Raw genomic sequence first — 72,089 nt, forward strand, 5'->3', positions numbered from 1 at the left:
CTTTTTGATGATGACAAATGAGAAGTAAAGATAAGGATAAAAAAAAACTCCCCCTTTTACTATATGCATTCTTTAACATGTGCTCAAAATAATCAATATCAATATTACAAATTCATATTCCATATTTGTATCAAAGTACATATATGCATCACATACATAAGCATCAAAGTCATAATAGGAATACTTATACTTCCATCTTTGCTTGTCACAAAACTCTCCCCTTTTGGACATCAATCAAAAAGCAGGGGAAAATGATTAAGTCCAAGTAAAATCGCATGTTGAGCATATCATGTGTAGTGTGTTTTAACAATCATATCTTTACTAACAACTTTTTCCTTCTTTACTCAAGATATCAATAGTTGATTTTATAATACCAATTTATGATTTCATTCATGATACCAATTTGAAAAATTTATTAATTTATGATACTAATTGATTAAAAGGGAAACAATGATAATATGAGCAGTACATCATAACACTCTCCCTAAATTCAATATATTCAGTTTTGTTACTAATTTTTCTTTTATCATCCCTGCTTCAAAACATTGCTTCATGTCATGTATCAAATATCACTGTCATGCTAAAAACATCAAAGTCATACTATGCTCATAGATATAATCATACTTGTCACACTTAAAAGACAATTTTAATTTTTAGATTGTGAGAAGTGAGCTTCGTAAAATTGTGATACCAAAAAAAATTTTTAAATGTGATACCAAAAATATTCATGGATATCAAGTAAAGAGTGGTATGTTTATCCATGTGATTCATTAATAGTATGCATGATCAAGAATTAATCTCATATCAAAATTCATGCTTTTGCTCAATAATCTCATGCTCAAATTTTCAACATAGTGAGCCATAAATTATCAATATAAGTCAAGTCATATCAGCACATAAGTAGGCATGTAGCATGTAGCATATCGGCACATCACATGTAAGCATGTGGCATCAAGGCGCTTATATAATAAGCTCAGTTCTTCTTTATATTTTCTTAAGTTAAGCCTAAAAAAAAATCATCTTATAGTTTTTGGCCAATTAAAGCCATTTTCTATTTTATATATGTGTAGGGGTGAGCAAACGGTCGGTTCGGCCAAATTCAGGTAATTAACCGAATTAACCAAAAAATTTGGTTAAATAAAAGCATTAACTGAACCGACCGAATTGGTCACGGAAACCGAACCGGACCCGACCAAATTACCCGAACGGGTAATTCGGTTAACCATTTTAACCAATTTTAACTGATTTTATTTAAAATTGATTATTATACAAAAGTGGAAGAAGAAGAAGAAGAAGAAGAAGAAGAAGAAGAAGAAGAGAGGAGGAGGAGGAGGAGGAGGAGGAGGAACCAAGGACTCGAGGAGGAGGACAAGAGGAAGACTTACTAAGTTACTGGGGTCCGGCCATCCAGGTTTGCACGGCAAGCTGGTGGCTGAGAGTCTGAGACGCTAAGGACCGAGACGAGAGGCTGGACTCTAGAGAGCCGAGCTGCCAAAGACTCGAAGATGACGAAGAGGCCAGAGGGGATTTGCTGACTCCGACTCTTCAAGAGGTGGTCCGATGAGTCGATGACTCTGATGGAGAGGCAGGAGAGCTGCGGCCTGTGGGCGTGCGCCATGCGGGGCAGATCGGCACTCGGCAGAGCGCAAAGAAACTGAGAAACCGAGTCGCCCAAGCCCAACGACCCCGATTGCCCTATTATAAATTATATTAAAAATATAAAGTATTAGTAATTCGGTTAATCGGTTAACTGATATTTTTTTAACCGTTAACCCAACCGAAATCGATTAACCAAAAATTTGTAGATTTTTAACCGAACCGGATTTTTTACCCGAACCAAACCAGCCAATTTCGGCCGGTTAATCCGATTAATTCAATTTTCACCGAATTATGCTCACCCCTATATATGTGTGAAGTCATTATTTCATTTTTGGTACCCAAATTTTCTTGGGTCCGAATGGTTTCACAATGGATGTTTCTTTTATGTTCCATACTTGTTTTATTTTGACATCTTTCTTCTCAAATGGACATTCAAACTTTATATGTCCCTTTTTCTTACATTGATAACATATGGTGTTAGTGTAATCATTAGAAGATGTGCTTGCATAATCTTTGGATCCTTTTGAAAAATATCTCATTGACTCACTCGAAAAATAAGCAGCTCGAAGCTATCCCAAATATAAGAGTTACGTCGTGTAATATTCAACCCAAGGGTCAGATCGTCTCCTTGGGAAATGCGTTTTAATCTCTAATTTTTATGTTCAACCAATCAAAAATAAAAATGTACTAAACTCGATTCAGATTCAGGATTTTCAAGATTGTTCAATTTCACTTTTGATAAATTAAATGACACGCAATTTAAACCCTAAAACTAACATTCACTAAATTAAAAAGCAAGAATGGAAACCCTAGTCTACTCAAGGAAACACCGAAACACGCGTTAATTAAAAATGGTAACTTTGAGCATGGAATTAAAACACGCAATAAAAATCGAACTTTTAACGAAATTAAGAACTCGAAACAAAATCCAAACACATAAAAAAATAAAAAAAATAAAAAACTAAGCTTGAACGATAATGGGAAATAAAAATACGAACTTTGATAAAACTGGTCCTAACTAAACCGAACATAAAAAAAAATTAAATCTTGGAAAAAAAACAACTAGTTTAAATTCATTAAACAAAAACAACTTTTTTTCTTTTTTTCTTTTTTTTTTATTATTTCAGAACTAACCCAAACTTAATCTGATTAAGCAAATAACTAAAAAAAGAAACTAAAAAAATTAAATACTAAAGGGAAACAACTAAAATCATATTAATATTCAACTACACAATGAACCTTAATAATAAAATTATTCAATCTGTAGTTTAAAAGGAAAAGAAAAGAACAGAATAGAAAAGAAGAAAGAAGATAGAGAGAGAGAGAGAGAGAGAGAGAGAGAGAGAGAGAGAGAGAGAGAGAGAACAGAGGGTGGCTGGCTGATTGTCGCAGAGGAGGACTCCTAGCCATCTGCTGGTGTGATTTGCAGTAGGGTTGTGGCTTGGTGTCGCGGATGGAAAACTGGCCGAGGGGAAGAGGTTGGGGCTGTGGCTTGGAGTGGTTAGAGCTGTGGTGCTCGATGGAGATTGCTAAGGTGGCTGTTGTGGGCGGTTATAGTGGAAAGGCATTGGAGAATTTTAGGGAGAGAACTAAGAGGGGAGTAAGGAAGAAAGAGTGAGAGATAAAGAGGAAGAGCTAAGGAAGAAGGAGGAGCAAGGGAAGAGAGGTTAAGAGAAGAGAAGAGGAGACAAGAAGAAAAAAAACAGAGCAAGATGTTCGGCTGGGGGCAGCGCCTGACAGGGAAAAGAACGGGGAAAAAAACAAATAAATAGGAGGGTGGTGGTATGAAGCCCTATGACCCGGGAGACCCAATTGGAGGATCTGACCCAGCTATGCATGGCCGGGTCACATCAAAGCTAAACATATATATATATATATATATTTTGTTTTTCTTCTTCTTTTTTTCTTCTTTTTTGCTCTCTATGATCACTGCCATGTTTGACCTTCTTGGAGCCCATTTCGCTTAAAACTCAAAACAAGAACATTGTAGATAATCCATTTCTATTTCTCCAAAAATTTGAATCATCTTGATTGGAGCCTCGATGGAAATGTTATGCACAAAATACGAACAGGTGTCGGTTTTGATTCCCGAGAATTTTCCTGCGATAAAAAAATTATCAAAAATTCATAAATTGTGCAATAAAGTTCAAGAATGATAAGTATGGCACTTTATTAAAATATTAGATAAATTTGGACATTTAATTAAAAATATAAGCCGTAAAGACCAGATTAAAGTGTCTAATTACGCAGTTTCAGTGCGTAATCACACCCCCTAACTAACGTTTTACTAGTCTCTAGAAAATGACGTGAATGAATTTTAGGGTAGTGCCTACAACTACAAACACCAGTGATCATGAAATTAATGCACATGCGACACAAGCATTCCGTTTCACGTACAAGAACATAACTAAATTTCACACATGCTCGTTCATCATCAATTCACGTTTTCCAAAGCACATCACTCATTCAAATTTTAATTGTTTATATGTCATTTAAAAACAGTATACTCACATGAAGCGGCACAATTCAGAGTATAAACAAGTAAACTCTCAAGGTGTGTGTGATGTGTGTGACTCAGTACACCTAGGATACTAGTGGACACCTACAGAACAGTTGCTTAGACTTGGACTAACTGATATACCCTCAAAAACACTCAAAGAAGATAGGTTCACTCATCATATGCGAGGAGGAGTGATGCGATCAAACATCCCACATATTAAAAGGAACAAACACTAAGTATATGGAGTGGACTAGTTTGTAAAGGATCTAGACTATCTGTGAGGTGTCGGATCCTTCACCCTAACATCTTCTCACCTACTCGCCACATCCAACTGAGACCACCCTAGATCAACTTATTCACAAACTTGTCGTGAATACATCTGAGGCATTAACCAGTTGAAGAATTTTCATACGTGGAAAATATGTGTCGTGTCCTTAACTTTTTCTGATATGTGTTTGGGCTGGCATTGACATTTCATTTCATGCACATACTTATTTATTGTTCTTTTTTTTCTACTCATTCTTCATTTTTTGTCTTTTCTTGATCAATTAAGACAATCATAACACTTCTTTTGTAATCTTCATACCATCAATGGGAATTGAGCTCGAATAGTGGTCCATGAACTAAGTTTATCTCTAGGGGTGGCTCAGCCATCACATTTTGAGTAGGCTACAAGACCTAGGTTTCTATCTCCCCAATAGGTGTCACCTCTAGGCTAGAAAATCAAAATATAGACTAGCGAACAAAGGATATTCGAAAAAAAAAAAATGGAAAGTTGAGTTTCATGAACTCTGAGCTGACGTCAAAAACTCAAAAGAACGATAATTGGCTCAACAATACCTCACAAGGTGTCATAGTCGTCACAGGTGTTCTTTCAGTGCTCACAGGAAACCCTAAGTACAATTAATCACGTGTATGTGTGTATTTAGCCTCGTGAGATACTGTGTAGATACAATAAATTATATAGCCAAATTAACATGAGTGTACTACCAATCAATTCTTCATGGAGTTACAAAATCATATAAAGAGAACTACGCATGATTGACTCAAGTGTGTCATTCTTAAGTTATATGCAAATATGTGAAGGGTATGAGTCAGTGTTAAGCATGGCATAATGCAGTGTAATTCTTCGGTGCTCTTCTTTCTTTCTCTCTTTCTTTTTGATTTGATTCTTTTTTTATTTTTGGCTTTTTTCTTTTTTTTAATAAATAAAACCTAGTACGTGTACGTGCACAGTGTCACATGCAAATGCTCACCCCCAACTAAAGTAGAACATTGTCCTCAATGTGAAAGCATAGGGGAAATAGAAAAGACTGGGCATGGGAAAATTAGAGCGTACCTGAGTGGTGAAGTAATGGAAAAGAAAGACTGAACTACGGGAAAATAGACCTGAAAACTAACTACAAATAAAATAAGATAAAATGAAAGGAAACGAAGGAAAATAAAAACATCATAATTGTCTGGCGGAGGCTTAGGAGGAATTTCGTCTAGTGGCCGCAGGTCTATAAATTACATCAGCTGTTCTCCAAATTTGAGCTGCCACAATCGATTATTCTTCATAGCTACATGAAAATCAGCCTCAAATGAATTAATACGCATCAATATACAAAACAATATATGTGCAGGTCGACCCTCGTGTGTCGACAAGAAAAGGTCTTTATTCAACATCGTGTCCAGGAAATTTGCTTCTTTACGAACTAATATGTGAGAGAAAGTTATTGGAACAAGTACCTGTAGTTCTTTAGAAGCATTAACATTAAAGGTTTTACCTAGTTCCTTGTAAAATTATATTCTCACCAGACTGGTCACCCTCTAGATCGGGTGTACAAATCATCGTACCACTGCAAAGATCCACTTCCACATTAGGCTCCTTAACATCTAATTCAGGCAAGAGTGACGGTTCCATGGTTTCTAGGCTCTGAGAGGGAGGTACATAGGTTGGTACTTTGTATTGGTATCAGTCTCCTTATTAACTAACTGCTTCACTTCTGGGCTCGTTTCATTTGATTTTTCTTTGACCTCTATTTCAGCCGTAACTTCCAGTGCTGGGGCAACTGAATGTCCGATGATGAGCATCTCGGGTTGGGGAAATTCTTTCTCGCTTCTCGAAGTAGTGGCGGTCTCTACTATCTCAAAGAGAACATTGTTCGTTTGTTGTTGTTACTGGTACTCTTGAGAACTAGGCTGAGATTCCGCAAGTGATTCCTCTTGTTCTAAAATGTCCAACTACGTGCTCATCGCATTAATGGTGTATCGTAATTTATTGAAGTCCTGGGTATGCTGAATATACTGATTGATCTAACTTTGCATGAACTGCTGGAGCAAGGTCACCATCTGTGTCATGCTCTCTTCAAAAAGGTCTAACGGCGTACAGCTCTGAGGGATCTATTGTGGCTGATATTGAGGGGGAGGGTTGTTTGGGTAATACGGTGGTTCGTATGCATCTTTACCACTAATTGTGCTGATAGGGTGTGCAGTCATGGGTGCTTGAGTGTATCGTGTGTTCCACTATGGGACATTTTTAGTTAGGTAATCGAAGAACGATAATACCTGATCTAGATCCTTGCTGAAGAGTTCTCCATTGCACATGGTCTGGACAAAATACTTGCAATCAGGGGTAAGAACAGTATAAAAATAATCAGCTAACCTCTATGAGTCAAACCTGTGTTGTGGGCAAGTACTTAGCAGATCCTTAAATTGCTCCCAGCAAGCTTGAAATGTCTCGTCATCCTGTTACACAAAATTAAGAATCTGTTCCTACAAAAATTGAGTTTCTGTGAGGGACAAAATACATGCAGAAATTCATGCTCCATATTAGACCAATTAGTGATAGAGTGAGGTCTCAAAGTCTGAAACCACATCTATGCTCTATCCTTCAAAAATCCAAGAAATAAATGCAGTTTAGTAGATTCATTAGTTCTAGCATAAGAGAAAAAAATATTGCAAGTCAACTCGAACTCTGACAGGTTTTGATAAGGGCACTCAGATTCCGTCCCATAGAACTGAGGTAGCAACGAGTTCCTCCCGCGCTGCCTCATGAAATCAAGTTCTTCATTAGGCAAAGTGAAAGAGGATGCAGTAGCGTATTCAAGCAGCAAAAAGTACATTATCGTGCGTGGTGCAGGTGCATCCATGTTTTCAAAACTCAATTTTATTTTATTTTATTTTTTTTGTTTTCTGCATTTTTTTTTTTAAACTAATTAAAATGACGGGAAAAACGCTAATTTGAGACTAAGACTGACATTCCCTAGCAACAGCGCCAAAAACTTGACTCACTCGAAAATTGAGCAGCTCGAAAGCTATCCCAAGTATAAGAGTTACGTCGTGTAATATTCAGCCAAAGGGCTAGATCGTCTCCTCAGGAATGCATTTTAATCTCTAATTTTTATGTTCGTCCAATTGAAAATAAAAATGTACTGAACTCGGTTCAAATTCAGGATTTTCAAGATTGTTCAATTTCACTTTTTGAAAAATTAAATGACACGCAATTTAAACCCTAAAACTAACATTCACTAAATTAAAAAACAAGAATGGAAACCTTAGTCTACTCAAGGAAACACCGAAACATGCGTTAATTAAAAATGATAACTTTGAGCATGGAATTAAAATGCACAATAAAACCAAACTGTTAACAAAATTAAGAACTCGAAACAAAATGCAAACACATAAAAAAAAACTAAACTTGAACAATAATGGGAAATAAAAATACGAACTTTGATAAAATTGGTCCTAACCAAACCAAACATAAAATAAATAAATAAATAAATCTTGGAAAAAAAAAACAAATAGTTTAAATTCATTAAACAAAAACAACTTTTTTTTTTTTTCAGAACTAACCCGAACTTAATCTGATTAAGCAAATAACTAAAAAACACTAAAAAAGTTAAATACTAAAGGGAAAGAACTAAAATCGTATTAATATTCAACTTACACAATGAACCTTAATAATAAAATTATTCAATCTGTAGTTTAAAAGGAAAAGAAAAGAACAGAACAGAAAAGAAGAAAGAAGAGAGAGAGAGAGAGAGAGAGTGAGAGAGAGAGAGAGAAAAAAAAAACAGAGGGTGGCTGGCTAATTGTCGCAGAGGAGGACTCTCGGCCATCTGCTGGTGTGATTTGCAGCAGGGTTGTGGCTTGGTGTCACGGATGGAAAACTGCCCGAGGGGAAGAGGCTGAGGCTGTGGCTTGGAGTGGTTAAAGCTGTGGTGCTCAATGGAGATGGCTAAGGTGGCTGTTGTGGATGGTTAAGGTGGAAAGGCATTGGAGGATTTTAGGGAGAGAACTAAGAGGGGAGTAAGGAAGAAAGAGATTAAGAGAGGAAGGGGATCTGAGTGAGAGATAAAGAGGAAGAGCTAGGGAAGAAGGAGGAGCAAGGGAAGAGAGGTTAAGAGAAGAGAAGAGGAGACAAGAAGAAAAAAAACAGAGCAAGAGATTCAACTGGGGGCAGCGCCTGACAAGGAAGAGAAAGGGGAAAAAAACAAATAAATAGGAGGGTGGTGGTATGAAGCCCTATGACCTGCGAGACCCAATTGGAGGATCTGACCCAGCTATGCATGGCTGGGTCACATCAAAGCTAAACATATATATATATATATATATATATATATATATATTCTTCTTCTTTTTTTCTTCTTTTTTGCTCTCTACGATCACTGCCATGTTTGGCTTTCCTGGAGCCCATTTCACTCAAAACTCAAAACATGAACATTGTAGATAATCCTTTTTTCTTTCTCTAAAAATTTGAATCGTCTCTATTGAAGCTTGGATGGAAAAGTTATGTACAAAATACAAACAGGTGTCGGTTTTGGTTCCCGAGAATTTTCATGCGATAAAAAATTATCAAAAAGAACTATTTTTCTTAGTGAGCCGGGGGGTGAGAGGAGCATGCACTGGAGCTGAAGGGAGGCCGCACCACAGGAGAGGAGAAAAAAAACTATTTTTCTTGGTGAGACACACAAGGGAGGCAAGACCACACAGTTTTTTTGGAAAAATAATTTTTTTGGAGCTTTCTTGTGGTTTTCTTTTGGGGGTGCTGCGAAGATACACACACAGCCAGCAAAGAAGAGTTGGAGGCATGCAAAAATAATCTCTTTTCAAAATCGAAAGGCGGTGAACAATGGCGGTGTTCAGGGTATTCGTGACGCGCGACGGCGGTGTTGTGAGTGTTGATCTTTCTCGTACTCTCCAAATAGAAGAAAATATGGTGAAATCTATTATGTTGGATTTAATTTTCAAAATGAACTAAATGTTTATATTCTAGGAAAACGATATAGCCAGTTTCGAATTATGCTTGCTTTTTTATGCTAATCTAAAGTAGTTTTCATTAATGTTTGTTTGAGTTATTTTGTGCCTAATGCTTTTAATTAACTGGCCATAAATTAAATGATTTTAGTCTTATGATTTTCTACCGAAAGGGGGGATTATAGGATAGAACTTGGATAATTTAGCGTAGGTAAATATAGAGATTGAAAGACTTGTATGAACCTACGAGGGTCTTATTGCATTTTTGCGTTATTAATTTGCATACTTTTATGTTGAATAATAAACAAGAATAGGTTTTGATTGACTATCGAAAGAGGCTTTTGGAAAAATCGGCGATTTGCTAACATACAAAGAAAACGAAATCGAATTAGCTAAATGAGTAAAACATAGTGAGAAACTAGGTGAAATCGGTTTCCTAGAAGTTTTCACCATCATTAATTTGATAAGCGGCATCTAGTTTTAAATTCTTTTGAATAGTTTATTTAAAGTAGTTTTGTTTAAATTTTGCAGTCTAAAATTATTAATTTTTCTAAATAAAATCAAGGTTATTATAAATTTGGTACTTGGTAAAAATTAAGACATCAATCCCTGAGGACAATACTCTACACATCATTATACTATAAAACTACGATACTATGCACTTGCAGTTTGCACCGGTCAAGTTTTTAGACTGTGCACATACACGTACTAGGTTTTATATTATCAAAAAAAAAAATCAAAGAGAAAGAGAGAGAAAGAAAGGAGGAGCACTAATGAATTACACTGCATTATGTCATACTTAACACTGCGTATACCCTTCACATACTTGCGTATAACTTAAAAATGACACACTCAAGTCAATCATGTGTCGTTTCTCTTTATACAATTTTGTGACTCCATGAAGAAGTGATTGGTAGTACACTCGTGTTAATTTGTCTATATAACTTCTTGTATTTACACGACATCTCACAAGGCTAAATAAACACATTCACGTGATTCATTGCACTTAGGGTTCCCTGTGAGTACTGAGAGAACACCCGTGGTGACTATGACACCTTGTGAGATATTCTTGAGCTATGTATCGTCCTTTTGAGCGTTAACATCAAATCAGAGTTCATAGAACTCAATTCTCATTTTTCTGGATAATTCCTTGTACACCAGTCTTTGTTTTTGATTTGCTAGCCTAGAGGTGACACCTAGTGGGAAGATAGAAACTTAGGTCTTCTAGCCTACTCAAGATGTGAAGGCTGAGCCACCCATAGACATAGACTTAGTTCATGGACCACTATTCGAGCTCAATTCCCATTGATGGTATGAAGATTACAAAAAAAAGTGTAAAGATTGTCCTAATTAATTAAGAAAAGACAGAAAATGAAGAATGAGCAGAAGAAAGAATAAGCAATAAACATGCGCATGAAATGAAACGCTAATGCCGGATCCACCTAAATATCACAAAAAGTGAAGGACACGACACATATTTTCCACGTATGAAGATTCTTCAACCCGTTAATGCCTCAAATTTATTCACGACAAGTTTGTGAATAAGTCGATCTAGGGTGGTCTCGATTGGATATGGCGATTAGGTGAGAAGATGTTAGGATGCAGGACCCAACACCTCATAGATAGGCTAGATCCTTTCCAAACTAGTCCACTCTATATACTTAGCGCTTGTTTCTTTTAATATATGGGATGTTTGATCGCGACACTCCTCCTCGCATATGATGAGTGAACCCATTCCTTTTGAGTATTTTTTAGGGTATACCAGTTAGGCCGAGACAAAACAACGACCGTTCTGTAGGTGTCCACTGGTATCCTAGGTGCACTGAATCACACACATCACACACACCTCGAGAGTTCACCGTTTATACTTGGACTTATATGACCGCATTAACCCTGAATTGTGCCGCTGGTTAACTTCATGTGAGTATACTATTCTTAAATGACACATAAATAATGAAACTTGCATAAGTGACATGCTTCGGAGTTGTGTGTACTGAATATGAACAAGCCTGTGTGAAATTCAGTTATATTCTTGTATGTGAAACGATATGGTTGTGCCGCATGTACATTAATTTCATGTTCACTAGAGTTTGTAGTTGTGAGCATTACTCTGAAATTCATTCACGTCATTTGCTAGAGATTAGCAAAACGTTAGTTGGGGGTGTGATTACGCGCTAAAACTACATAATTAAGCATCTTAATCCGAGCATTATGGCTTTTATTTTTAATTAAAAGTCTAATCACGTCCAATATTTTAAAAAATGCCCTATTTATCATTTTTGAGTTTTATTGGACAATTTATGAATTCTTGGTAATTTTTTATTGCAAAAAATTCCTGGGAGCCAAAATCAGCACCAGTTCGTAATTCACACATAACATTTTTCTCCAAGCTCCGATCGAGATTATTCAAATTTTTGAGAAAGAGGAAAGGATTATCTACAACTTCCATGTTTTGAGTTTTGAGCGAAACAGGCTACAGGAGGGTCAAAACACGTCATGTTCGTAGAGAATTAAAATTAGAAAAAAGAAAAGAAAAAAAATAAACAAATGAGTTTGATGTGACCCGGCGATGCATGGTCGGGTTGGGTCCTCTAGATGGGTCAAGGATTCAGGCCACTAGAGCATCCCCTCTCCCCTTTAAATCCTTTTTTTTTCCCCCAATGCAGGATACTCACTTTTCCCATTCTCTTCTTTTCTTTTTTTTTCTTTCTTCCCACTTTTCTCTTACCCGCACCCTTTTTCTTTTTTTTCTTTCTTTCCCTTGCTCTTTCCTTCCCTCTTTCTCTTTCTCCTTCTGGTTATCTGTTCTTCACTCTTTTCTTTCTCTTCCTCCTTCCTTGTCTCTCTCCCAAAACCTCCCCTTCTCCTCCTCTTACTCTCCCTCTGCTACAACCCCAACTCCAATCATTCCCCCCTGCTCCTTCTCTTCCCTCGGTCTCTCACACCATTCAGTTTTAGTAGCCCCTCAGCCTCCTTGTTCCAGCTGCAACACTAGCAAACACAGCAGACAGCAAAGAAGCCCAACCACCTGAGCTGCCCTCCTCTACAGAAGCTTCCACTGCTGCTGCAAGACGAAGCCCAACCACCCCAGAGCAGCCACCACTCGACCCTCCTCTACAAAGGCCTCCACTGCTGCTGCAAGAAGAAGCTCCCACCACAGTATTTCCTTCAACCTCTCCAGCAGCCGAAGCACCAAGATGTCCCTCTGTGCAGGAGCCTCCACACAGCAAGCAACCACAGCTACCCCCTTCACTAGAATAGTAGCCGAGGCCTTATAGCCACAGCCCCATGGCGCTCTCTCTCTCTCTCTCTCTCTCTCTCTCTCTCTCTCTCTCTCTCTCTCTCTCTCTCTCTCTCTCTCTCTCTCTCTCTCTCTCTCTTTATTTTCTCTCTTCTTACTTTTTTCCCTTTCTTTCATGTAGTTAATATTTTTTTTTTTTAGTTTATGAAGTTATTCAATTTTTTTGTCTTTCTCTCTTGTCTTTTTATTTAACTGTTATTTGGTTGCATAATTAGTCTAATTGTATTTTATTTTCTTTAGTGTTTACCTTTCTTTATTTAAGTTATTAGTTTAATTGAATTAAGTTCGGGTTCGTTCTGAAATTAAAAAAAAAGTGTTTTTGTTTTAAAGAATTTAACTAGTTGTTTTCCCAAAAATTAATCCTTTTATTGAACTCAATTTAGTTAGGATTGGTTCGATTAAAGCTCGTGTTTTTTATGTTTTTTTTTTCATTATCGTTTATGTGTTAAAATTTTGTTCATTCTGTGTTTAAATTGTGATTGTGGGTCGAGTTCTTGATTTGTGTTAAAGTTCCGATTTTTAGTGTGTGCATTTGAATTTGATTGGATCTCCAATGTTACATGTCTTCATTCCGTATTCAAAGTTACCGTCTTTACTTAATGCGTGTTCCGATGTTTCCTTAAGTAGATTAGGGTTTCCATTAGTGTTCTTCAATTCACTGCATGCTAGTTTTAGGATTTTAATTTGCATGTTTATTTAATTGGTCAAAATAAGTCTCAAACAATCGTGAAAATCCCGAATCTGAACTGAGTTTAGTACCTTTTTATCTTTCGATTGGGAGAACGTGAAATTTGAGATTAAAACGCATTCTTTGAGGAGACAATCTAGCCCTTGAGCTAAGTATTACATGACACAACTCCTATACTTGGGATAACTATTCGACCTACTCATTTTTTGAATGAGTCAACTGGGATGAGACAACGCTCAGTAAGTGGAAATATGCTATTACTAGTTTGTGGCGGCTGAGTTAATCATTTAAGATACTGAAATAATACTGATATGGTAATCTGAGAAAACTGATAAACTGTACAGAACATATATCATATAATCTTTAAAATACAACTGTATATCTGAGATTGCTATCTAAACATACTGCTAATGTAATAATATAAACTGTTGTTGTGTGATATATCTGTACATAGAAACTTTTTTTATACCCTAAGATCTCTATATCATGATATATCCCCTCATGATAGGGTTGTGCGGCCCATAGGCTGGACTTACTCTGGTTGGCCTACCAGGCAAGTCAATCTATATTTGTACATCCGCCAATCTGTATCAATCTAGCCCACTGCAATCACTCCTGGCCATCTCAAACATCATTTATCTTCTAACAGGCTACCTCAACCCAGCACACTGGGGAGACTACAATCTCTCCTCGCACGGTTAGACAGAATCCACATACTATCTAAGTTATGTGGTTGCATATGTCTAAAAATAGCAACGATACCGTGTTCTGCTGTATATCTCTGTCTGTAATATCCACAGGGGTCTGATATCATGTAATACTATATAAATATATAAATATAATCATCTTACTGCTTTTAACATGATTTCAAAAACAACCATAACACTATAATTCTGAGCTCTATTATCTAAGATATCTGACTAAAATTTTTATATATAATATTTTTCTGTATCATTTGTGATTTTTGTCAGTACTATTTGTAATATCTATATAAAATATATGTATGTAATATTTGTATATTCTGTATATATACTATTTGTAATCTCTGAATAATCTCATTGCAGCATCTTTATGCTATAATTGAATAATCTGTCTATATAATCTGCCTGAGTGTTATGGTATAGAAATCATGTTTTTCTGAGAAACACTGTAAGTCTCATTCATTGTTAATAATCTGAAATATCTAAATATATGTAATACTGTAAAATCTACATATTATACTGTAATAAACTCATGCCACACATTTGAGTAAACACAATCTCATGCTAAATTTCTGTAATTCTGCTATAAAGATAATATTCATAATTCTCTGGAAAAAGTAATCTGATCTGCATGCTTGTAAATACACATTCATAATATTCTGTATATATATATATATTAAAAATCGCTAGCATAGCATATTTCTCTTACCTTAAATCTAAAAAAACCCCTACTAAATTTTGGCTCTATACCCGCAAGGTTCCTTGCTCATTGTCCTCAAAACAGTATCCCCCAGATGAAAATATCATTATTTCTTTGCATACAACATGTCTTATAACTATAGGAAAAGCAAATACTAAATAAAATGCCTTAGCCTGAAATTGGGATGAATTCTAAACCAACTTTCCCCACGATCAGCTTCAACAAACTTGCAGAGAACTTCGCCAAGAGCATCATGATGACCTCAAATCTTCAATTCGACGAGAAATAGAGTCAAGATCGAAGAGAGAAGGGGAGCAGTGCATTTTAGAGAGATAGATAGATAGAGAGAGAGAGAGAGAGAGAGAGAGAGAGAGAGAGAGAGGGGTTTCTTACGCTGAATTTTCATCAAAAATCTGGACCAACTTTCCCCACGATCAGCTTCAACAAACTTGCAGAGAACTTCGCCAGGAGCGTCATGATGACCTCAGATCTTCAATTCGACGAGAAATAAAGTCGAGATCGAAGAGAGAAGGGGAGCAGTGCATTTTAGAGAGATAAAGAGAGAGAGAGAGAGAGAGAGAAGAAAGAGAGGGGGGGTTTCTTACGCTGAATTTTCTTCAAAAATCTGGGTTTCAGCTATTTATAGGGCCGAATTCGTCGATGAGACACGTCACCTCGTCGATGAGTCCTGTAGAAAGTTCGTCGACGAACCTGCACCCTCGTTGACAAATTTCAGTCTGCATAAATTTTCTCTCTATATCTTCTCGTCGAAGAGATGAGTCTTCATCAACGAGATCCTGAAGAACCCTCGTCGATGAAACCCCTGTGTTCATCGACAATGCCTGAAAGAATTTTCTTGGGTTATTACATTCTCTTCTTGTGGGGCAAGGAAAACCCCAAATCAATTTTCAAGCTGAACCGAATCGATCTCACTTACGGGGCTAAGACTCCCTAGTCCAATTTCGGATTGAACCGAACCAATCTCATTTATGGGGCTAAGACTTCCCAGTCTAATTGACGGGATGAACCCAACCATATAATAAAACATGTTTGTACAAGCAGGAAATGTACAAGTAGGAAATGTACACAATAAATATCTAAAATGTATGCACTCTCTTATGATATGATTTGAGCTTAGTAGAGTAAAGGGTGCTTTTCTAAATAATCAATGCACAAATATATATATATATATATATATATATATATGAGTATTATGTTCTCCTATAAATATTTTTGTAAATAAAGAACACTCGAAGAATCTAGGAATTTAAACTCAATAAAGTATTTGTGTTGTAAATAATTTCTCCCAAAATATTTATCAAATAAATAACCTGGAGAAATGCAAGCAATACTCTCAAAAATTGATTTTTAAAAGACAAATAACAAGTGAGAGTATATGCATATAAAAACAAATAAAATGCCCAAAATAAAATACTCTCTTAACAAGTGAGAGTATATGCATATAAAAACAAATAAAATGCCCAAAATAAAATACTCTCTTTTTATATGATTTTGAGATAAAACAAGTGAAAGAGAGTTTAAGAGATTTGTTTAAAATATTTTTTCCCAAAAGAATGATTTAAATAAATAAAAAAAAATTTTGGGTGAACTTTGATTAACAATGGATTAAAGAGAAGATATGGGTTAATCAAAGTTACTAATCTAGAATTATGAGAGGGTATTTATAGATTTTTTGAAAATTTTGACCTTTGGGACACGCTTGGTATTTTGGAAAAGATTAATTAAGTTTTAATGATGTTTTAATGCTTTTAAAAAAATTCGAACCCGAGAGCTTCAGTTGACCACTTTTATGGTTCGGTCGACCATGGAGCCAAGTTCTATCGAATAGGGAATTTTTGAACTATAGGTTCAGTCGACGAGACTTGAGGCGATTTCCAAATCCATGTGGTTCGGTCGACTAGTCTATTTGAACTACGAAGTTCGGTCAACTGGGAAGTTGGCATTTCCCATGTGGGGGTTCGGCTGACGAGGGTGTTGCCCATATATTTCTGGTCGGTTGATTGAGCAGTCATCTTGTTGACCCACGGAGGTTCGGTCGACCAGGGCTTGAATATATACTTCTTATTGGTCGACTGAGCGGTCAACTTGTTGACCCATGGGGGTTCGGTCGATCGAAGATCTCAGTGTAACCGAGTTCATCGACTGAATATGCCATCCTTGGGCATTTCAGTCCTATTCCACTTATAATGTTGTCTCTATACATATGATGATTAATTTTAAGTCAATAGGGAATATTTTCATGCATAATAGTGTCTTATGGCCAATCTAAGGTCTTTGAGAGCCGACCGAAAAAATTCGGCCTCAGTCGACCTTTTGTAAACTTTGTTTAGCCTCGATTTTGACCCTAAAGTTATTCCAAAAATTTTGTATGATTTTAGTTTTCTTAGAAAAAAGTTTTTGGTGAAATGTGTTGGTCCCTAGAGTCTATCTACAGTTGTTCTAAGCATTCAAACACATCATGCAGATACATACATTATTATATATTAGAGATATAAAAATTAAATGCAATTACTTAAAATAAATGTCTTCTTCATCTTTTTGCTCTTCTAACTTCATGGAATGTGCTTGATCATATAGTATTTAAGTCTTGCAAGCTTCCATCACCATTTCCATATGTGTGTGTTAAATTAATGGACTTGTTCACATGCTAAATACACACATAAGAAACATGTACTTTGTCAGTATCAAAATAGGGATCGGACTTAAAAAGTCAACAATCTCCCCCTTTTTTATGATGACAAACGCACCAGAGCAAAATGGGTATAGCCTGAAAAGGCTCCCCCTGAGAGTATGCATAATATAAAATACAAACAATAAAACTAGAGCATATTCACAAAAAAATACATTACAAATGAGCATACATTTAAATTTTTGCATTAAAGCACAAGCTCAGAACTTTTACCCCTATATTTCAGTCATTATCCTTTTGCTTAAAAACATTCTCCCCCTTTTGGCATCAACAAAAAGAGTTAAAATAAGTAGAAAAGTTTGATCATTTAAAGCAAACATAGCAAAGAGAACTCCCCCCCCCCTCCCCCCCTTTTTAAAATACTTTTTATTTTTCTTATAAAAACTCTCCTTCTTTTTGGCATAAGATACGGGCATAGAAAATTATTCTTATACTTTTTTTAAAAAAAATATGATAATAAAGCACACAACAGTATAATTGGTCAATGAGAGATTTAAAACGCACATGACAAACAAGATCATACCAAGATTATCCATAAACCATGGCAATTTAAACATATCATAAGACTCGTGAAAATTTGAGTTCAACGCACACGACATATGATAGCAAATGTAGGTTTGAGCATAAAAGTTGTCGAACTAGTTCATATGCATTTCATATATGATCCATGAACCAGTTATACAACACCTTTAAAAAAAATTATAAGCAATACAATTTCATGATATAAAATTTCAACACATAATAACACAAGTCATGAAGCATTTAAGTACACAAGAAAGACCTAAAATATATTCTATATAAGTTCAACTCTTGCTTTCATAAATGTATATACCCTTAAAATTTTCAATAAATATTGGGGGCTATGTTTGCTGAAAAAGAAACTTTAATTGAAAAACCAAGCATGCAAGTGTTAATCTGGTTTGGAATTTAAGTACATACTAAAATATAACCAGAAAAGAACAACCACATAGATCCCAAAGATACACAAGAATCATATGGAAAAACCTAAAATATTGTGGCAAACAAAATATTTTCATTTATTATATTCAATGAAGACATTACAATTAAGCACAAGCCACAATGAATTCAAAAACCAAATCTAAGCTAGAAATGTTGTGAGAAAAACAAGATAGAAAATAATTTCTAGGTGCCCCCCTATCAATTTGAATATGCGCTTAGATTTTTTTAACTACTTATACTAATATAATTTTTGAAAATTCATTAAAAGTCCAAACAGTAAGTATTAATTTCAGATTCTACTGGATATGTGTTAAAAGAATAAATTTCACCAATAAAATGTCCCTAAACACACATGCGCTAAATATCAAGTACTAAGTCATGCATGGTGTTCATGTGTACCCGGAACAATCCATATCAAAGATATTCAGTAGAGCCAGGATATGATGTTCAAGGTATTTAGAAAGGCTTCGGACTCAAAAAGTGGAAACAATGAAAAATATGAGTCCATGGGTCAAGTGATTCAAATCCTTTCTCAAGGATGAGGCTTAAACTCCCCGGTATAGTCTCGCCCACGCATAAGTGCATTTACACTCAAGGATGCATTTCATTCAAGCACATTCATCACATGTTCATCCTTCTTAATTATTACTTAGCATGCAAGAGAATATACACATTAAGTTCACTTTTCTTAAAAGTGGGGCTTAAACTCCCCCTATATATTTGCATGCACACATACTTGCATTAAGTTCAAGGATGATAGACATTTAAAGGCATTCATAAAAAATTCATTCTTTCAAAAGAATTTTCAGGTATGCAGAAAATAATAAGCATTTAGCATACAACATGACATATTGCATTTTAATTTAAAACGTGATAGATAGTCAAGGCTATACATAAAAGTAATGCAATAGGGGTTCAATATAAGAATAACACGACTCAAAGTACACAATGAGTGTGTGTGATGAACACTCCCCATAAGTCATGCAATTGCTCATAGTTACATGGACTTAAATATTATAACATGATGATTGACCATTTACGTCCGTCATGAAGTTCACATCCCAAGGTTAGGACCGAATAGTGTCCATGAACTAAGTTTCTCCTAGGTTCATAAAATGTGTACATGTTTTTAGTTCAGCACAAACCAATAGGATTCTACATGTACAAATCTATTTAATTATCTAGCAACCTAGGAAATGACATGAAGATTGTGCATGTTTTTCTATTAAGCATATACCAATTAAAATTTAACATGCACAAGTGGACGGTTCAGCATGCACCTATAACTAAGGATGAAAATTGATATTCATTTATGATTCACTCATCCTTTCAAAAATATTTAAGCATGCATTAACTTATTATCCAAATACATGCTTTTATTTTTGGGAAAAGTTCTACTAAAATTTCGGTAACATTCCATCTATAAATAGGACATTTTCCAAAAATTTTTTGCACAAAACCTAATAGATTCGCGCATACAATTCATAATAATCTAGTTTAAGCATGCAATAACCTATTTCCACTACGAACATGTAATTCCAATCACTACATCAGTCATGCAGGAGCCATTCAAACCAAGCATGCAATCCAATAATATAATCAGTATAGACTATCCATTAAATAATAAATTTATCTTACATGCAATGGATAGTGGCATTCGGCTCAAACATTTCATTTTAAGAATATAATCCATCCATTTAGTATAATCAACCATTTAAGCGAAGAATGGATTATAAGCATTTAGTTCAGATAAGAATATAGTAGTAGCTCAAATAGTAATATATGACATAAATTATCCATCCACAACATAGTCATTCAGCAGAGATGTATATTAGCATTTAGCTCATTCAGATCATCCAAAAAGTATAACCACATTTTAAAAATGCTCATTGGATGAATTTTAAAGAACTCCCACTCAATTAAATAGCCTAAGCATTGTCTTATGCTCTCAATTTTCATCATTTTATGCTTAGCTCTAATCTATAAAATCTAACAGAGGATGAGCTACAAATGCATTTTGTTGGAATTAGTGTGATCCCAAGAGGTGGGGTGAATTGGGTTTTAAAAAAATTTTGGCTAATTTAAATGTTTCAGTGACTCACTACGTATCATATTCCATTGAATATATACACGTGTATGTAAAATGATTTTAACACTAAAAGCAAGCATACACGCGCACAGTATATCTTATTTAAATTAAGTGCGTGTACGCAAATAATTAAGACATTAAATAACCATTCATACACATGATGAAATTTAAGTACAAGAATTTAAATAAGATAGAGAGAGACACAAGATTTGTTATTGAGGTTCGGCTAAACCGGCCTACGTCCCCACCTTGGCCATACCCCTCCCCCCCAAGGATTCAATTAAACCTACTCACTTAACTGGGCAAAGCAAAAGTCTTTTACATCCTCTCCTTACAGGGCGAGGCAAAACCCCAGATCAATTACGAGGCTAAGCCGAACTAGTCTTACTTACAGGGCTAAAACTCCCCAGTTCAATTTCGGGTTGAACCAAACCCGTATTATTTACGGGAATGATACTCCCCAGTTCAATTAATGGGTTAAACCCAACCAGTACATTAAAACCATTTTTGTACATGAAAATGCTTCTGAAAAATACAAGTAGAAATGTACACAATAAGCTCAATAAAAATACGCACTCCAATGATATAAAATAATGTTAAGGGGAGTAAGGGTGCTTAACAATTTTTAAACCCTAATAAAAAGTTTTCTTCAAAAAGATATTTCAAAAATAATATAGGAGAACCTAGGGTTTTGCTCTTTCAGTGGTTTTTGCACAAATAGAATGTGTATGAAAAATGAGTATTATGTTATCCAACAAAGATTTGTGCGAATTAGAAATACTTGGAGAATCTAGGAGTTAAGCTCAATAAAATATTTGTGCAATAAATAAATTCTCCCAAAAATATTTATCATGAAAATAATGAGGAGAAACCAAAGCTATACTCTCAAAAAGATTTTCAAGAATAAAGAATAAGTGTGAGCAAGCATGTAAAAACAAATGCCCAAAAATAAATATACTCTCTTCAAGAGTAATTTTAAAATGAAAGAGTGGAAGAGAGTTGGAGAGTTTTGTATAAAAATTTGGCCCCAAAAGAATGATTTAAACAATAAAAAACATTTTGGGAGAACTTTTATTAACAATGGATTAGAGAGAAAATTTGGGTTAATTAAAGTTGCTAATCTGAGTTATGGATGGGGTATTTATAGATTTTCAACAAATCTGACCGTTGAGGGACACACTCGGTATTTTGAAAAAGTTTAATTAAATTTTAATGACATTTTAACACTTAAAAAATATTCCAACCCGAGAGCACCAGTCGACCGAAGGAAGTTCGGTTGACCAAGTGTTTTCAAGTTCGGTCGACTGGGCAAGATATGAACTATCAATTCAGCCAATCGGACATAGTGTCCTAAGAGCGATTTTCCTTTTCTGCACAATTCGATCGACCGGGAGCTTTTGAACTAAGAGTTCGGTCAACCGGAACATTGAGTTCTCACACATGGGAACTCGGTCGACTAGGGCATTGGCATGCAATCTGGGCACGGTCAACCGTAAGGTCAAATAGTTGACTCCAAGGGAGTTCGGTTGACCCGGCTTTGATCAAACTATTGACTCGGTCTTGGTTCAGTCGACCGGGAGGATTTTTTACTATCAAGTACGGTCGACTAAATGTGCCTATTTAGTGATTTCGGTTCTTTTTAAATATGTGATCACCATTTCCTCGAAATCATATATATATATATATATATATATATATATGCATGTGTGAGTATCCTAGGGTTATTCTATGTCATTTGAGGACAACGAAAAAATCTGGCGTCGGTCGATCGAAGGGAGCCCTATGGTCATTCAGTTCCCTATGGTCAAACTACGGTCATCTGAGCATATAATCCATATCATGCAGATTCATGCATTATTACAAACTAGAGATATAAAAAGTTAAATGTAATTATAATAAATAAACTTCTTCTTCATCTTTTTGCTCTTCTGACTTCATGAAATGCACTTGATCGTATAGTCTTTAAGTCCTGCAAGCTTCCATCGTCGTTTCCTTATGTGTGTGTTAAAATAAATGGACTTGTTGACATGCTAAATACACACATAAAAAACATGTACTTTGTCAGTATCAAAATAGGAATCAGATTCAAAAAGTCAACACATTTGAAGATGTTTAAACATTTAAGTTTCATTATGAGTTTAGGGTTATATGATATATATATATATATATATATATATAATATTAATTCCCTAAACTTAACATCTGTGTGATGGACAAGTCATACTATATTCAAGAGTTTTAAACTTTAAGCATATATAGCGTCATGAATCTTATAGCAACTAAAAATATTTTGTTCATTTAAAGGAGATTCACTCAAGCATACATTTTCAAAAATTGACCAATCATGATGATATATATTAAGCATAGATTGGACATATCACTTTAGTTTTCATATTGGCATGCTATTCAACAAATCTTAATAAAGCAATAGTGTGTTCTAAAATTTGAAATTTTAAGCACAAAATACTGTTTAGACATTTAAAGCATTATATTCCCTTTATATACTATATTCTAATAAAGATCTTATGAGTATTAAAAAATCCTTTTAAAGAACACCTTATAAGATGGTATGCAATCATCACAAGATTCACATAGTAAGAATAAACATAAAACATAGAGCAAGTGAATCAAGCATCAAATAATGTAAAAGGAGGAAGATATACCTTTTCAATTTACTCCTTCTTAATCGATTAAGATCATAGTGACTTTCACCGCTCTCTTGATTTTTCACATTTTTCAGATATTCCCAAAAACCTTAGCACTACAACACGACATGAACTTTTCAATAACATTAGTAGCTAAGGTAAAGTAAAAGTATGCATGGCACTCAAATGATATGCATTAAGTTAAAGTCATGCATTTTCAAATTATATTAAGATTTTGGGAAACGTGCAACTTTAAAAATAATTTCCTGTGGGATATGATATCCAATACGAAGCACATTTCAAAACCTCCAATCAATCGATTTTACAACAATATTTTCAATAAACACAGTAAAATCTACACAGTGAAAACAATGGAGGATTTACAAAGTGCTAACCCTCAAAATTGAGATACACCGAAAAGTTGAGCCATTGCGGTCTTTAGCATAAGCGGTTAAGCCTTTTGCAACGAGGCTCTGATACCAATTGTTAGAATTGGTGTGATCCCAAGAGGGGGGTGAATTGGGTTTTAAAAACTTTTCAGCTAATTTAAACATTTCATCGATTCACCACAGTTCATATCCCATTCAATATATATATGCGTATGTAAAATGAGTTTAACAATGAAAGAAAACATACACGTGTGTAGTATCGTATTTAAATCAAATATGTGTATGCAAATAGTTTTTACATTAAATAAACATTCATACATATGCTGAAATTAAAGTGCAAGAATTTAAATAAAATAGAGAGAGCCACACCAGATTTGTTATCGAGGTTTGACCAAACTAGCCTACGTTCCCACCTTAGGCATACCCCTCAAAGATTCCACTATGTCTGCTCACTTAACCGGGCAGAGTAGAAGTCTTTTACATCCTCTCCTTACGGAGCAAGGAAAACCCCAGTTCAATTTTTAGGCTAAATCGAATCAGTCTCACTTACGGGGCTGAGACTCCCCGATTCAATTCCCGGCTGAACTGAACCGGTCTAATTTATGGGGTTGAGACTTCCCAGTTTAATTGATGGGATGAAATCAACCATACAATAAAATATTTTTGTACATATAATAATGCTTCTGAAATACAAGCAAAAATCTACACAATAAAACTCTAAAATGTATGCATTCTCTTATGATATGATTTGAGCTCAGTAGAGTAAAGGGTGTGTTCCTAAATAATCAATGCACAAATATATGTATGAAAATACGAGTATTATGTTCTCATATAAATATTTTTTCAAATAAAGAACATTTGGAGAATTTAGGAATTTAAACTCAATAAAGTATTTGTGCTGTAAATAATTTCTCCCAAAATATTTATCAAATAAATAATCGGGAGAAATGCAAGCAATACTCTCAAAAATTGTTTTTCAAAAGATAAATAACAAGTGAGAGTATATGCATGTAAAAACAAATAAAATGCCCAAAATAAAATATTCTCTTTAAAAATAATTTTTAGATAAAACAAGTGAAAGAAAGTTTGAGAGATTTGTTTAAAATATTTTGCCCCAAAAGAATGATTTAAACAATAAAAAATATTTTGGGGAAACTCTAATTAACAATGGATTAGACAGAAGATTTGGGTTAATCAAAGTTACAAATCTAGAGTTATGAGGGGGTATTTATAGATTTTTTGAAACTTTTGACCATTGGAGACACGCTCGGTATTTTGGAAAAGATTAATTAAATTTTAATGACTTTTTAACGCTTTTAAAAAAATTCCAACCCGAGAGCTTCGGTCAACCACTTTTATGGTTCAGTCGACTGTGTAGCCAAGTTCGGTCGACTAGGGAATTTTTGAACTATATGTTCGATCGACCAAACTTGAGCCGATTTCCAAATCCGCACGGTTCGGTCGACCGGGTCAATTTGAACTACGAAGTTTAGTCGATCGAGAAGTTGGCATTTCCCATATGCGGGTTCGGTCAACCAACGCGTTGCCCATATATTTTTGGTCGGTTGACCGAACGGTCAACTTGTTGACCCACAGAGGTTCGGTTGACCAGGGCTTGAATATATACTTCTAGTCGGTCGACCGAGCGGTCAACTTTCTAACCTGTGGGGGTTTGGTCGACCGAAGATCTCTGTGTAACTGAGTTTGGTCAACCAAACATGCCATCCTTGGGAATTTTGGCCATATTCCACTTATAATGTTGTCCCTATAAATATTATGATTAATTTTAAGTCAATAGGGAACATTTTCATGCATAATAATGTCCTATGGCCAGTCTAAAGTGTAACAACCTGCTTATCTTATCATGTAATAAAACATGTTTAATAATAAAGTCAACTTGTACCCATGGGTAATGGGGACACACCTAACATACACAGTGGAACCTAGGCCGCAGTAAATAAAAATCACATTCTCCATACCATAACATACATAATACTAGAGTCAATTAAATTCCAAAATACTTTGTTTATATACAAATCTCCAAAAATACAAGAATATATACATATCTAAGAACTACAACACAATTTTCCTGTTCCTAGATCAAAATGTACCCTCCTAGCGGGGTTGTAACGCACTAACTCAGTGGCAGCCTCGATCCGCTGGTCTTTCTAGGTTTCCTGAAAATGATTTATTGTTGGGGGTAAGACATCTCGCAGTAAGGGAAAATAAACTAAATACAGTAATGTGGCAACATGAACATTTAATGCTATAATAAATATACAGTACATTTCATATGCAAGAAAACATTCATCATAACATACTGAATAATCATATACTTTCATAATTTCTAATAATTCATACTGATCATGAAATTTCTGATATAACTGATAATACTGTAATTTACTCAAGATGTATAACTAGCTGATGTCATGTATTACCCCCCATGACGGGTTGTGCAGCTCAAAGACGGGACCCAACAATAGTTGGCCAACCATTATAGAGTAAAAAATGTTTGTAAGTACAACGGGCCCACCACACCCGGGTCTGGACTTCCAGGTGGACGTCTACAACTTTACACTGAAAGCCACATCGACTATCCATCTCCCACTCCCTCTACTTGCAAAGGCGGTTAGCACAAGTCTGAACATAATTATCTTATCTGTATAGCTACGGTACCATGCTCTTATAACTGAACTGAAGTAAATCTGGGTTCTAATAATATATAATATATGATAATATGCTTGTCTAACATAAATAGATTGATAGCATTTTCTGTAATAACATATGTATATACATACGGCCTTGCGCCAAATTCTTTCATATCTGCGGCCTTGCACCGAACATTCATAAATACGGCCTTGCGCAAATATTATACATAATACACGACCTTACGCCGGCTATCAATCATGATCTTGCGCTGAACATTTCATACATATCATTCTAAATAAATAATTCTTTTATCATGTATTTTGAAACCATAATGTACTGTATTGTTGCATAATTTTTGAAAACATACTTTATTCCTAAAATTGTCATATCATAATACTTACCACGTAAAATAATATTCATGCCACACATTGATGTATAAAACCATACATTATATTCTAAAATCATAATTTATGGCTTTTCATACATATATATACATTTCAACATAATAGCAGTATGTTCCCAAATATGCATTTTCTCCATAATATACAAATATAATACATGCTTTACTGAAAATTAATTTTCTAATAAATAATAATAATTTGCATGGAAAATAACTGCTTTACTTTATTCCCTTACCTAATTACTCAAAAGAAACCCCCTAAAATATGCTAGTCCTGCCCCCACTGAGTTCCCCGTTCAATACCCTAAAAACGACAATACTCAGAACTAAACTTCAGTATTTCTCCGTGAATAACATTTCCTATAACTATGGGAAGACCAAATTTTGAATAAAAAGTCTTACCTTAAACTAGGGATGAATTTCAACCTAACCCCACCGACAATCCACTCCAACAGATATGCAGAGAACTTCCCTAGGAGTGTCGTGGTGGCTTCAAATCATCGAACCGACATAAATCCGGCCTAGAAACTAAGAGAGAAGGGAGGGAAAACGAAGGGAGGAGAGAGAGAGAGACTTGTTGTGTCAATTTTCGACCAAGAAAATGAAGTTTGACCTATTTATACACTAGCCTTCATTGATGAGCCATGTCACCTCATCAACGAGGTTAAGAAGGCTTCTCGTCGATGAAATTCAAATTTTCCAAAAACATCCTCTTGGTATCTTCTTGTCGACAAAGTGTACCCTCGTCGATGAAGTCTGCTGCTGCCTTTTTATTATTTCCATTTTTCCTCTCTCTTAATTATTAAATACTATTATTCTTTGGGTCCTTACATTCTCCCCTCCTTATAAAATTTCATCCTCAAAATTTGCTATTCATATAATTCATCATCCCTTAAAGGCAAAACGATCTACTTATTTTATTACCTACCCTCACTTATAGCAGAGGAATATCGTGGTTACATTTCAAGTCCTGGGAGATTACATACATAAAATTAAAATTCGCCCAAAACTAAAATATTACTTACTAGCTAAACTATTACATGTACTTGCAAAAGAAACATTATACAATTACCTACATTTCCTTGATCATGACTGAATCCCGAGGAACAATTGCGGGTATTTCTGTCTAATCTGTTCCTCAAGCTCCCACGAAGCCTCTTCTATCGCGTGATTCCTCCATAGAACCTTTGCTAGAGGAATCTTCTTGTTGTACAATTCTTGTTCTCTTCTATCCAGTATCTGTACTAGTACCTCCTCATAAACCACTGAATCATTGAGCTTCTAATTCACCATGATAATATGGGAAGGGTCTGAGATGTATTTCCTCAATATAGAAATGTGGAATACATTGTACATCCTAGATAGCACAGGTGGTAAAGCTAACCTATAGGCAACCGGCCCTACTTTCTCTAGAATCTCAAACGAACCGATAAACCTAGGGCTAAGTTTACCCTTATTTTCCAAACCTCATAACCCCTTTTAACGAAGCTATCTTCAAAAATACATGATCACCAATATGAAATTCTAATTTCCTACTATGATTATAGGCATAACTCTTCTGTCAGCTCTAAGCTGTACTGATTCTATCTCTGAAAGCTGAACCTTATCGTACACCTATTCCACAAGCTCTGGTCCCACAATTCGCCGCACACCCATCTTGTCCCAATATAAAGGAGAACGAAATCTTCTACTGTATAAAGCCTTAAATGGTGTAATACCAATGCTGGCCTAATAACTGTTATTATACGCAAATTCTACCAGCGATATGAACTGAGTCCAACTACCCCCGAAAGTCTAGCACGCATGCTTGAAGCATATCTTCTAATATCTATATCGTCCTCTTAGTCTGCCCATCTAATTAGGGATGGAATGTCATGCTAAAAGACAATTGAGACCCTAGAGCCTCCTGTAAACTCCAAAAACGTGACATGAAATGCGGGTCCCGATCCGACACAATGGACACAGGCACTCCATGAGAACAGACTATCTCCTAAATATAAATCTCCGCTAAATAGTTAAGGGAATAGTTGATCTTGATTAGGAGGAAATGGGCAGTCTTAGTCAACCGATCTACTATCACCCAAATCGCATTCTAACCATGCAATGTTGACAGCAGCCTTGAGACAAAACTATCGCAGATCCCTATACATTTTCGTACTGCCGGGATAAACTATATACAAAGATCTGTGAGCCTCCTCTAAAATAGTCTTCCTGATGTCAGCATTGGCAAGAACACATAACCTAGAATGGAACCGTAAAGCTCCATCATCAGACAAACAGAATTCCTCCCCCTGACCATTTTGCACTCTAATTAATACCTCTGCTAATTCTAGGTCTTCCTTCTGAGCAGCTTTAATCCTTTCCTGCAGGGTTGGTTACACTACTAAACTGGCGATACATACCTGAGGATCACTCTCGACCAACTCAATGTCGAGTCTCTCCAAATCCATTATGATCAGATATTGGATCTCCATAGCCGCTAACACTGATTCCCTAGAATTCTTACTCAAAGCATCAGCTACCACGTTTGCTTTCCCGGGGTGATAACTAATGGTACAACCGAAATCTTTAATTAACTCTAACCACCTTCTCTGCCTCATATTCAATTCTTTCTGGGTGAAGAAGTACTTTAAACTCTTGTGGTTGAAGAAAATTTTGCACCCCTCGCCGTACAGGTAATGCCTCCAAATCTTCAACGCATATACCACTACAGCTAATTCAAGATCATGGATAGGGTAGTTCCTTTCATAATCTTTCAACTGTCTGGAAGCATATGCTACCACCCTGCCATGCTGCATCAATACACAGCCAAGTCCCTTCAATGATGCATCACTATAAATAACAGAACCCTCACCTCCTGACGGGATGATCAGTACTGCTGTTGTAACTAGTCTTTACTTCAATTCCTGAAAACTCTGCTCACAGCCATCGTCCCATTCAAATATAACGTTCTTCCTAGTCAGATGTGTTAGGGGCCCTTATAAAGCTGAGAATCCCTCAACAAAACGACAGTAATAACCAGTTAATCTCAAGAAACTCCTAATCTCCTGGACGTTCCTCGGTCTAACCCAATTTACTACAGCATCAATCTTACTAGGATCCACAGAAATTCCATCCTCTGAGATAACATGCCCCAAAAACACGACTTCTTTGAGCCAAAAGTCACATTTACTGAACTTGGCGTACAACTTCTTTTCTCTGAGTATTTACAAAACTTGCCTTAAATGTATCTCATACTCCTCACAGCCTTTCGAATAGACCAATACATCATCAATAAAAACAACAACAAACTAGTCTAAATATGGATGGAAGATCCTATTCATCAAATCAATAAATATTGCAAGAGCATTCGTCAGACCAAATGGCATAACAAGGAACTCATAATGTCCATACCTGGTCCTGAAGGTCTTTTTCGACACATCTTCTGCTCTTACCTTCACCTGATGATAGCCTGATCTGAGGTCAATTTTAGAATATACCCGTGTACCCTAGAGCTAGTCAAACAAGTCATTTATATGGGGTAAAGGATACTTATTCTTAATTGTCATTTTATTAATCTCCCTGTAATCTATGTACATCCTCATAGACCCATCCTTCTTCTTCACAAATAATACTAGAGCTCCCCATGGAGATACACTAGGTCATATAAAACCCTTATCGAGTAAATCCTACAACTAATCTTTTAGTTCTACTAGCTCTTCTGGTGCCATTCGATACGGTGCTTTAAAGATCGGCACTGTACCTGGAAACAGATCAATGGGAAAATCTACCTCACGATCAAGTGGCAAACCCGATAATTCATTTGAAAACACATCTGTAAATTCTTTCACTACTGGCATATTTATAAGCTTCATTTCATTCTCTGGCATTTCCTTCACAAAAGCCACGAATCCCTGATGGCCACTCCGAAGTAGTTTTCTCACCTGAATAGCCAAAACTAATTGAGATAGAAATTGCACTCGTGACTCTGTAAATCTGAATTTTGGTTTTCCTAGCGGTTTGAATATCACTTCTCTTGAATGACAATCAATACTAGCAAAATTAGCTACCATCTAGTCCATGCCAAATATAAAATCAAACCCATGCATGTCTAGCACTATTAAATCAGCGGATAAAATCCTCCCTTGAACATCAATTAAACAGCCATGGAGTACCCTATTACACTTCACTGCTAACCCAGTTGGTGTAGTCACTAACAGTTCAATATCTAATGATTGTGTGTCTGCTCTACATAATTTAACACACCCCGAAGACAGAAACGAGTGTGTGGCACCTGAATCAAATAATGCAGTGACTTTAAATAAAAATAAACTAACCATGCCTATCACCACATCATCGGTTGTTTCAACATCACCCGAAGTCAGAGCAAAAACCTTGGCTGGAGCCATGTTCCTCTGCTGGCCTCCACATGGCGCTTGATAGCCTCCCCGAATAGGTTTAGGAGCGGGAGCAGCACCAATCTGTGCCTGATAATCCCTCATCACATGTCCTGGCTCCCTACACTGGTAGCAAATACCTTGCCGACATGACACTCCCCCAAGTATCTCTTCCCACAAGTCGGGCAAGTTGGAAGTGGTTGCATACCCTGAAAACCGTGATTCCCGATCTCCTACCTCCAGTCTCTATAGTAGCCACCCCTCTTCCACAAACCATGACCAAATCTTTGCTAGGAACCAGAAGGTGTAGATCTCTTCTTCTATCTCTACTCCTCAGCTTTCAACTGCTCTCAAATCTCTGCTATAGTGGCCCTATCCACCAACTCAACAAAATCCTACAACTTCAATATCGACACCTGTTTATATATTTCTCTCCTCGGACCTCTTTCAAATTGTCGTACCTTTTTTTGCCTCATCTGGAATAATGTACGGGGTGAAGCAATTAGTTCGATGAACCTCGCCGCATACTACTACACTATCTGCTGTCCCTGCTTCATATTCAGGAACTCCTCTATCTTAGCTTCTCTAGACGAAGCCGTAAAATACCTGTCAAAGAATATCTCCTTAAACAACTCCCATGTCATCTCTATAGGTACTGTCCTCTACTTTCCTAGGAGTTTCACTACCGTTCACCATCTCTCAGCCTCTCCAGTCAATCTATAGGTAGCAAACAACACCCTCTACTATTCTATACACTACAGCACTGTAAACGCTTTCTCAATCTCTTGCACCCAGTTTTGAGCAAATACAAGATCAATTCCTCCTAAGAAAGCTGGAGGGTTCATCTTAATAAATTTCTTTATCAACCTACCATGGCCTGCCGACGGACCACAGTGTTCCCTAGAGCTCCTGACAATTTCAACCATGACTTGTTGTGCCATGCTGTGTAAACTACATCTGAATCACCACCCGCAGCGCCTAAGGGTTCAACACCCTCATTCCCACTGGCATGAGCACTACTGCCACTAGGGTCCATCTTGAAAAACAAATAACATAACTTAGAACCCTATCACTATATCATATCATCCAACTAGTACAATATTTCCTTAATTAATTCATCACTCCTGATATTAATTCAAGGTTCAATCCTGCAACCTAGATACCTAACTCGACGATAGTTTACCATGACTTTCCTGAAATCATCACCCTACGAAAATCACACAAACAACCATGGAAGTCCTGCATCTAGACTACAAAACCAAACCTCAAATTCCCTTATCCTATACTCTGATATTATTAGTACTGCATTTTAGAGTCTACAGAACCTAGTATCCTAGGCTCTGATACCAAACTGTAATGACCTGTTTATCTTATCATGTAATAAAACATATTTAATAATAAATTCAACCCGTACCCGTGGGTAATGGGGAGACACCTAACATACACAGCAAAACCTAGGTAGTAGTAAATAAAAATTACATTCTCTATACCATAACATACATAATATAAGAGTCAACTAAATTCCAAAATACTATGTTTATATAAAAATCTCCAAAAATACAAGAATATATACATATCTAAGAACTACAACACAATTTTCTTGTTCCCAGATCAAAACTTACCCACCTAGAGGGGTAGTAACGCACTAACTCAACGATGGCCTCGATCCGCCGGTCTTTTTGGGTTTCCTAAAAATGATTTGATGTTGGGGGTGAGACTCCTCTCAGTAAGGGAAAATAAACTAAATATAGCTGTGTGGAAACATGGACATTTAATGCTATAATAGATATATAGTACATTTCATATGCTAGAAAACATTCATCATAACATACTGAATAATCATATACTTTCATAATTTCTAATAATTCATACTGATTATGAAATGTCTGATATAACTGATAATATTGTAATTTACTCAGAATGTATAGCTACCTAATGTCATGTATTACCCCCCATGACGGGTTGTGCAACCTGAAGGCGGGACCCGACAATGGTTGGCCGACCACTTCCGAATAAAAAATGTTTGTAAGTATGATGGGCCCGCCACACCCTGGTCCAGACTGCCCGGTAGACGTCTACAACTTTACACTGAAAGTCACATTGACTATCCATCTCCCACCCCCTCTACTTGTAAGGGCGGTTAGCACAAGTCTGAACATAATAATCTGATCTGTATAACTCTAGTACTGTGCTCTTGGAACTGAACTGAACTAACATTCAGGTTCTGATAACATATAATACATGATAATATACTTGTCTAACATAAATCGATTGATAGCATTTTTTGTAATACCATACGTATATACATATGACCTTCCTCCGAATTCTTTCATATCTGCGACCCTGCGTCGAACATTCATAAATACGGCCTTGCACTAAAATTATACATAATACACGGCCTTGCGCCGGCTATCGCCTTGCGTCAAACGTTTCATACATATCATTCTGAATAAATAATTCATTTATCATGTATTTTGAAACTATAATGTACTGCATTATTGCATAATTTTTTAAAACATATTTTATTCATAAAATTATCATATCATAATACTTCCCACATAAAATAATATTCATGCCATACATTACTGTATAAAACCATACATTATATTCTAAAATCATAATTTCTAGCTTTTCGTACATATATATACATTTCAACATAATAGCAGTATTTTTCGAAATATGCATTTTCTCCATAATATACAAATATAATACATGCTTTTGTGAAAATTAATTTGCTGATAAATAATAATAATTTGCATGGAAAATAGCTGATTTAGTTTATTCTCTTACCTGATTACTAAAAAGAAACCCCCTAAAATATGCTGGTCCTACCCCCGCTGGGTTCCCCATTCAATACCCTAAAAACGACAACTCCCAGAACTAAACTTCAGTATTTTTTCGTGAATAACATTTCCTATAACTATGGGAAGACCAAATTTTGAATAAAAAGCCTTACCTTAAACTAGGGATGAATTTCAACCTAGCCCCACCAACGATCCACTCCAGTAGATATGCAGAGAACTTCCCTATGAGTGTTGTAGTGGCTTCAAATTGTCGAACCAGCATAAATTCGACCCATAAACTTAGAGATAAGGGAGGGAAAATGAAGGGAGGAAAGAGAAAGAGACTCGTCACGTCGATTTTCAGTCAAAAAAATGAAGTTTGGCCTATTTATACACCGGCCTTCGTCGACGAGCCACATCACCTCGTCGATGAGGTCAACAAGGCTTCTCGTCGACGAACTCTCCCCCTCGTCGACAAAATTCAAATTTGCTAAAAACATCCTCTCAGTATCTTCTCATCCATGAAGCGTACCCTCATCGACGAGCCTAAAACACCACGTCGTCAATGAAGTCTGCTGCTGCCTTTTTATTATTTCTATTTTTCTCTCTCTTAATTATTAAATACCATTATTCTTCAGGTCCTTACATAAAGTCTTTGAAAGCCAACCAAAAAAATTTAGCGTCGATCGACCTAGTTTTTGTAAACTTCGTTTAGCCTTGATTTTGACCCTAAAGCTATTACAAAAACGTTGTATGATTTTAGTCTTTTTAGAAAAAGGTTTTTAGTGAATTGTGCTGGTCCCTAGGGTCCATCTACAGTCGTTTTGATCATTCAAACATATCATGCAAATACATGCATTATTACAGACCAGAGATATAAAAAATTAAATGCAATTACATAAAATAAACATCTTCTTCATCTTTTTACTCTTATGACTTCATGGAATGCGCTTGATCGTATAGTCTTTATGTCCTGTAAGCTTCCATCGCCATTTCCTTATGTGTGCGTTAAATTAATGGTCATGTTCACATACTGAATACACACATTAGAAATATGTGCTTTGTTAGCATCAAAATAGGGATCGGACTCAAAAAGTCAAAAAGAACTTAACATATTTTGTTAAGTGATGATGTTTCAGGATCAAGTGCTTCTGATGAAGTGTTCAAGATGTCAAGTGCTTGATGGAGTTCATTAAAAGCTTAGATTCAAAGATAGAAGATCTGATAAAGTTAAAAGTGTATTGAAGAAAGAAGTCAAAGATAGACTCAAAGAATGAAAAGTATGAAGACTTAGTGTTTAGAACAAATAAGTTGTATGAAGTCTCATGTAAGTACTTCATAAATATCAATATGAATGGTTTAAGCTCTTAGGAATCATTATTGACTTAGAGACCAGTTTTTGAAAATCCTGGAAATGTTTTTAAGTTTCATTTAAGTTTTGCAAAAATTAAAGGCTTAAAGTGTTGAAAATTAAAGTTTTTGGAAAGATGCAAGCTCAGGCGACTGACATATTTTATGTTAAATAAATTGAGCAAACAAAATAGCATCAGGTGACTAACCTCTCAAGATCAGACGACTGACCCCATTTTGTGTTTGAAAATTCACTAAATTATAAAGGCTCAGGTGACTGACCCCGATAGCTTAGTCAACTGACCTCCGAGTATTTAAATTTAAATTAGTGAGGAAAAGTTTCCAAAATTGATTACTTGGCCCTCAAACTTTGTAAAAAGTTGGGAAACACTCCAAGTAACTTAGGGAATATGAAAATTAACTTTTTCCATCTATAAAAACACGTTAAACCCAAGGATTAATGATACCAGCAATCAGCAATCAAACTAAATTCTTTCTATTCTTCAAAGCTATCTTGCTAATACTTTTGTTGAAGTGCCTACTGAAATTTTGCTAATAAAAGCCTACAGTTCTTTGATCTTTTACTGAGTATTTCAATCTAAGAAAGAACTCTGGTGATATTTACTTGAGCTTCATCTTTCTATATTGATTATTAATTGAAGTATAATGGTATTCATTTGTAAAAATATGCTCTTGTTGAGAGTGCTACTTGTACACAAGTTGTTTCTTGTTTCTTTTGTGATTATTTGATTATTTAGGATTGTTGGATTGTTGTCTAGAGGGACGGGTATTCTTGTTAGAGAAGAACACGTAATTGACGATTCAAGATTGTGGAATCGTAGCCTAAAAAAAAGGGGTATTTGTTGACCTTATTGGTCATATCCCGTTTTGATTATGACAAATACTCTAATATTTTATGGTTAATGAGTTTGTGTGATGAACCAATCGGAAGTATCATATGGTGCACGCACACGGCACATGAAGTGAAGACAAAGACCTTAAATGGCCTAAAGAAGACAAAGACCCGAAAGATCTTTTCGTATTGTAATTTATTATTATTCAATTTGGGCCTAAAATAGTAATTAGGGAAAATGGTCTATCAAAATAATTAATATCTTACCTACCTGATAGGATGGATAAGCTCAATACCGTAGATGGACCTTAGGGAACACCCTTCGATCGACTGACACCAAATTTTTTCAGTATCTTCAAAAGGACCTATAAATGACCCTAAGACGCTCATTATTGCATATGTATGTGTTGGACTTTTGAATAGGGTGTTTTTTTTTTCAAAAAATAGGGCCGAAATGCACAAAATGTGCACACTCGGTCGGCCGGCCCATCAAGTGTATTTTCAGCCCAGTCAACTGAACCAGTGCTAGGTCAACAGTTTGACCATGGCTTGGTCGACTGAACTTCCTAGTTCATTACCTGCCAGTCGACTGATCCCTGATCGGGTCAACAGATTGACCATAGTCCAATCGATCGAACTTATATAGTTCATTTATACCACGGTCGACCGAACCCCCTAGGGAGTCAACTTTTTTACCACCTAGTCAACCGATCCCAAAATGTACTCCAACGCTCTAGTCAACCGAGGGTCCTCGGGAGATGTCTCAATGCTATAGTCGACCAAACTCTCCAATTCAAATATTTTCGGTCGACCAAACCTCGCTAATTTGAAAAATCACCCTCAGATATACATGTCCGATCAACCAAACGGGCAGTTCATTTTTGGCCTGGTCAACCGAACCTCAAAAACTTCTGTTAACTAAACTTGTCCTGGTCGACCGGTGCTCTCGGGTTGCCCCATATTTTTTACTGCAGTTAACTTTTCTAATTGGGGTTAATTAGGGTTAAATTGGTTTAAAACAATATTAATAATACCCTACATGTCCTAACGGCTATAATTTTTCCTATCTCTATATATAGCCCTTCATTTGCAAAAATTAGCAAGAGATTAATAAAATAATTAGCAAACATCCTCTCAATCTCAAAAAGCCCATTTTTGTATATTCAAGCCATATACTACTCCTCTTACTCGTTCATATTGAAAATACTTGTTTGTAAGAGTATTCTTGTGCTTATCTCACCAAGCTTAAACTCTCTCTCAGTTGCTCTAATTGAGATTTATTTTTGATAGAGAGTAAGCTTTAAGTTCTCCTAGGGGGCTTCGTAAATAAACCTTCCATAGAAAAACTTCTTAGAGCTTCTGAGTTTTGCATTTTTCATTGCAACACTTAAGAGTTCATATTGGGTTTTGGTTGTGAACAATATTTTACAAATCATTTTTCAAATATCTCTTGTGCTAATATTTTAGAAATATATATTTTGAGATATTTGCTTGAATACTTAAAGAGCTTTGTTGTTATACCTATTGATTGAGATTATCATTTTATTACAAAGATCAAACAAATATTTTACAAACAATTTCTGAATATCTCTTGTGGTTTACATTGAGAAATATTATTTGTTAAGATATTTGAAGTGTGCTTGTGATCTTTGTTTGTGCATTGTGATTGAAACATTATTTTGACACAAAGATTATATCACTTACACTCTCACGCACTAATTGCAATATTCGCATAATCATTTGAGAGTAGAAACTTAGACTACACTGAGCTTATCAAATCCTATCTTTTTGTAGTGTATTGATTATACTGTGCATATTGGGTACATATCTGCTTTACATGAAAGCACAATCAGTGTACCATTTGTTTGAGTGAATATTATTGTATTTCCAGGCGTGGCCTGAGGGGGCAGTAATCCAGTCCGATAAGGATTGTGAAGGTTGAGGTCAGCCCTGTGTTAATTGACCTCGTTGTAAAGGTTGATGTCAGCCCTGTTCTAATTGACCTAGTTGTTTAGGTGCTGCTCCACCTGTTAAGTGAGCCTATAGTGGTAATACTTGTACTTGTTAGCCAAGGCAGGGACGTAGGCAATTTGGTTGAACCTCAATAACATTTCTGAGTGTTATCTCCTTTATTGCTTTATTGTGCATGCTTGATTAGATTTCTATTGCAGTTTAAATTCCATTGTATATTTGCATTGATTTGTTTTACTTTCACTAGATTGACCTTAGGCTTGTGTAATACTTTTGATTAGTATATTGAACTAAGGGATAAAATTTTTAAATACCAATTCACTCCCCTCTTGGGATTGCACCAAAGCTAACAATTGGTATCAGAGCCTCGTAACTTAGACCTAAATGTCAATTAGTAAAAGATCATGATGGCTCGTGTTAGTGGATCCCCTTCTGTGGTGATAATTATGTTGTATGGAAATTCAGAATGACTGTGTATGTGAAAGCCCTAAATTGGAAATTTTGGAAAGTCATTGATCAGGGTGATTGTGTATTGGGTGTACTGATGTTCCTAAATCTGAATATAAATTGAATGATCATGATAGGAACTTAGTACAGGTAAATTTTGATGCCATGAATACCTTATTGCATGCTTTAGATTCTAATGTTTTATGTGAGGTTATGGCTTATAGTAATGCTAAGCAGATTTGGGATGAACTTGAGAGGAGACATGGAGCACCCATGCAAAACAAGGTTATCTCTCTATGTGACTCAAGCTCTACTGATCTTGAGGGAGGTAACTGGTGCCTTATTGCCTTAACTGATAATGAGGTTGTTGACCCCATAGGTTATACCCTATTTTGATTATGACAAATACTCAGGTGTTTAATGGTTGCCAAGATTATGTGCAGGTTGTTATTGGCAAATACTCATATAATGGCATGTGGTAACCTGAAGTGAAGCCTAAAGACCCTGAAGATTCTATTTCATATTGTAAAGTCAATTAATGTAATATAGGCCTGCAATAGTAACTAAGGATATGGTCTGTAATAATCTCTACATGCCATGCATGTAGGAATGTGTAAGCTCCAAAAGACCGTAGTTTGACCATAGGGACCGAATGACTTTAGGGCACCCTTCAGTCGATCGACGCCAGGTTTTTGGGCGTACTTGAAAATACCCTAGGTTCCTACACATTATGCACAAAGTCCCTATAATCACTTACATTATCAGGGGAAAGAATTTAAATAACATTGGACAAAATAGGGTAAGTGTGTAAGAGGTCGTTCGACCGAACCTCAGGAGTTCAAAACTCCTCGAGCGCCCGAACTACTGGAAAGTCAGCAGTTTGACCATACTTCAAGCGACCAAACCCAAAATGACCATATTTCCCTCAGGCGCCCGAACCCTTAGAAGGTTACTTTTCACCAACTCGGGCTGCCGAACCTTTGTGTTCAAATCAAACCTCGGGTGATCGAACACACGAGTTCAAGCTACCGAACCTATGACTGGGCACCCGAATTTACGAACAAAGGCTACTGACTTTGTTTCGGGTTGCTGAAGCATGACCCGGGCGACCGAACTATTGGAAAATCCTTTTTTAACTGAGTCTATTCGGGCACTCGAACCTCAGACCGGGCACCCGAACTTCTCGGGTTAAATTAATTTTTACTGGGGTTAAAATTAAGTAAACAGGGTTAATTTTTCTAAACCTTTTTAAACAAATTTAAGAATACCCTGTGAGTCCCCCAACGGTGATAATTTACCATTCTCTATATATACGGGTTCATTTGCAAAAATTAGTGGTGATTAGAAAATAGGATTATAGCCAAAGATTCTCTCAAATTTCCTAAACCCTATTTGTTCATTCCAACCCCATAACACTCAAACACCTTCATTCCCTTGTGAAATCTTACTTTGTGAGTGTTTATTTATTGCTTAGTATTGCTCATACTCCCATTACATTACTCGATTAATTGATAATGATTTTGGGGAGTTAAGCAAGGTTTTCCCACAGATTTCATTTAACGAATCTTGTGTTGGGAAAAACCTAGTAGCTTAAGGATCTTTGCACTGTCATTGCAAAGATTCCTATAGCTTGATTTTTTTATGCAAAATATTTTTAACAAGCTATATTATTCTTTCAAGCAACTCTTGAGCATATTACATTAAATAAAATATTTTGAGTTATTTTGAATATTTGCAGCATCTTTAAAACCATGGTTTATTATTGAGATTTGATATTTAATGTTTCAAATAAATAGCTTGATTAGAACACTCTTAAACATATTAGCGATCATATCTTGTTAAGTGTAACTTGCACAAAAATACACATCACTGAGCTTACATTTACCTACATTGTTGATGTGTATGTGATTGCGCATATTGGGTACGTATCTGCTTTACATGAAAGCATAATCACTATACTAGTTACTTGTGAAAAATACTATTGTATTTCCAGGCGTGGCCTAAGGGGGTTTGATCTAGCTTGGAAGGATCAGATTGGGGTTAGCCTTGTGAATTTGACCTAGGGCCTTCTCCGCCCCGCAAGGAGAGTTTGTAAAGGTTGAGGTCAGCCCTGTGCTAATTGACCTAGTTGTATCAGGTGCTGCTCCACCCTTTAAGTGAGCCTTTAGTGGAATCCTCGAGCTTGTGAGCTAGAGGCGGGGACGTAGGCACAGTTGGACGAAGCCCAATAAAATATCTTGTGTGCACTGTTTATCTTTCTTCAATTTACATTCTAGCACATGTATGTTATAGTTCGTGAAGGTTGCGCATGATTTTAATTTCGTCACGTTATATTTATTTGCTCATTTGGAACTGCATAGACAGACCCTAAGTTGTGTACGTATAACTGTTATTTAGGTCAAACCTTTGAAAAAGTTTTAAATTCCAATTCATCCGCCTCTTGGGAATACACCAAAGCTAACAGAGGTTATCTCTATTCCTTCTGCTTTAGTGGATAAATATGAAAATGATTAATATGCTAAATTAAATGATATGTCTGATTGTGAATCATGTGATAGAAATGATAGTGAAAACATGCCTACTTATGAGGAATTGCAAGTTGAATGTGTTAAAACTCATAAGTCTTTTGTTAAAACACTTGAACGCTACAATGTTTTGAAAAACAAGAATGAGGCATCATTGAAAGAACTTGAATCACAAATTCTTGTTAATAAAGAAAATGATTTGAAAATCACTAATTTGGAAAACAAGAATCCTATGCTACAAAAAGAGCTTAAAGACGTAAGATCCCAACTTACAATTGAAAATGAAAAGGATCTTCATATCCTTGATCTTGAAAATAAAGAAAACAATATGTCTAAAGAACTTATGAAACTTTAGAATGTTGGCAAAGAATTGAAAAACTCAAAAATCCAAGATCTAGAGAAGAAAATTGAAGATCAATCTAAGATCATCTATACATTTACTAAAGGAAAAGAAAATTGATAAACTCTTAGGTGCACAAAAGATGACCTTAGATAAGAAAGGTATAGGTTATAATGGGATTGAAAATAAGAAAATAAAGAACCTATACATGGGGTACTTTGTAAAAGAATCAAAACATTATGCTAGTACCTCTTCTAGTCCATACACTCACACCACTTGCATCTTATGTAAAAAGAAGGGGCACATAAAATTTGATTGCCCATTTAAAAGAAAAGGTGTGAAACCCAAACAAGTATGGAAAATTAAAGAATCACCAACTCCTAACCCATCAAGAATAAAAGGTAGAAAAGTGATATGGGTTGTTAAGAAAGAAAACCCCTTGAAATTCAAGGAAGAATTCACTCAAAAAGGAATTACATGATCACATAATTCTTCCTTAGCGTTTAGGATTAGCCATAGGGGGTAGTGTTGACAAAAGGCATAGGAAGTGGTTCGGGCTGAAAATGTAAAATCTTAGTATATGTCCACTATTTAAAATCTTACGTACTAAGTATTTGGAAAGTCAAGCCAATGCAGAAATTCAAGCAAAATAACCAATCTGGACTTAATGCATATATTCATTGGTTCAAATATGAAATCATTGGCTGCTTGAATAAAAATTCACTTCCAAATGGACATGACATGTTTGCCTTGTATTTAAATTTCAAATTTCTTAACTTTCACTTAAATATGAATATCTAACGTTAAGCATACTTTGTCCATTGCACAAGTTTGAGTTTTAGGAAATGAAATTAAAAATCATGTCCTAAACTCATCTTGAAAGCCTAAAATGCCTAATAAAATGTTTAGTCGTTACTCTAGGCTTAAAGCACTATTGATAATAAATTCCAAATATTTCTGGTGCTTATTAAAAGACATCCTTCCATAATCAAGATTAGGGGCAACCACTAGGGAAGTCAAGTTTCACTGTTAAATAAAAAAAAATTCCCTTTGAGCTTAAATTATAAATCCTCTAATTTTGGTTTATGTCCTTCATAGGGAATCTTTATCAACCACGATCACATCAGGTAAAGATCCACCCTCTTATTGGTTTGTATCCTTGCTCCAAATTTGTGATCATATCTAAAGGATACTTTCCAATCATTAGAGAGCAGTGTTTCAAAATTCATACTCTTCTAGTTGCTCTTTATCTAAATTGTTTGGACATATCCTCTTCTATGCAAATATCTTGAATCATGTCCATTCATAATGAATACTCTTTGAAGAAAACATAAATTTTAATTTTTCATAAGAGTATTAATTCAAAATTTCATTTATAAGCTCTCAAACAATAAATAAAATCCATTAGAGCTTCATCCTCATGAATTAAGTTGAATGGCTAAATTGATTGCCTAGGTCTCAATATAGATGAATGTATCAAAATTCAAGTAGACCTATGCACTTGCAGTTTAAATCAAAAGTCATTCCAACTTGGGGCCTCTCACATTTTGTAAATCATAAAAAAGAGGCAAATATAGGCTTAGAACTCTTAAAGAAATATCTATTGTGACCTTTTGGTCCTCTAAGCTGAAAGCATCTAAAGCCAAGATATGTATCATTGAAAATCTTAATACACTTGGCTAAAGAACCTGAAAAATAAGAAAAGACATAAAATGAATTAGCACATAACTCAGGGGGAGCATATATTCCTTCATATCTATATTCATTAAATGCTCTGAATTTTTATTTATGCTTATACGCTTGTATGCCTTTGTGAGAACAACTCTACATTAATCTCATAACTATCCATTATTAGCTATTGCTCATATCATCTATTGGATAGTTCATTTCTCTTATGAGTTGTTGATTGAACTACTAGAAAGCATGTCTGTGTTAAAAGCCTCCTGCATGGCGGATGCAGTCATGTTATTTGCATGCTAGTTGTGGATATTAGGTTGTTGCTTACTTTATATGTTTTATCTGTTGAAAACAACCTACTATCAGACACAGGTTTTATGGGAAAATGTCCTATATACAAACGGCATGCTGCCGAAATTTCGCCAGAATTTTCCTATATAAAACCTTGTGTTAAAGATGATTATGATAAAATTAACGTTAAAATATTTTTGAAAAATGAGTGAAAAATAATTGAAAATTAAATTTCATCCTTACATAATCATCAAGCACTTAGAGAGCTGAGCACCTACCCTATAAAAAGAACTTATAGGACTCATATACATCACTATCATTTATTGAAATATTAAGGCTCTTCTAATATCCATGAACATTATATCCTACACGTAAAGTTCTATGATTTGATATGAAATGTTCTTGGGTCATTAATTGCATAGAATGTCTTAATATCTATTTTCGATGCAATTATTGTCTATAGGGATGACTATACTAATTAGAGATAAATATTGTTAATAAATATCCAGTATAGTTGTTAAATAATGGTTTGTGTGCTCACTTATACTTTGATACTTTCAATGAAATCAATCTCTTGCAAAGTATAAGTAATTTATAGTATCTAAGCAATAATTCAAATTGATAGGGGGAGAATCTAAACTTAAAATGTCTATCATATTATGCTCACAAACTTTTAAGGCTTAGATATGTTTTAAATATGTGGCTTGTGCTTAAATAAAATAATATTTGTGAAAATCTTAAGCTAATGTTCACTGCGTTGCCACATGTTGTTTGTGTTCGTGATATGATCATTACTTTAAAGCGTTTGACATTTTTAGGATCATTATGGTTTTGGTTTTCTAGTTATACTTTTGTATGTGTATAATTGACAATCTAGAAAATTTGTGCTTGTTTGTTTTAAATATATATATATATATATATATATATATATGTATGTATGTATATACACACATATATATACATATATATTTATTTACATATACCTTTTGGCAAGAACTAATTCCAAAACTAAATTTTTTCTCTCTTACCTTATTATTATTATTATTATTATTATTATTATTATTATTATTATTATTATTATTATATACATATATGGTTTTAAAGTCATATAACTGGTTCAGCAACTTTGCATAAAATGTATGCGAACTAGTTAAACTATGTTTATGCTCAAACCTATTTTTTATGACGCGTGTATTCAAATTCCAATTTTAAACCAGTCATTACTTTATACTCTATGAATTTGTCTGTGCTATGAACTGCATGACTATCCTATCTCTTGAATGACTAAAAATTATAATTCTATTTATGTTTTGAGAATACTGAACTGGTTGAGTAAGTAGTTATGGAGATCTTGTAAATATTTTACTTAATCAGGTCACTTGCATAGAGAAATTTTTGGGAAATGTTTTATTTTCAAACAGTATGCTGCCTAATTTTCTAAAAACCTTTTTCCAAACACTTCTTGTATTCAAATTATTATTTTCCTATATAATTTAATGTCTAATCTAGGCCCTTTTGCTGTTTCCAAAAGGGGGAGAAGTATGCAAGTATTTGTCATCATCAAAAAGGGAGAGATTGTTGACCTTATTGGTCATATCCCGTTTTGACTATGACAAATACTTTGATATTTAATGGTTAATGAATTGTGTGTAGGACCAATCGAAAGTATCATATGGTGCATGCACACGACACATGAAGTGAAGACAAAGACCCTAAATGGCATAAAGAAGACAAATACCTTAAAGATCTTTTTGTATTGTAATTTATTATTATTCAATTTGGGTCTATAATAGTAATTAGGAAAAATGGTCTGTCATAATAATTAATGTCTTACCTGCATGGTAGGATGGATAAGCTCAAGACCTTAGAAATGGTCTTAGGACACTCACTATTGGACATGTATGTGTTAGACGTTTGAATAGGGTGTTTATTGCGTAAAATATGATTGAAATGCACAAAATGTGCACACTCGGTTGACCGACCCATCAAGTGTATTTTCAGCCTGGTCGACCGAACCAGTGCCGGGTCAATAGTTTGACCATGCCTCGATCGACTGAACTTCCCAGTTCATTACCTGTCAGTCGACCGAACCCTGATCGAGTCAATAGATTGACCATAACTCGGTTGACCAAACTTATATAGTTCATTTATACCCGGTCGATCAAACCCCCCTGGGAATCAACTTTTTGACCACCTGGTCGACTGAGCCCAAAATGTACTCCAACTCTCTTGTCGACCGAGGGTCCTTGGGAGATGTCCCAATGCTATGGTTGACCAAACTATCCAGTTCAAATCTTTTCGGTTGACCGAACCTCACTAATTTGAAAAATCACCCTTGGACATACATGTCTGGTCGACTGAATGGGCAGTTCATTTTTGGCTCGGTCGACCGAACCTCAAGAACTTCGGCCAACTAAACTTGTCCTGGTCGACCGGTGCTCTCGAGTTGCCCCATATTTTTTTACCGCGGTTAACTTTTCTAAATGGGGTTAATTAGGGTTAAATTGGTTTAAAACAATATTAATAATACCCTACATATACTCCTAACGGCTATAATTTTTCTTATCCCTATATATAGGCCTTCATTTGAAAAAATTAGCATGAGATTAACAAAATAATTAGCAAACATCCTTTGAATCTCAAAAAGCCCATTTTTGCATATTCAAGCCATATACTACTCTTCTTACTCGTTCATATTGAAAATACTTGTTTGTAAGAGTATTCTTGTGCTTATCTCACCAAGCTTAAACTCTCTTTTGGTTGCTCTGATTGAGATTTATTTTTGATAGAGAGTAAGCTTCAAGTTCTCCTAGAGGGCTTCATAAATAAACCTTCCATAGGAAAACTTCTTAGAGCTTCTGAGTTTTGAATTTTTCATTGCAACACTCAAGAGTTCATATTGGGTTTTGGTTGTGAACAATATTTTACAAATCATTTTTCAAATATCTCTTGTGCTAATATTTTAGAAATATATATTTTGAGATATTTGCTTGAATACTTAAAGAGCTTTGTTGTTATACCTATTGATTGAGATTATCATTTTATTACAAAAATCAAACAAATAGTTTACAAACAATTTCTGAATATCTCTTGTGGTTTACATTGAGAAATATTATTTGTTGAGATATTTGAAGTGTGCTTGTGATCTTTGTTTGTGCATTGTGATTGAAACATTATTTTGACACAAAGGTCATATCACTTGCACTCTCATGCACTGATTGAAATATTCGCATAATCATTTGAAAGTAGAAACTTAGACTACACTAAGCTTATCAAATCATATCTTGTTGTAGTGTAATGATTATATTTTGCGTATTGGGTATATATCTGTTTTACATGAAAACACAATCACTGTACCATTTGTTTGAGTGAATATTATTGTATTTCCAGGCGTGGCCTGAGGGGGCAGTAATCTAGTGCGGTAAGGATTGTGAAGGTTGAGGTTAACCTTGTGTTAATTGACCTGATTGTAAAGGTTGAAGTCAGCCCTGTGCTAATTGACCTAATTGTTTAGGTGCTGCTCCACCTGTTAAGTGACTCTATAGTGGTGATCCTTGTACTTGTTAGCCAAGGCGGGGATGTAAGCAATTTGGCCGAACCTCAATAACATTTCTGGGTGTCATCTCCTTTACTGTTTTATTGTGCATGCTTGATTAGATTTCTATTGCAATTTAAATTTCATTGTATATTTGTATTGATTTATTTTACATGCATTAGATTGACCTTAAGCTTGTGTAATATTGTTGATTAGTAGATTGACCTAAGGGATAAAATTTTTAAATACTAATTCACCTCCCTCTTGGGATTGCACCAAAACTAACAATATTCTTGTTAGAGAGGGATCTCCACCTGAGAAGGAGAGAGATTGTAACTTTGCCTACTAAAAAAATTGAGATGTCATCTTCAATATGTTTCAACTTCATCATTCCTTGTATCTTTTAGCTCAAACTTTATTCAAGTTCTTCCAATACTCGATCTTGATCACATGAAAGCATTTGGGCCTTGAACTATATTTAAACAAACATTTTAAGTATCATTGATTTGTTATCATCAAAATAAGATTTAAGCTTTGTTAGACCAACAATTCTCAAATCTCAACAATGTTATTCTGCATTATTTAAAAGAACTTGCACATTTTATATAATGACAAAATATTGTCGATAAATTTAACCACTTTTTGGTCTTGATTTAGAATTATATGGCCACAATATTTTTGATTTAATTATTGCACATGATATATAATGACAAAATATTATCGATAAATTTAACCACTTTCGAGTCTTCATTTAGAATTATATGGTCACAATATTTTTGATTTAATTATTCACCATGAAGAATTCTGCCTTTGATAAATTTATTTTAAACATGGCATGAATAAACATGCTCATATATGTAGTAAAATTTGGAAATAGTCATTCTTTGTTTATTTCATATTCATAAAATTTATAAATTTTTTTGTTTCCAATTCATTAATTCTTGGTTATAGTTAATTTGCAAATATAAAATTATGACTTCAATTTGAAATTTACAAAATCGCTACATATTGAAGACAACAATTTAATTAGCACCTAATACTTTGATTTTCTCATAAGCAACTAACTAACTAACTAACTAACTCGTACAAGAAATTATTAAGGCTGGTTTTCATAATTATTACAATTTTTTTTTTCCTCAATCTTTATTTGTAAGGATGCAGCTATATTAAGAGTGTAGCTCTAATTTACAACCAAGTATTATAATTTTAGTACCACACAAATTAATTTGGTGCATAACTTCAATTTAATAATTAGGTCAAAATACACAAGTTAGTAATTGAATTCATGAAAAAACATTCGCGAATATAAACATTTTTAAAATATTTGATATTTACATATTTAACAACCAACTTATATTGACCACTTCCTTGCCTATTTCGTGACCTCAACCACCATCATCGCCATTATTAATTAGGGCAATGAATTTTCTAAGTTTCTTCCATGCCTCTCCAAATCATAAATCTCCAGCTCATCTTATCTCGCTTCGGGGTTCATGATTTCGGAAAACACGATCCCTGTCATCCCCCTGTCGGTGTCGCTACTTGCAGCCCCCACAGAGGCACTTTCCCCAACGCTGCTCGGAGTCATTAACCAACTGCTACCCGACGTCGTTCCATCACTAGAATAAAATGCAACATTTTCCCTCGGGTCCAATTTGATCATCTGCTCCCCACCCTCCTGCAGCGACATCGCAAACTCAAGGCTCCCCACCACATCGCCCATCGACGGCCGTCTGATCCCCTCATCAACCAAGCAATTCACTGCGATCTCCCCGTATATCTTCAAGCACTCCGAAGCTATCTGGCCGTTCAAATGTGGGTCCACGATCTGTTCGAGCGTTCCGCTTTGGTAGCAAATTCGGCCCCACTCGGCCAAACTCACTTGTTCCTTCGGCAGGGTTTGATTCAGTGGTGGTCGACCGCATAGAACCTCTAACAGTACCACGCCAAAAGAGTACACGTCAGACTTCTCCGTCAACTGCTGACGCCGGAAATACTCCGGATCCAAATACCCGAAGCTACCCTTAACCACGGTCGTGACGTGGGCATTGGCCGCGTTGTTGGGCCCCATTTTGGACAACCCGAAATCTGAAACCTTTGCCACCCATTTTGAATCCAACAAGATGTTTGTGGTCTTCACGTCGCGGTGAATGATCGTGCGCTTCGCACCTGCATGAAGATAGTGCAGCCCGCGGGCAGCACCCAGGCAGATTGCGAGGCGTTGCTTCCACGTCAACGGAGCATTGTCAGTTTTGTAGAGATGGTCGCGAAGGGACCCACGCGAAAAGTAGTCGTACACCAGGATCATCTCGCCGCCGTCGTTGCAGAAACCGATGAGAGAGACGAGATGGACGTGGCGGAGCTGTGAAAGCATCTCGATCTCCGTCCTGAATTCGTGGGCACCCTGTCGTGACCCTGGTTTCAGCCGCTTGATGGCGACGGTGGTGGCGCCGCCGTCGATGTGCCCCTTGTAGACGTCGCCGAAGCCTCCGACTCCGATGACCAGAGCACTCTCGAAGTCCTTCGTCGCCGCTCTAATTTCCGACAGTGAAAAGTGTCGGCACAGACCGATCGGCAGTGATTGATCCTTGGCCGGCAATAAAGTGTCACTGCTGGAGACCGACTCGTCCTCCGCTCGCTTACGCTGCCGAATAACGAAGACCCAAATGAGAAAGAGCGCCAAAATCAAAGAAAACGCAGCAGCAGCGGCTGCGATGGTTTTTGTTCTCATCTTTGCGTTCTCGCGACCGGAAAAGGAAATTCCTGCATTAAATGGGGGTGGAGTAAGAGGAGTTGGGTTTGGGTTTGGACCAGCGAGACTGTCGTAGGAGTTGCTGATCTTGAAGACCTCGAGTCCGTTAAGGATGGCATCAGAGTATTTTGTCCTTGACTCCGCATTAGGGTGTAATGCTACATACAGGCTCTCCTGGTTTTGCAAGGACACCGCGTAGTCTTTGTACACAGGGACGCCGTTTCCTCCGCTCCACGAGATCACGTCCGCATATGGCTCAGCTGTTTGATTGGCAATATATATGTGAAACTCTCTGTCGCTCTCTTTTGTAACATTGGGTTCGAACTCGCAGAAATGAAGCCTAACCAAGTAATTGAACCCGGGGTCGACGGGCAGTTTCCAGGTGAGATTGTAGCTCAAGTTCTTGGTTTTGTTCATGCCCATGGACCGGGCGGTGCGGTATACCTCGACCGGCGCACTGTAATTAGCTATGATCCCGAAACTGGGTTGAATCGACGAGTTGAGAGGAAGAACGCCAGGGAGTTCAGGCGGCAAGAAGTCGTCGTCTCGAGACCACTCCCTGTACATGCCGGTGTCATTTGGGGGGGAAATATCTTTCCCACCCACGTTTAATCTGTAAACCGTCTCGAGAGCAAACTTATTTTCAACACGGAAAAAGTTCTGTTGGCCGACGAATTTGATTCCTGAGGAGTTCGTGGCGCTGTAGTAAAGATTGCTAGGCATGGGTACTATTTCAATTCCATTGATGAAGGCATAGGAATCTGGAGGAGTTGGAGATGGGGAAAACGTTATGTTCAACGTTTCATCTTTTTCCACGTTGATGCAAAATTCTCGGAACATGACCTCCGATTTTAGGTGATCAACGGTGAGAGCAACGCTGAAGTTGCGAAGAAGGGTGAAGTGGTTGGCTTGAACAGAGAAAAAGGCTTTAGAGCGGTCAAAATTACCTGGGTATGAAGCCGGGAAGAAGTGCAGGCGAATGAATTTTTGGCCAGCGGTGACCGGGAATATATAGCGGAATTCGTGACCGGAGATCCTTGCGGTGGAGTAGGGGATTTGGCTGGCTGTGCGGGGAGGTTGAGTTGCAGAAGAGGCGACTGAGACTTTCGGTTTTGAACGTTCTTCTAAGGTGAAGAGACTGGAGGTTTCGGTGTCGCCGGTCCACATTCGGTGGTCTTGCCAGTTACTGACGTTGCCGCTGGAGCCACAGTCGATGGTAATGTTTTCGGTAGTGAACTTTTGGAAGTCACCGGCGACGTAAATCAAAAAATGGCAGAGTAGGAAAGTCGGGCATAGATAAATATTGTGAATTAGTAGAGCACTCGTGCAGGAAATATTGCTTTTGCTAGCCTTGTTCTTCATTGTGCGCGCGCGGGAGAGAGAGTTTGGTAGTGGAGGTTAAGAAAAGATTGCGGCTTCTGCAGCTTTTGAGGTGCTTTAGAGGGGACCGGTGCAGGAGATTTATTGCAGAGTAGACTTGAAGTCAAGTTTACGGCTGCGGATGATGGAAGACTGGGAAGACTTAGAAAAGTCTTATTTCGCATCAGAAGCTTTTCCCAAAGAAGAAAACATCAAAAGAGGTGTTTGCCCTCGTTGCCACGTATCGTTTACTCTAATCACATTACAACCGACGGCAGAAAAGAAAAAAAACAAAAACAAAAACAAAAAATACTAGTTAGATAGATATTAGAGCAAAAAATATTAATCTCTTTTTCGCAAAAAAATATGCTAATTTTCTTCTCAAATTTTAAAATTTAAATGACTTCTCCTAAAATTTAAAAAATATCATAAATTTCTTAAAGTTCAGTAAAAAAAAAAAAAATACAAACCTTCTCTCAGAAAATTTATTTTTTTTATGAAATGACAAATATCATAAGAGACGACAGAAATTATTGAAATATCAAGGGAGATCAATATAATTTTTAAAATTTTATGAGATTTTTATTTTTTTTATCAAATTTTAGGGATGGTGAATGTCTTTTACTCTCGATAATATCTTAGTTTTAATTTTATTTATTATTTATTATAAAATACTGTCTCAACCCTCCCTTAAAAATAGAATAAGATTAAAAAAAAAAATATTATATTTATGTTTTATAAAAAATTAAGCACATTTTGAGAAATAGTCTGAATTTAATTTGATAAGTATGTTGGATTGACTATCAATAAACTCATTATATATGTTAATTCTTATTAACTATAAGGATAACAATTGAATCATAAAAATCATATAACACTACAAAAAAAATGTATTTGTATTGACGAAATTATTAGTAATGGAGCAAAAATTGTAACTAATAATGGGCCATTAGCGACGAAAATAAAATTTCGCCACTAATAGTTGACGTATTAGTGACGAAAAATATTAATCATCACTAAAAATACATTATTAGTGAAGAAAATACAATCGATACTAATATTTTTGTCACTAAAAGTAGATTTTCCGTTCAAACTATTGCGAGAAAATGATAGCAATGATTTTTTGGGTATTAGTGACAATTTTTGAAACTGTCACTAAAATCCTTATGCAAAAGGGTTATTTTCCCTTCAAGTTGAAATCCGAGAACCCTCAAAATTTCCCCTTCCCTCTCCTAGTTCCCTCACACGAAGCCCTCCTCCCTCCTCCCTGTCCTCGCAGCGTTGCCGCTACCCACCGCCGCTTGCAAGGTCTACCTGCTCTCTTCCTCCCCCCCTTCTGCCTCCAAGGTCCCTCTATCTTTATTTTTCATAAATTTGATTTCATAAGAAAATCATAGAGAGTGTCATTTAATTGTTGTTTAAATAATTTTAAGATTATTTTAGAAATTGCTAATATTGGACTTTTTATCATAAATTCTTTGAATTCAAATTATTTGCTTATTTTGATTTTGATTTTTCTATTCCTAAAATAGATAGAAAAAGTACAAGGGGAATATGTCAATTTTTGGGCTTGTGTCTCTTAGTTGGTAGTGGGAAATAGAATTTAGTAACACTTAGCACAACAAAAGCAAATACGTTGCTACTAGTAGTTGTTGTGCACAATCATGTGGATGATTAATTAAATAAAATATAATGGATTGAAATGTGAAATGCTCCAATTTTTTGTGATGATTTAAATGCTACATGTTTGTCAAAGAACCCAAGTAATCATTCACATACCAAACATATTGACATAAGACATCATTTTTTGAGAGTACTTGTTTCAAATGATAATCTCTCTTGAACATGTGAACACTGAATATCAATAGCATATATATTTACTAAAGCCTAATCTAAAGAAAATTTTATGATTCCAATATTCAATGTTAAATGTCTATTTCTCTTCTATTTTCTCCCCCTCTTATAAGCCCTAAATTTCGAGTGCATCCCTTATTGGCCTTTTGAGTCCGATCTATGTTTTGATGCTAACAAACACAAGTTTTTCTTATGTGCATGTGTTTAATGCGTGAACAAGTATTATTCATGTCACACATAAGATCAAGACAACATGGAAGCCAAGGGAGGTCTTAAAGCTCAAATCTAGCGTATTTCATGGAGTCAACGAGTAAAGAAGGAAGAAGAATACATATTTCAGTTATATATGCATTTATTTTTCCATATGGCCTATAATATATTGCATATGCATGCATGATATGTTTGGATGCTCAGTAATGCCGTAGATAGACCCAGGTTTTTTAGGGTAAATTAAAATGCCTAGACCTTAGAAAGAACCTAGGACCCTGCACTTCACTTAAGAAAATAACAACGGTAAAACTAGACTTAAAGGGTACAATTATAAGGTTTCGGACAACCAAACCTTGGTGTTGAAAAAGCCTTGGTCGACCAAACCATAGGGAAGTCAAAGTGTTGACTTGACTTCAGGCGACCGAACAAGAAAAGGACTTCACCGTCCTCGATCAACTGAACACATATACTAAATTTTCTAAACAACTTGGGTGCCGGAACTTTCACGTTCAAAATGACCTCGGACAATCGAACACATGAGTTCAGAAAATAGAAATTTAGACAGGGCAACCGAACTGAGGTCTTTTGAAATCGCCTTCGGTTCAGCCAACCGACCTTGTCCATGGGCACCTGAACTTCAAAAAAGCCTTTTCTCTTTATGAATGTTCGGATGACTGAACCTATGGCTCGGGCGACCGAAACTCTCAGGTTGCTCATTTTTAATAGGGGTAATTAGGGTTAAAAATTAATTAAACTTTTTTAATAATACCCAGCGTGTCCCCAACTATAGTAACTTAAAAAATAATTTAAAAATAAAAAATAAATAAAATAAATAATTAATTAATTAAAATAAATAAATAAATATTATTAATTAAATAATAAAATATTATTTATATATATATATATAGGTTTAGGTTATCCAAACAGAAGTATTTTTTTTTCTTCTTTCTCTTCTTTCTCATTCTACGCAGAAGCTCTACGTCTCAACAGTCTCCTCGTCTCCTCTCTCCAACTCTCCTTAATTTCGTCTCCAATATTCGGCCAATCGTAAATCCGAAGATACCATTAGGTTCCTATCACCGCCACCGACAATCCTATTGGAGCGGATTTGTCATAGGAGTGGCATGGGCATATCTCCTGGGGTAAGACCAATTTGCACTCTTACCTCATTTTTTCTTAAACCATAAGCCCAATTAACGAACGAAAGTTATCAAGAAATTCGTGGAGAGATTCCCTACAGTTTAGTCGGAGCGAGTTTTCAAATTGGAGCTTCGAGGCACCAATCCTAAATCGGGGTAAGTTTAATAATTTAGACTTTTATTAGGCTATTTAGGGTATTTAGAACCTGAGAAAATTTTAAGGAAAGTTAATATGGGAATTGTGATGAATAATTTGGTTAAATTTGAATTTCAGGGTTCAGGGTTTTTGAACGCCGTAGGACGTAGGTCAGGGTGTACTAGGTTTTTAAGGAATTAGGTAAGGGGATTAAGTTAAGTCAGGAATTTTATTTAATTTGAACTGGTTAAACAAATATTTATTTATTTATTTATTTATTTAAGAATTTGAAGGTTACTTCGAAAACCAACTGTTCGAAATAAATTTTACAAACCTAGGATATATGGTATGGTATTTTTAATAGAAACAAACGGTGGAAAGCTTGGTTGTTTATATGGTTATGTTTAAATGTTAAAATCGTGTGGCCGATGATTATTTGGTAGGATTTATTATTTAACTGGATTTGAGATTGTTTGCGAAATGCTAGAACTGTTTGTGAAATATTGGAATTGTTGCAAAAAATACTAGAACTGCTTGTGAATAATGCAAGAATTTGGTGTGATGACCGAGGGCCGAGTTTTAATTGACGTCTATACATTGGGTTATATTTTGTGGTCGGGGGCCAAGTTTTTGGAATAATACCTTGTTTCCATATTTTGAATAAGCATGTGATTGATACTAAAGACTTTATTTCCTTTGTTGTTTGAATAAACATGTGATTAATCGTGAATATTTTGTTTCCTTTGTTATTGAATAAACATGTGATTACTTGTAAATATCTTGTTTGAATAAGCATGTAATAAAGGTGGGGATCTAGGGATTAGGCTAATTTTATAAATTCACACACTTTCACTAGCCTTCTATTCGGGCTTCACCCTCTATGATTAGAAAGGAGCACAGTAATGTTAGCCCTCATGGGACAAGTTCCTTGGGGGCACACGAACCACTTCACTCAGTTTGAACTTTGTCCAAGCCCATTGGGTAAGGATAGGAGACAGGCTGGCCGGGAACCTTTATGTCCATAGGGAATAGAGCCTACCCACACATACTTGTTTATAGTTTGCCCTAACTAGGATAGAGACCACATCCTTCTTCACATTATGTAATTGAGTCTTTTGTATATATGTTTTTGAGATACTTTGTATTATGTCATGCATTTTGCATCCATTTGAGACATGCATACTGCTTAGCCATTATTCAGGAAAAACCCAATAATGAGACCATGGCCCATCCTTTCAAAAAAAGAAAATAAAACACTTGCCCTAAACATTTTAAAATATGGGTTGGTCCAATCCTTTTCAAATAACTCGGATCCAACTCTTTTAAAAAAAAATCTAGGCCTGACCTTTTTCTAAACTAAAAACCCGGCCCAGGCTTGATTTTCAAAAAGGGCCAAACCCATATTTCAAAAGGGGGCTTCAACCCTATTACTTAAAAATCCAAGTCAACATTTTTAAAGCAATCTAAACCCGACTTTCTTTAAACTTGGGCCTCGACCCATCATAAAATTGTTTGAAGCCCATATTTTGAAACACCCAAGGTCCAAGTGCACATCAGAGTCCACAAGCTTGCATTGAACCAACCCAATGGGTTGACTCGCCCGAGTTAATCCCGAACGCAAATCATAATCTGATCCTTCATAGGATCTAAGGTACATGGACCATCATCAAGGAAATGAATGGTTGAGGGAGGAATTGAATTGAATTAGTGGTCCATCAATGGTCGGCCTAATCATGAAACATTTCATTAGTCGATAGGGATTTTTTCAGAATTCTGGCAAATTAGTTATTTAGGTTACATTACATTCATGCACTTCATGTATAATTTCATGCATAGTCATGCACGATAGGCTGCATGTATGTTCATATCTCTATTTGTATGTATGTTTGCACTAGTTACACCCATACATAAACACCCATTGCATAACATAATCATGCATCCCATGCTCAATTTCGTAACCATGCATGCATAGTCATCTCCAATAAGTCGGTAATCACATCCCAATTTTCTGTAAAATCGGTGTACCGAAGTGGCAAAGTTAAAAATTTGGGGTTCCATTATTGAGCAGAACAAAAATGATCTCTATATTCTAGGCGAAAGGTTAGAATCATAGGAACACGTTGCCTGATCACAGTTGAAACGTCGCAAATGCCATTGGGTTGAAGGATTGATTGGTATTTAACTTCAGAAGTGAGCTCATGTGATACAAAAATGATGTTCTTGATCACCTAAGGGTGATAACAAGAGGAATGCATCCATGCTTTTCATTTAAATCATTTTGAATTTGAATGAAATAATAATGTCTTTTAGTCTCATCTCATCATATCCTCCTTGAATCATCACCTTGTGCCAAATTTTGCCTATTTTTTCTTGCATTATGTGTAAGTTACATAGGAAATAGTTTTATAAGTACAAAAGACTTGGAGCCATTAGTTGGTTTTGGGAATCTATTCTATGAGGCAAAAAAATAAAAATAAAAATAAAAATAAATGAAGGAAAAGCCTCCAAGTCGGAGTTTAGTAAGGAACCCACTTCAAGATGTTGTCAAGGAGTCTTATTGGGTGAGGATTTCAAAATGATGAAGATTTGTAGGAGAAGTAGACAAAAACGACTTATCAAGCCTTATCGTGCATTTGCTAGATGAAATCAATGAACAAACTCTCCTGTCTTTGTCTCCTAAATTATGATTGGTGTCTTAAGAGTATAATGATTACATTCTGATCAAATGAGGGGTGACTATCTTTGGTCAACCAGTTTTCTCATAAAAAATCAAACAATGATTTACCATTTTTTAACCAAGTTGAGTATGAATGTTAAACTAGCTTTTTCTTAAAAGTCAGTTCACTAGAAATTTAACATGGGTTTGGGTTCCCTAGCATTTGGCAAGTTATTTGAGACAATAATTATTACCAAAAGGATGACAGGCCATTTTTCTACTACCCACAAGAAAGTAAAAGAATAAATCCCTTACAAGCCCTTTTGAGCCTGAAAAACTCATTTCTTGATTAACCCGTCAAATGATCACACCCCACACTGAGGCAGTTTTAAAAAAAATCAGTCCCAAATGAAGTTCAAATGAAAATGAAGTTAATATTCCTTTATAAAAGGAAAAGCAAAAGTTGCAATAAAAGAAGAAGAATAAGATGAAAAAATGAAAGGAAAAAAAAAAAAAAGGGAAGAAAAAGAAGAAGAAAGAAAAATAAGGGATATACTATATATGTGATTTTTGACCAAATTACCCTTGATGAAATCGATGATTTTGAGCCTTATTTAACTCTTTTCTTCTTTTACCCATACCTCAAGCCTACATTACTTTCCAAATGAAAGTCCTGACCAGATTGGTATATGCTGTTGTCTCAAATGATTTTTCAAACTCAATGTTGAGTTTGAATTACGTAATGACCTGATCTTGAAAAGGTATGTAGGCAGCTTGTTTAAATAATAAGTTCGGTCGATATTTGGAAAAGCGCCTCAACTCAAGCTGGGGCAGAAAATGTTTTTATGGGAGGAGATTTTTTAGCCTTAGTTTCCTCGTTCTTGTTGAGACCTAAATCCTTAGCCTACATTTCATCTCGTGTTTTAAAGTCCACCCTAGGATTAGAATATTGATCAGACTACTTAATGAGACACTAGTTCAATGAATTATGGGATACCATCAATGCGATGAGCACGCAGTTGGACATCTTAGAAAAAGAGGAATCACTCGTGGAACATCAGCTTAGTCCTCAAGCGTACCAGCAACCACAACAACAAATGCACGATGTTCTCTTTGAGTCAGCAGAGGCTGCCATCACTTTAAGAAGCAAGAAAGAAGTTCCCCAATATGAAATGCTCATTGAAAGACAACCAGTTGTCCCAGTACCAGAAGTTAAGGCTGAAACAGAAGAGGTCAAAGAAAAATCAGAGGAAACAAGCCTAGAAGCAGAGCAGTTAGTTAATAAGGAAGCTGATACCAATAAGGAGTACCAACCGGTGGTACCTCATTCTCAGAGCTTGGAAATCGTGGAATCGTCACTCCCGACTAAATCAGACGTCAAGGAGCCCAATGTGGAAGTAGACCCTTGCAGTGGTAAGATGATATGTATACCCGATAAAGAGGGTGACCATACTGATGCAAGTATAATTTTTAAGGAACTAGGTAAAACTTGTAATGTTCATACTTCTGAAGAACTAAAGGTAACTGCTCTAATAATTTTCCCTGAAACACTAGTCCATAAAGAAGCAAATTTCCTAGACACGATGTTGAATAAAGACCCTTTCTTGTCAACACAAGAGGGTCGATCTGCACACATATTGTTTGGTATTTTGACGAATATTAATTCATTTGACGTTGATTTTCGTGCAGGTATGAAGATTGATCCATTATGGTAGCTCAAATTTGGAGACCCGCCAGTGCAATTTATAGACCCGTGGCCCCTAGACAAAATTCCTCCTGAGCCTCCACCAGACAATTGTGATATTTTTTTTCCTTCTTTTCCTTTATTTTATCTTATTTTATTTTAAGTTAATTTTCAGGTCTATTTTCTCGTAGTTCAGTTTTTTTTTTCATTACCCCACCACTTAGGTACGCCTTACCTTTCTCGTGCACAGTTTTCCTGTTTCTCCCATGTTTTGACATTGAGGACAATGTTCCACTTTATTTAGGGGGGAGGGGGTGAGCATTCACATGTGACATTGTGCACGTACACGTGCCGGATTTTATATGGGTTTTATATTATCAAAAAAATTCAAAAAAAATCAATTAAAAAGAAAGAGAGAAAGAAAGAAAGAGCACTGAGGAATTACACTGCATTATGCCATGCTTAACACTGACGTATACCCTTTACATACTTGCGTATAACTTAAGAATGACACACTTGAGTCAATCATGTATAGTTTCTCTTTATATGATTATTATGACTCCATGAAGAATTGATTGGTAGTACACTTGTGCTAATCTGGCTATATAATTTATTGTATTTACATGGTATCTCACAAGATTGAATAAACACATACATGTGATTCATTGCACTTAGGGTTTCCTGTGAGCACTGAGAGAACACCCGTGGCAACTATGACACCTTGTGAGATATCCTTGAGTTATTTATCGTCCTTTTGAGTGTTAACATCAAATCAGAGTTCATGGAACTCAATTCCCTTTTTTTGGATGATTCCTTGTACATTAGTCTCTGTTTTGATTTGCTAGCCTAGAGGTGACATTTAGTGGATAGATAGAAACCTAGGTCTTGTAGCCTACTCATGATGTGAAGGCTGAATCATCCCTAGAGATAGACTTAGTTATGGCCACTATTCGAGCTCAATTCCCATTAATGGTATGAAGATTACAAAAGAAGTGTAAAGATTGTCCAATTGCTCAAGAAAAGACAGAAAATGAAGAATGAACAGAAGAAAGAACAAGAAATAAACATGCGTATGAAATGAAATGCTAAACCCTGCTCCACAGAAATACCACAAAAAAATCAAGGACATAACACATGTTTTCCATATATGAAGATTCTTCAACTGGTTAATGTCTCAGATGTATTCACAAAAAGTTTGTGAATAAGTTGATCTATGGTGGTCTCGGTTGGATATAACGAGTAGGTGAGAAGATGCTAGGGTGAAGGAACCGACACCTCACAGATAGGTTAGATCCTTCTCAGACTAGTCCACTCCATATACTTAGCGGTTGTTCCTTTTAATATGTGGGATATTTGATCGCGACACTCCTCCTCACATATGATGATTGAACCCATTTTCTTCAAGTGTCCTTGAGGGTATACCAATTAGGCCGAGTCAAAGCGACCATTCTGCAGGTGTCCACTAGTATCCTAGGTGTACTGAGTCATAAACATCACACACACCTCGAGAGTTTACTTGTTTATACTTGAACTTATATGATTGCATTAACTCTGAATTGTGCTACCAGTCTCCTTTTTCCTTTGTCATTTTTTCCTAGGCCTCCTTTTTGTTTTCTCAGCTCTCTAACTCCTCTTTACCTTGTATCTCTCTCTCTCTCTCTCTCTCTCTCTCTCTCTCTCTCTCTCTCTCTCTCTCTCTCTCTCTCTCTCTTATTCTCTCAGCTTCCCTGCTCTATCTCCCCCATCGTTCCATAGATCTCCTGCTTCTCGACCACTAGCCCAGCTACATTGACCAACTGAGAGCCACCATAGCAGCAACATCTCCTCAAGCACTAGTGCTATTGGCAACCTCACCACACTAGTAGTTCACACAACAACTCCAATAAAGTACCAGCAGCCATGGCCTCTGCTGCAACCCCCTCGGCCACTCTAGCAAACAACAACACAGACAAGCTCCCTCGACCAGCGTCCCTTTCCACCAGCAAACTGAGTCCAAGTCCCAGCTAAGACTCCCTGCTGCCTGTAATCCTACTGCCAACTGCAGCACATGCTCTCTCTCTCTCTCTCTCTCTCTCTCTCTCTCTCTCTCTCTCTCTCTCTCTCTCTTCCTTTCTTTCTTTCTTTTATTTACTTTTCTTTAAGTCTTTGAATATTGAAGAAAGTTTAGTTTTTTTTTAAATGTTATTTGAGTTTTTTTTAGTTGAATATTTTTAGGTACTTCATTCTTGTTGAATTAATTTCTTTATTTATCTAATTGATGGTAGTTTTAATTTAGCTTTCTTAATTAAATTCGGTTTAGTTCTAAAATTTAAAAAAAAAAAGAAGAAAAAAAGAAAGAAAAAAAAAAAAAGAGTCCTGGTTATGCTGAGTATACTAATTGACCTGACTTTGCATGAACTGCTGGAGCAAGTTCGCCATCTGTATCATGCTTTCCTCAAAAAGTTCTGACGGCGTACAAATTTGAGGGATTTGTTGTGGCTGGTACTGAAACAGAGGGTTATCTGGATAGTATGTTGGCTCATATGCCTCTCTACCACTAATTGTGCTGATAGGGTGTACAACCATAGGTGCTTGATCATATCATGTATTCTATTGTGGGACACATTCAGCTAAGTAATCGAAGAACAATAGTACTTGATCTGGATCCTTGCTGAAAAGTTCTCTATGGCACATGGTTGGGACAAAATACTTGCAATCAAGGGTAAGAGGAATATAAAAATAGTTAGCTAACCTTAATGAGTTAAACTCGTGATGTGGGCAAGTACTTAGCAGATCCTTAAATCGCTCCTAGCAAGCCCGAAATGTCTCGTCACCCTACTGCACAAAATGAATAATCTGTTCTTATAAAAATTGAGTTTTCTGTAAAGGACAAAACGTATGTAGAAATTTGCGCTCCATATCAATCCAATTAGTGATAGAGCAAGGTCTCAAAGAATGAAACCATATCTGTGCCCCATCTTGCAAAGAAGCAATAAATAATTGCAGTCTAATGGATTCATCAATTATAGCATGAGAGAAAAACATGTCACAGGTGAACTCAAACTCTGCTAAGTGTTGATAGGGGCACTCAGATTCTGTCTCGTAGAACTCAGGTAGCAATGACATCCTCCTACGTTGCATCATGAAATTAAGTTCGTCATTAGGCAAAATAATGCAAGAGGATGCAGTGACATATTCAAGCTACAAAAAATTCATTATCGTGAGCGGTACAAGTGTAGCCATGTTTATTTATTTTTTCCAAACTCAATTTTTTTTTCTTTTTTTTTTCATTTTTTTTCTTTTTCATAAACCAAATTAAAATGATGGGAAAAACTCTAATTTGAGACTAAGACCGACATTCCTCGGCAACGTCACCAAAAACTTGACTCACTCAAAAAATGAGCAGCTTGAAAGCTATCCCAAGTATAGGAGTTCTGTCATGTAATATTCAGCCCAAAGGCTAGATCATCTCCTCAGGAAATGTATTTTAATCTCAAATTGTACATTCGTCCAATCGAAAATAAAAGGGTATTGAACTTAGTTCAGATTCAAGATTTTCAAGATTGTGGAGACTTATTTTGACAAATTAATTGAGCATGCAAATTACAACCATAAACCTAGCTTGCACTGAATTAAAGAACACTAATGGAAACCCTAATCTACTTAAGGAAACATCGAAGCACACGTTAACTAAAGATGGTAACTGAGAACATGGAATTAAAACACGCAATGGAAACTCAATCAGATTCAAAGCACACACTAAAAACCGAACCTTTAACAAAACTAGGAAATTGAAGCAAACACCATAATTTAAATGCAAACACAAACTCAACGAGAATTTAAAATACACAAACAATAAAGAAACACGATAAAAACATAAAATTTAATAAAATAGACCCTAACTAAATTGAAATTCGACAAAAAGATTACTTTTTTGGAAAAATAAACAACTAAGTTAAATTCTTTAAGCAAAAACACTCTTTTTTCTCTTTTTTTTTTATTTTTTATTTTTTAATTTTAGAACTAAACCAGATTTAATTAAGAAGGCTAAATTAAAACAACCATCAATTAGATAAAAAAAGAAATTAATTCAACAAGAATGAAGTTCCTAACAATATTCAACTAAAAAAAAAAAAACTCAAATAACATTTAAAAAAAAAAAACTAAACTTTCTTCAATATTCAAAGACTCAAAGAAAAGTCAATAAAAGAAAGAAAGAAAGGAAGAGAGAGAGAGAGAGAGAGAGAGAGAGAGAGAGAGAGTATGTGCTGTAGTTGGCTATGGGATTGTAGGCAGCTTGTGCTGCAGTTGGCTATGGGATTGCAGGCATTAGGGAATTTTAGCTGGGGCTTGGACTCGGGTTGCTGCTGGAAAGGGACGCTGGTCGGGGGAGCTTGTCTGTGCTGTTGTTTGCTAGAGTGGCCAAGGGGGTTGCAGCAAAGGCCATGGCTACTGGTACTCAGTTGGAGCTGTTGTGTGAACTGCTAGTGTGGTGAGGTTGCTAGAAGCACTGGTGCTCGAGGAGATGTTGCTACTATGGTGGCTCTCGGTTGGTCAGTGTAGCTGGGCTTGTGGCTGAGAAGTAGGAGAGCAGTGGAATGAGGGGGGAGACAGAGCAGGGAAACTGAGAGAATAAAAGGAAAAGAGAGAGAGACGCGAGGCAGAGAAGAGTTAGAGAGCTGAGAAAATAGAGAGGAGGCCTAGGAAAAAACGACAAAGGAAGAGGGAGAATAGAGAAAGAGGGAAGAGAAAGGGAGCAAGGGAAAGGAAGCTAAGGGGTCTCGGAGGCACAAGAGAAAAGAAGGAAAAGCAAGGTATAAATAAAGAGGGGAGGGGAGACAGCCCTAAGACCCATTAAGCTGACCCTTGGCCGGGTCACATCAAGAAAAACTAATTTTATTTTTTTCTTCTTTTCCTTCATTTTTATTCTTCGAGTTTATAGCCAAGTTTGACCTTCCTGGAGCTTATTTTACTCAAAACTCAAAACACAAAAATTGTAGATAATCCTTTGTTCTTTCTTTAGATATTTGAATCGTCTCAATTGGAGTTCAGATAGAAAAGTTATGTGTGAATTACAAACTGGTACCAGTTTTGACTCCTAGGAATTTTTCTGCGATAAAAAATTACGAAAATTCATAAATTGTTCAATTGAACTAAAAATGATAAATATGGCACTTTGTTAAAATATTGGACATAATTAGACATCTAATTAAAAATAGAAGCCATAATGCCTGGATTAAGATGCCTAATTACGCAGTTTTGGCTTGTAATTAGGTGTCCACAAATCTCTCTTTCTGCTTAAATATTCTCAAAAGTTGTTTCCTTAATTTCAGTGTTCTTATCTGAATTATTTTCAATAGAAAAAATTTTTAATTCCTTACTTATCTCAAAATCATCCTCATCTGAACATTTAGAGAAAGGATTAGACCCATTGAATACTACATGAATGGACTCTACTATGGTCAATGTTCTCATGTTATAGACCCCGTATGCTTTATTGTCTAAGGCATAACCTAGAAAGATACCTTCATCAAATTTCGCATCAAATTTTCCTAGGTGTTCATTATCTCAAATAACAAAATATTTACATAAAAAAACATGAAAATATGAAATGTTAGGTCTATGGCTTTCCCATAATTCATAGGGGATTATATTAAGAGTAAGCCTAATCAGAACTTTATTCAATACATAGCAAGCAGTGTTCACTGCTTCAGCCCAAAAATATTTAGGTAACTTGTATTCATTTAGCATCGTTCTACTCATTTCCTGCATAGATCTATTCTTTCTCTCAACTAATCCATTCTGTTGTGGTGTCCTAGGAGCCAAAAAATTATGAAAGATTCCTACTGAGTCACGGTATTCTTCCATACCCTTGTTTTGAAATTCTCTACCCCTATCACTTCGTATGTGTGTGATCATATAACCTTTTTCATTCTGAATTCTTCTACATAGTTTAATAAAATTTTCACATGCTTCATCTTTATGTGCAAGAAATAATACCCATGTGAATTTAGAATAGTCATCAACAATGACGAACGCATATGACATACCTTCTAAACTTTGAGTTTGATTAGGACCAAAAAGATCTAACTGCAATAGTTGAAGTGGTCTAGTGGTGGAGATGAATTTCTTTTTCTTAAAAGTTGATCTAGCTTGTTTTCCTAATCATTTCATAAGTGGAGTATGTTTTTCCTAAAGTATTGAGGGTGTTTATTATGTGAGTGAATCTAGTGTACATATTTGTTATGGTTTCACCCGGGTTCATCTTGAAAGTTTCATATTCGCTTGTGAGCATGTCTATTCTACTATCTCTAACATCTATGGTGCCTTCATAAGTTACTTCTAGCTTGTCCGATATATCTTTCACTGTTTACATGCCATGACCCTATTAAATTCATTAACATCTAAGGCACAATATAGTGCATTCATGGCACTAGAGTTTACTTGCATCATCTTGTAATCAATATCGGTTAAGTCATTTTCTTTTTTATGAATTTTTTTGCCATCTACGTTTTTTGTGGGAATGTGTTAGCTTTACCGTGATCCCAAGAGGGAGGGGGGGTGAATTGGTATTTTTAAAATTTAACCCTTAGGTATTCCTCCTAACAGCAGTGTTCACAACCCTATGGTCAATCTAATGCAAGTAATATAAATATATCAGAAATTAAATGAAGCAATTTAATAAATCACACAAACACCAAAAAGCAGTAAAGATAGGGTGACATGCAGAGATGTTATCGAGGTTTGTCCAATTGCCTTCGTCACCGCCTTGGCTAACTAGCACAAGGATTATTACTATAGTTGCTCACTTAACTGGGTGGAGCGGCACCTATACAAACCAGATCAATTCAAGGGCTGACCTCAATCGTTACATACAATCCTTACTAGGCTGGATTACCGCCCCCTCAAGCCATGCCTAGAAACACTACGATATTATAAGAAAATGGTACAATGAAATAGTGCTTTCACGTAAAGCAAATTTGTACCCAAGTAATGAGCTCAATCACAAACACATTAATAGCATGAATATAGTATAAGTTCAGTGATGTATGTTTTTCTCAATTAATACTCAATACAAAATGATCAGTATGGTGCTCAAGAGTATTTCAACAAAAGCAACAACTTGGAATTCTAAATAGGATATCTTAATAGCACATCAATATTCCAAGTAAGCTAAGCATATAATCAAACTAGCTTCAAATAAATTTTCCTGAATGAAAGATGCACAAAACTAGTTTGAAAAAATACTTGTTGGTTTGAAAAAATCTTTGCACACCGAAAATCAAGCTATCAGACACTTGCAATGAAATGCAAATATCCTAAGCTTCCTTGGTTTAATCCCACGCTAGATTTATGATGAAGAAATCCATGGGTTAAACCTAGGCTAAAACTCCCCGAGAGAAATATATATAACAACCATACAAATGGGAGATTTTAGCATAGTATAACAATCACAATAACACACGAAGAACTCTCACAATCTTAGATTTTATCAAAGGAGGCAAGTTTGAGAGTTTTTGGACAAAAAGAGGATTTTCAAGATAGAGAGAGGTTTTTTCTAATCACTTTTCCTTAATTATCCTCTAATCATGCAAATGAAGACCTATTTATAGGCAGGTAGAAAATTATAACCGTTCGGGACACAATGGGAATAATTAAGAAAGTTCCAAATGATTAAAATTTACTTAGCCTGTATTAACCTAGTTTTACCACGGTTAAATTAATTTTAACCGTCCGAGGTTCGAGTGGCTGAACCTTTATTCGGTTGCCCAAATAGACATAGTCATTAGAGATTTTAAATGAGGTTCGATCGCCCGTATAAGGGTTTGGCAGCTCGAGTCAAAGTTAGAAGCAAAGCTACGTAACTTTGGGTGCCTGGTCCTGGGTTCGGGTGCTCGAAATGCATATGTTTGGTCGCCTGAGGCTCTTTTGAACTATAATTCTCGGTCGCCCGAGTGGGTGGGGTGTCCCTTTCGAAGGGTTTGTGCGCCTGAGGAAGATATGCTTATTTTTGGTTCGGTCACCTGAGGACAGGTCAATTTGTTGACCTTCAAGCTTCGGGCACCCGAGGAGTTTTATACTCCAAGGTTCGGTCACCCGACCCCTCTTAATTTGCTTAGATATATTCCATTTAAGCACAATTATTTCTCACTCATATTTTATGCAGTGTGTGTGTGTGTGTGTGTGTGTGTGTGTGTGTGTGTGTGTGTGTGTGTGTGTGTGAGCCTAGGGTCTTAGTATGGTCAAGTTGAGCTTACACTATATCTTGTGTGCATGATGTGCAGGTGATAAGTGTACAAACCATATCCTAGATTACTATTACAGACCTTATTACATAAATGACTAATATATTACAATGTAAATTACAAAACTTCACAGTCTTCTTGTTTCTTCAAGTGCTATCAAGGAAGTTTGATTTGAACCTGCACAAATACTTGACAAACATCAAATATCAATATTTGTCATTATCAAAACCGGGTGCGACCTATAAGGTCAAAATTTTCTCCCTTTTTGATGATGACAAATACAACTAACAAAAATATGGGTTAAGCCTAAGAAGGCTCCCCCTTTCAATATGCATCCTAACCAAATTAATTTTACCTATTATTTTGCCCCTTTTTCCATCTCCCTCTTTTGACAACAGCAAAAAGGGCTAATTAAAGTGAGCTAGGTAATGGGTAAATGTTACAAATATGCAAGAAAAGTTGGAAAGATTTATTAAAATTTCGGTAGAGTGCCGTTTGTAAATCGGACTTTTCAAAATAAATCCTGTATAAGTGTAACCTGTTTGAGTTTATATATATCCTAACAGTTTATCCACAACTACTCAAATAGTCCAGTATGGTCGAACAAGGAAATAAACTTTCAAGATGATCATGAAGTGGACAAATTGTGCATCACAACTAATAATCATTATTCATTATATTGAAAAATGAGCATGCAATAGATATATGTAGGATATGCGCGCACAATCAATGATCAACTTTCACAAAGTCCAAAGCAAGAATATAAGTCAACAATAGTGTTAGTTGCTAAGACTTAGAAAGTTTCCATTTTAAAGCTCCCCCTAAATTTGTGCAAGTTATGAAACATTTAAACCTAAGAAGCTTCTCTACTATGCATTAAGACTAATTCAAGTCTAATTTGTATGAACCTAGCCTCAAGAAGTGGTTTGGTGAAGATATCGGCCCACTATTCATTAGTGCATACAAACTCAAGAGCCACATCTTTTTTTTGCACATGATCATGAAGAAAGTGGTGTCTAATTTCAGTGTGCTTAGTTCATGAATGTGAGATAGGATTTTTAGAGATGTTGATTGCACTAGTATTATCATATTTAATCGGTATGATTTCATAGTACAATCCAAAATCCACAAGTTGTTGTTTTATATAAAAAGTTTGGGCATAACAACTTCCAGCCGCAATATATTCTACTTCGACTGTGGATAAGGCAACTGAGTTCTGTTTCTTAGAGAACCAAGAAACAAGAGATTGTCCTAAGTAATGACAAGTGCCACTAGTACTCTTTCTATCAACCTTACTACTGGCAAAGTCAGCATCAATGTAACTAACAATCTCAAGAGTAGTATGCTTAGGGTACCACAAGCCTAATTCTATAGTTCAAACTAGATACTTAAGGATTCATTTAATAACTTTTAGATGAGATTCCTCGGGGGCAGCCTAAAACCTAGCACATATACACACACTAAACATAATACCAGGCCTACTAGCAGTGAGATATAGAAGACTCCCAATCATGCCATGATACAATTTTACCTCAACAGGAATTCCATGCTCATCTTTATCAAGCTTTATGGAAGAGTTCATAGGTGTACCAAGAATTTTGCAATCTTCCATATTAAATTTCTTTAGCAAGTCCCTGATATATTTAGATTGGCATATGAAAGTTCAATGATTGGCTTGCTTAATTTGTAGCCCTAAGAAGAAACTAAGTTCACCCATCATGCTCATTTCAAATTCATTTTGCATGCATTTGGCAAACTCATTATACAACTCATCAATAGTTTCTCCAAAAATGATATCGTCCACATAAATTTGAACAAGGAGCATATCATCATTTTTTGATTTGATGAAAAATGTAGTGTCAATCTTGTCACGGGTAAACCCATTTTCTAGTAGAAAACCACTAAGCCTCTCATACAAAGCTCAAGAGCTTATTTCAATCCATACAAGGTTTTGGATAACCAGTAAACATGATCGGGATATTTATGATTTTCAAAATCGGGTGGTTGTTCTACGTATACCTCTTCATTAATGAAGCCATTTAGAAAAACGCTTTTAACATCCATTTGAAATAATTTAAAATTTTTAAAAATGGAAAAAGCAAGTAGCATACGAATGACTTCTAACCTAGCAACAGGAGCATATGTTTCATCAAAGTCAATCCCTTCCTGTTGATTATACCCTTGGGCAACTAGTTTAGCTTTATTCCTAGTTATTACCCCATTCTCATCTTTCTTATTTCTATATACCCATTTAGTTCCAATGATGGTGTGCTCATTTGGCCTAAGAACTAAGGTCCACACTTTACTTCTTTCAAATTGGTTAAGTTCTTTTTGCATGGACATCACCCAAGACTCATCTTCTATGACTTGTTTAATATTTTTAGGTTCTTCTTGGGATAAGAAAGGCAAGTGATTCACTATATTTCTCAAAGAGGATCTTGTGGCTACTCCACGGGATGGTTCGCCTATGATTTGATCTTAAGGATGACTTCTAATAAATTTCCAATCTCTAGGTAACTCCTGATTTCCATTTTCATTATCTTCAAGTGATTTTTTGTTTGCTTCTTGATTTTCACTTGCATTGTTTTCAATAGAAATTTTCTCTAAGCATTTTCTAATATCAATATCATCTTCATCATCTTTATTAGAGAATGGATTAGACTCATCAAACACAACATGAACGGATTCAATAACAGTTAATGCTCTTTTGTTGAAAACTCTATATGCTTTACTATTGAGTGCATAACCTAGGAAAATACCTTCATCAGATTTAGAGTCAAAATTTCCTAAATGATTATTATCCTTAAGCACAAAGCATTTACAACCAAACACGTGAAAATAGGAAATATTAGGTCTATGGTTGTTCCACAATTCATACGGAGTTTTATTAATTGATGGTCTAATCAACACCCTATTCATAACATAACACATATTATTAATGGCCTCGACCCAAAAATATTTAGATAGGTCATGCTCATTCAACATAGTTTTACCCATTTCTTGTAGTGACCTATTCTTTCTTTCTACTACACCATTTTGTTGAGGTGTCCTAGGTGTAGAGAAGTTATGTGATATGCCCTCTAAGTCACAATATTTTTCTATGCTTTCATTTTTGAATTCCATGCCTCTATCACTTCTTATGTAAGTGATTTTATATCCTTTTTCATTATGGATTCTCCTACAAAGTTTGATGAATTGTTCACATGATTCATTTTTATGTGCAAGAAACAATACCTATGTGAATCTGGAGAAGTCATCCACAATAACAAAGTCATAAGATTTACCACCAAGACTTTGCACAGAATTAGGTCCAAATAGATTTAGGTGAAGCAGCTCCAAAGGTCTAGTAGTGGATATGAATTTCTTTTTCTAAAAACTAGATTTTGTTTGCTTACCCATTTGACATGCATCACATATTTTATCCTTTATAAAAGACATCTTAGGCAAGCCTTTAACTAGTTTTTTTCTAACAAGTTTAGACAGTAAATCCATGCTAGCATGTTCTAAATGCCTATGCCATAACCAACTAGCTTCATTTATAGCAGAAAAACATGTTACTTGTTGTGAAGCTAGATTATCAAGAGAGGTAGTATAAACATTTTCATGTCTATCGGCAATAAAAAACACTTTGTGATCTGTTTTATTTTCTACTATGCATTTGTCATTTTCAAAAGACACTTTATATCCTATGTCACACAACTAACTTATGCTAAGTAGATTATGTTTTAGTCCATCAACTAGCAAAACATTATCAATAGTAAGAGAGGATTCCTTACCAACCTTACCTACCCCGATGATGCGTCCTTTGGCATTGTCCCCAAATGTTACATATCCTCCATCCTTGGGAACAATTGATGTGAATTTGCCCTTATCGCCGGTCATGTGTTGTGAGCACCCGCTATCCAAGTGCCATATGTTCTTGGAGGATGACGATCTTAGGCATACCTGCAAAATAAGCTAAGTGACTGATGCTGGTCCCCAAATTTTGTTGGGTCCATGGGGGTTAGTAGCAGGATCTCCCTTAACTACCCATACCTTCCTAATTCTAGCATGCTTATTTTTAAGTGAACAATCAAATTGAATGTGACCAATCTGTTTACATTTAAAACATCTTAATATACACTTAGGTTCTTTAGGAAGAATATGAGATTTTGACTCATGTGTAAAGTGTCCTAAATAAAGATTAGGTCATCTAACATTTTCAATACCATTAAAGCCAAGACCCTCTTTACTTAAGGAGTTTCTTTGGGCACCAAGTAATTTTTTAAAATTTTCTTTGCCCTTAGTGAATTTAAAAATGATTTTGGAGCTATCCTCCAATTTCCTCTTAAGCTCAACAATGGTAGTGTCATTTTCTTTTAAAATGGAGGCATGAGAGGTTTCGCAATATTAAACAGTTTTGACCAATTCTCACATTTCTTTTTCAAATCATCATTTTCTTTGGTCATTTTGCCTAATAATTTAGATACACGAATATAGTCAAGTTCTAACTCTCTAAAAGTAGGCATGCAATCAGAATCAGATGAATAAAATGAAGATAATGATCTAGAAGACAATACCTCATCCTCGTGTGCCATTAAGCACAAATTAGCAACCTCTGTGTCGCTATGATCTGTATCCGAGTCGTTGCTGCTGTATTGGTCCCATGAAGTGCTTGCCTTCATAGCTTTCTTATTTTTCTTAGTTTCCTTTTTCAGCAATGGCAATCTGGTTTGATGTGCTCGATTTTATTGCAGTTATAACATATGGGAGCATTTGACTTTTCTTTTCTTTTGCTAGGCTCTCCCTTTTCAGTAATAGATTCCCTGTAATTTTTAAATGGCTTTCTGTTTTTCCTGAAAAATATGCTAAACTTTCTGGTTAGCATAGCCATATCCTCATCAGTTTCAGATTCATTGCACTTACTAGATATGTTCGTGGAGGTTTTTAATGCACTAACTTTCTTAGCCTTATTGTGCTCATTAAGTCTCTCATTTATGGACAATTCACAAGTAATCAAGGAACCTATCAATTCATCTAAGGTTATGACCTTAAGGTCTCTTCCCTCAGCAATGGCTATAGCCTTGGCTTCCCAAACAGGAGGTAAGCCTCTAAGGATCTTCCTAATCATCTCATATACGAGATAGGTCTTTCCTAATGCATGCAGTGAGTTTATGATGTTTGTGAATCTAGTGTACATACTTTGAATGGACTCACCTACATTCATCCTAAAGACCTCATAATCACTAGTCAACATGTCTATCCTACTTTCTTTCACATCTCTAGTACCCTCATATGTGACCTCTAACTTATCCTATATTTCTTTAGCAGTAGAACATGCCATAATCCTGTTAAACTCATTTACATCAAGACTA

General features: G+C 35.8%; 1 protein-coding gene across 1 annotated transcript; it reads right to left on the minus strand.

The window, feature by feature from the left end:
• Nucleotides 1–47,945: 47,945 nt before the first annotated feature.
• On the minus strand, nt 47,946–51,056 carry LOC131160203 (receptor-like protein kinase FERONIA). Its single transcript, XM_058115611.1, has one exon. It carries the CDS (start codon nt 50,832–50,834, stop codon nt 48,195–48,197), a length of 2,640 nt encoding a protein of 879 aa, XP_057971594.1. The 5' UTR covers nt 50,835–51,056; the 3' UTR covers nt 47,946–48,194.
• Between the last annotated feature and the right edge of the window lie 21,033 nt (nt 51,057–72,089).

This window comes from Malania oleifera, chromosome 1 (assembly GCF_029873635.1).
Source record: "Malania oleifera isolate guangnan ecotype guangnan chromosome 1, ASM2987363v1, whole genome shotgun sequence".
In the NCBI taxonomy this organism is placed as follows: Eukaryota; Viridiplantae; Streptophyta; class Magnoliopsida; order Santalales; family Ximeniaceae; genus Malania; species Malania oleifera.

Bases quoted from the DNA above. Each gene is read 5' to 3' on its own strand.
- LOC131160203 (XM_058115611.1), bottom strand. From the start codon at position 50,834: ATGAAGAACAAGGCTAGCAAAAGCAATATTTCCTGCACGAGTGCTCTA.